The 72,089-nt window shown below is 41.7% G+C and overlaps 2 protein-coding genes across 2 annotated transcripts; both read right to left on the bottom strand.

Moving 5' to 3' along the window:
• Positions 1-3,459: 3,459 nt before the first annotated feature.
• On the bottom strand, positions 3,460-4,827 carry lyrm9 (LYR motif containing 9). Its single transcript, XM_030778683.1, has 3 exons — positions 4,608-4,827; positions 3,713-3,805; positions 3,460-3,617 (listed from the first exon to the last, which is right to left on the bottom strand). Exons 1-3 carry the CDS (start codon positions 4,731-4,733, stop codon positions 3,600-3,602), a joined length of 237 nt encoding a protein of 78 aa, XP_030634543.1. The 5' UTR covers positions 4,734-4,827; the 3' UTR covers positions 3,460-3,599.
• Positions 4,828-18,827: 14,000 nt separating this feature from the next.
• On the bottom strand, positions 18,828-71,245 carry nlk2 (nemo-like kinase, type 2). The gene is made up of 11 exons (XM_030777665.1): positions 69,557-71,245; positions 46,927-47,056; positions 46,644-46,699; positions 38,293-38,399; positions 37,536-37,621; positions 35,870-36,079; positions 33,407-33,508; positions 26,235-26,321; positions 23,165-23,363; positions 19,559-19,652; positions 18,828-19,118 (listed from the first exon to the last, which is right to left on the bottom strand). Exons 1-11 carry the CDS (start codon positions 70,027-70,029, stop codon positions 19,064-19,066), a joined length of 1,599 nt encoding a protein of 532 aa, XP_030633525.1. The 5' UTR covers positions 70,030-71,245; the 3' UTR covers positions 18,828-19,063.
• Positions 71,246-72,089: the final 844 nt, after the last annotated feature.

Here is a 72,089-nt window from a genome sequence, read left to right as displayed (position 1 = left end):
TTTAGTCGAGCTCGAAGGTGTCGATTTTGGAGCAGGGGCTTCTTTCTTGGCCGGCAGGCTCTCAGTCCATGGTGATGTACGAATCGTTTGACTGTAGACAGTGACACTGGTGTTCCAGCAGCTTCCAGCTCATGGCAGGCCTGTGCCTTGGTGGTTCTCCTGACCATCCGAACCAATTTTCTCTCAGCTGAGGGTGACAGTTTGGGTCTTCTTCCAGACCTTGATAAAGTAGATACACCTCCCAACAAGTTGTACTTACGTACAATTGTTTGAACTAATGATCTTGGAATTTGCAGTTGTTTAGAAATGGCTCCAAGAGCCATTCCTGACTTGTGTAAATCTACAATCCTCTGTCTCATATCTGTACTGAGCTCCTTGGACTTTCCCATTTTACTGTGTTGGTCAATACAGTGAGTGCTGTCAAACAAACCCTTTTTATGTTGGCACAGAGAAGCTACTAGCTGTAGTCAATCATGATCACTAACGAGAAGTTAAGAGGCCTTGGCCTTGGCAAGTTAATAGATATTTTGGAACTTTCAGCACCATTATATTAATAATCTAACTGAGCGTATGTATATTTTTGACCCTGTATCTATAATTTTGACCCTGTGTTGATTTCAGAAAACCCAAAATAAATTAAAACTTGTGCATCATATTCTTGTTTTTTTCTATTAAAGATGTATGTTTTACAATCATTCTGCCCCTGAAAAAGAACAGTTTAAAGGAATCATTGAAAGCCCAATATTGCTATGACATCCATGTCCATGACGAGTGTATGTAAACTTCCGACCACAACTGTATATATATACTGTATATATGCACATACACATATTTATATAAGCATACCCACACCCTCTTTTATCTGTTCTGAGTTTTATGGTGCTGTGTTTTGCAGTGCTGTCTTTTTGTGTACACATTGCAAGCATAAAGCTCTCCTGGTCCCCATTTTGGCATACTTGACACTGCTTATGGGACAGAAAGTGGAGGATGGTCATTTGAGTAGAGAGTAAGCTGAGGTCTCATCAGAGTTGAAGCGGACCAGGTGAAGAGAGCCTGGATCTTCTTTCAAATGAAGGTCTAAATATATCATTTAAAAAACATTGATAATGTGGTATGCATAAGGCTTTTCATTTTTTCTGTTCTGTAGTCCTTCCCTCTTATCACAGGAGTTAATATTTCCAGTCTCCCTACTTTGGTTGTCTCTTCAGACAGTATGCAGTAGTCATTACTGGGGACTAAACTGATTGTCTGAAAAAAATGGTGTAATGTCCACAATATCCAGTTGCTGTAGTGATATTATCAGTGTTGAAATATGGTTGAATGTGACCTTCTCCTGTAAAATGGATTTTTGTGCATTTGAGAGATGTCTTTTGGTACTAGTGTGAAATACTATGAGTGTAACTTTTCTAATGTATGTCACATCAGCTGTTATATATAGTACAGAGACTAGTATTGTGTAATGTAAATCATTATCCAACTGCAGTAGTTTCCACTCATAAGACTACACTTATTGTTACTTGAATTGTTACCTGAACATGTTTTACAACATTTATACAGTGGTTTTGTGCAATAAATGTTTATGTATTTGTATGTCTTTGTGAACATTGGTTTCGTTTAGTCTCTTCAGCCAGTTAAATATTATACAAGTAGGAGATCCCCCAAGCACTCTGGACTGGGGGTGGTGAAGTTGCATTCAGTTAAAATAATGGGAGTTATTTAGATCTTCAGAATATGATAACTGTCAAGAAATGATGTGAGAAGAGCGGTAATATAAAGTATAATTACAGGAAAACAGTGATTCACTCTGGAAGATGCAAGAAATCTATCCCTTCAGTTGCTCAACTGCAACATGTAAATTGGCAGTATAGCAGAGCAATTTAGGCCCAGGACAGGACAAGTACAACTACAAGCACATAGTGATAGGTTTACATAGTAACCTGGTGTCAACCTCTTAGCATCAGGCTTCAAAGTGAAAATGAAAGTTTCTGAGGTGATCTAGTAATTTCAATGATTTCAATGTCAGATCTTGTCATTTAGGACAGGTTTACTGATAAATATGTGAGGGGCATATATATATATATGTATATGTGTGTGTGTGTGTCCGTCACATATTGCACATATCACATTGCTATAGCTTTTATATATTCCCCCTTGGAACACTGTTTCAGTTGGATTGTTTCTTGTAACAGAGTATCTTGTTATCTCAGGATTGGTTCAGTGTGGTGATGATATCTATCTATCTATCTATCTATCTATCTCTCCCTCCGCATAAATGAATACAAACAGAATGTTTGTGTAAACGAAACTGCCGTGGGTTTGTGTAGTATGACTTACTATTTTTTCTTTATTTTATCAGTTTCATTTCTTTTTTCTTCTTTTGTCACAGAGTGAACCCTCCATGTCCTCTTGACTCTTGGGTTGTTCAGTAACCACTGGTCTGTCTCTCTACAGACAATGCACAGCAGTTACTGGGGACTGGACTAAATGTGTTCTACAGAGAGTATGATATTCACTACGTCTGATGTGCAGTAAGTCATATTATTGCTGCTGACAGGCACATTAACAAGTCTGACTGGTAAGGTGCGCCTTTACTGTAAACTGTAATCGGTCTTGTGTACTGTCTTATGAGGTAATAAAATTTAATGTCCAGTTGAGCGTGAGTAAATAATTCCGCCAGTTTGGCTGCAAGCTCAATGTGTCTTAACATATTTTTATACTGTTTTATATTTTTTTTATGGTGTATTTAAGCGATAAGTTTGTTGGTTTGCAGAAATCAGCACCTTTCACTGTGTTTATTCCACTGAATGTTACATAAGGAGAGAAGAGCCCCTGTTGACACCTAACTGCAGCCTCACCTTAATGACTGTGAGTGGCGTCACAGTATGAACCTACCTGATCACTATGACGGTAACTGGGCCCAGGTCAGGTTCAAGTCAGATTAGATAAAAGCACATTAAAGAATACTGTATTGTTTAATCTTTAATACCCCATGTGATTTCTTGGTTTCTTCACATGTAACCATTCTTTGCAATCCCTAAAAATGAAAGTGCCTCAGTTTGTTGTGTAATGAATTTTCCATTTCAACTATGATGAGGTGTCTGTTTACTTTCCATTTACGTGTTACCATTGAGATCTGTTTATCATGTAAGCAGTGAGGACTGAAAAGGGGACCAGGATTCACTGAGACCATTTAGAACATTCACATACACATGAAAATTCTGTTGTGCTACTATGAGTTTGCAAATGCTATAAGAAAGAAGTAAGCGTCAAAACAGCTTAAGGGACACAATTCAGAATGACACATAAACCAAACCTGAGAAGTACAGTAAATGAATAGCAAAGAAACAAGTAAAAACAAAACAAAGGGTGACAGTTAATCTCAAACCATGAAATGTTTATTATAGTATACTTTATATTACATACACAAACTATACATTGGAGAAGTTCCGTTCAGTGTCCCACTGAGTGGCAAATCCAGCCTAAATACCTTAAAGAGCTAGAGACTTGTATAGTATTTCCAGTGATGAAAACAAATTGATCAAGCGTGTACTCTGAGACAACAGTGTTGGGCCAATTCATTCATCATTTGTGATCTGAGGTTATTTCTTCCTTGTATACTGAAACAAAGAAATTTACAGGAACATTATGACACATCAGAGAATTATGAAGTTATAATGTAACTTTTTGTTCAGTCGCTAGGCCTATCACTTACTTTATCGAGAATCCAGTCAGCATCTGTTATCGCTCTTTGAATAATCGTCTTAATCCGTTCAGGGTCATCCTCATCCACGTGACTGTTGAAACTCTGTGACGGGAAACAAACAATTCTCTTGTGAACGTTTCTGCAGACTCAAGGGTACCGGGAACTGCCGTTGCAGGCTCGCGGATTGGATTCACTTAACTATCACTGAAGAAAACCCAGAAGTTCGATCGGCACCGCCTAAAAAGCCTAACCCAAAGCTGGAGCTCCTAGTCAACCAAGTTCACTGCAATATAATGTTGCGACACCCGAAAACACTTTGGAAAAGTCTGTGGAGTTAGTCAGCTCATGCACTGTGGGTCACGTCCATCATGCAAACCAATATTAAACTCTCTCACTCATTATCCAATGCTACTTATCTTAATTAGGGTCGCGGGGGGTCCCAGTGCTCATAGGGTGAAAGGCACACAGACAGATACACACACAGACACGCTAACCCGAATGTCTTTGGACTGTGGGAGGAAACCGGAGCTCCCGGAGGATACCCACACAGACACAGGGAGAACATGCAAAGGACCCTGGCCGGGAATCGAACCCGAGACCTTCTTGCTGTGAGTACACCGCTCCCAATATTAAACTCTAGCCAAATAAAACAAACCAATCAGGCCGTACACGCGTAACCTAAATTTCGCACCGTGTATCCTCGGTAGTAGCTTATTTAAGTTTAAGAAAGCCGAGCAAAATGGTTTCTGAGCGACTTCAGTACCCGGTCAGTTAAGCTCAAACACCTGGGTTTCATGTCCAAAGTTTCAGAAATTTGCATAAGTTCACTGACATTTATCCAACATTAACCATGCACCACACTGCACAACGGGGAGAGGCAGCAATTGTGGGAACTCTTCATTACCTGTCTAACTGCGTGCCGGTAGTGCTGCTGCATAGCTGGGGATGGCAAACGTTTACAACAGCGGAGAAGGTAACGATACAACTGTACTGGCGTTTGCACCAATTCGGCGCCTGGCAGGGGTGGCATTGACTTTTGCAGTAAGGGATGCGATGCTAGCTCGTCGACGGGGAGACAGCTGAATAACCTTACTTGGAATTCACGTTTAGAGTTCACTGGTAAACATTTACACAAATCAACAAGCTAAAAACTAAAAAAAAACCCCGTATATTTTTCCTAAATAAAGCCAAGTGATAAGTTCACAGGCATGACATTTCTCATTGTCACATGCAGCGACCTAGAGGTGAAATATTGCACCACTTCCTGCGGCTTTTCTTTCAAAATAAAAGTCGCATTGCTTATTTCTTCTCAAAAAAAGTTGAAGGACCTCGATAGGTTAAAAAAAAAGTGCCCACATTTAGTTGATCACAGGGACAAGGCAGCTGAGTGCTAACTACCTGACGGCCCTGCAAAACGGCAGTTAGTGATGCTATTTGGTCAACAAGCTAATCAGCTAATGGTCAACAACAAGTAAAATTCTTAAAGCAAAAAAACAGAAAAAATATTTTAAAGTTGATTTAATTAATCATTGTGGCCCTCTTAGTAATGTTCAGTTATACATCAGTGTATAACTGCGCTGGTTTGATCTTGCACAATGTCAGGAATATATATATATATACCTCAATATTAGGGGCCATTTCATTGTAACCTCCCTCAAGCTGATGTCAACATCTTCATCTTTGATTCGTTTGAAGATGTGTTATTATTGTGGAAGACCTTTGGTAATTTACCCACCTTCTTTGATTATTATTATTATTATTATTGTTGTTGTTGTTGTTGTTGTTGTTGTTGCTGTATTACTTTCAAATTCTGTAGTCACGTTATATACATTAGATCAGTCAGGTAGCACATTCGTACCTTTACCTTTGTGATAGGTTTTGAAATATGTTGGAGATAGACTCTCCTTTGCAGTATCACAATAAAAAAAAAAAAACTAAACCCCAAATCAGTTCACAGCATAAGGAGTAAGTGGTAAAACTGAATCCATGAGCAAGTGACTTCTGTCATTTTGAGCACATGGAATCAGAAAAATTCAGACTCTTCATTTAGTCCCAGCTGTCTTGTCTCTGAGCTTCTGGGAACCAGCTGTGTGTATTTTGTGAGCTGGGTTGTTCTTGCTCAGTACCAGGAACATAAAGGTTAATATATTGGACCACTGCATTATAACTTCCGCAAACACATTTATCTTTTTGTTTAATCATGTGCCACTGGAAGACTGCCATGTAAGGCACATTTCTGAAACACGTAAATTATACATGCAGTAAGTACATTGTGAGCTAACCATCAGAGGAATCTGATTTTATGATATATATCAGTACAATGGTGCTTGCTTTAACAGAAAAACACCAGGTTACCAAAGCTCTTGTTTCCACCTCTTGAGATTGGTTGTGGTTCCATGTGGTTCTATGTGGTGGTGGAGAAACAGCTCTGATTTTCACAGGAATGGAGGCACAAAAGAAGAGGAAATCTTGAAATCTTGTCCATGTTGTGATATAGTTGCCCAGCTGAACACAACACATTCTTTGTAGTGGTTTTAAAAGTTGTCTGCTCTCCCTCTTCTGTAACAAATCTTTTTATTCCTTTCCACAGCCTTGACACTGCAGACATTACAAACATTTATAAGCTTTCAGAAATGTTTATGCTGACCCAACATTGCTTCATTATGCAACATATGGCATTTTATGTTTCAGTGTTTCATGTTATGAAAAAGATGTCTGTTCAGTTCTTGTGCAGACTTTTTGATATATTTTTATTTTACGGATATAGATTTTTTTGTATATTCTGTCACTGTTATAGATGCTTTTCTGTACATAAATCTTTCCATTTTGCAGTAAAGGTACTGAATATTTACTCATGAAACAGTTCATTATATCTGCTGTTTTGAAGGAAACAACCATAAATACATTTTTTGTTTGTTCTTGATGTCAGAGGATGTGTCAGAAGAGTTAAAGTATTAGCACTTTTGTGTAGTGTGCTTCATCCCTGACCCACTGAACACTCAAGTAACACCTGAGCCCAGGTTGGGCTGATGCAAGGCGTATGCTCTGTCGTTAAGAATTATGTAACATTACATCTATTATGTAATCTTCTGATCAGTGTTTACAAGAAATGTTTAGATCCCTGAGAGGAAATGCTTATGGGTAAAACCCAGTCTGACAGAGCATCTTAACATCCTTTTCCTTTCACATGTTTGTGGTGGCAAAACCAGAGAGTTTGATAAAGGTATGTATCTCACACTGCATTTTGACAGGGCAATATCAACATATGTTTTGAAAGGCAGCTGTGACAACATGTTGGAGAAGTTATGTTATATAAGTGACGGTTTTCTTATGGTTGATGTTTTTTTCTTTTCACAGATCATTTATACTGACCTGATGAGACTTGATTGTACAAAACATGACATCTTATTGTAGGTGACACACACACACACACACACACACACACATATGTATGTATATATATATATATATATATATATATATATATATATATATATATATATATATATATATATATATATATGTATGTTTGTGTGTGTGTGTGTATGGATGTATATATGTCTGTATGTATATGTATATATAATTGTTTGTATGAATCAAATAATTGTTCATGAGGCAAAGATTTATGATGAAGTGCAAGTCTTGATTGCTATGTACTCATTTTGAAGTCTGCTCCCCATTTCTCAGCTGATTTGTCAGAGATGGTTAGAATCAATACCTGCGGAAAGATGCTTTTTGCTCCTATCTTTTGGGTGCCAAGCACAGAGGAACTAGGTCTTTGGACAAAATGGGTAAGCACTCATTGAAGTTGATGATTTCATTGGACTTCACAAGATTTCCAGGACCTGCAAGAGAGCCCCATCCCATCAAGGGTCAGTCATTGCATTTCACAGTAGCTTAGCAGTAGCTTAGCAGCTGATTTTTTTAACCTTAATTTGGGACAAGTGTTCCTATTTCAAAGTGGAGCAGGATGTTTGGAGATGAGCTTTAGTCATTCAGTTGTGTAGGTATATGAATGACAGTGTGTCACATTGTTACCAAAGCTCTTGTTTCCACCTCTTGAGATTGGTTGTGGTTCCATGTGGTTCTATGTGGTGGTGGAGAAACAGCTCTGATTTTCACAGGAATGGAGGCACAAAAGAAGAGGAAATCTTGAAATCTTGTCCATGTTGTGATATAGTTGCCCAGCTGAACACAACACATTCTTTGTAGTGGTTTTAAAAGTTGTCTGCTCTCCCGCTTCTGTAACAAATCTTTTTATTCCTTTCCACAGCCTTGACACTGCAGACATTACAAACATTTATAAGCTTTCAGAAATGTTTATGCTGACCCAACATTGCTTCATTATGCAACATATGGCATTTTATGTTTCAGTGTTTCATGTTATGAAAAAGATGTCTGTTCAGTTCTTGTGCAGACTTTTTGATATATTTTTATTTTACGGATATAGATTTTTTTGTATATTCTGTCACTGTTATAGATGCTTTTCTGTACATAAATCTTTCCATTTTGCAGTAAAGGTACTGAATATTTACTCATGAAACAGTTCATTATATCTGCTGTTTTGAAGGAAACAACCATAAATACATTTTTTGTTTGTTCTTGATGTCAGAGGATGTGTCAGAAGAGTTAAAGTATTAGCACTTTTGTGTAGTGTGCTTCATCCCTGACCCACTGAACACTCAAGTAACACCTGAGCCCAGGTTGGGCTGATGCAAGGCGTATGCTCTGTCGTTAAGAATTATGTAACATTACATCTATTATGTAATCTTCTGATCAGTGTTTACAAGAAATGTTTAGATCCCTGAGAGGAAATGCTTATGGGTAAAACCCAGTCTGACAGAGCATCTTAACATCCTTTTCCTTTCACATGTTTGTGGTGGCAAAACCAGAGAGTTTGATAAAGGTATGTATCTCACACTGCATTTTGACAGGGCAATATCAACATATGTTTTGAAAGGCAGCTGTGACAACATGTTGGAGAAGTTATGTTATATAAGTGACGGTTTTCTTAAGGTTGATGTTTTTTTCTTTTCACAGATAATTTATACTGACCTGATGAGACTTGATTGTACAAAACATGACATCTTATTGTAGGTGACACACACACACACACACACACACACACATATGTATGTATATATATATATATATATATATATATATATATATATATATATATATATATGTTTGTGTGTGTGTGTGTATGGATGTATATATGTCTGTATGTATATGTATATATAATTGTTTGTATGAATCAAATAATTGTTCATGAGGCAAAGATTTATGATGAAGTGCAAGTCTTGATTGCTATGTACTCATTTTGAAGTCTGCTCCCCATTTCTCAGCTGATTTGTCAGAGATGGTTAGAATCAATACCTGCGGAAAGATGCTTTTTGCTCCTATCTTTTGGGTGCCAAGCACAGAGGAACTAGGTCTTTGGACAAAATGGGTAAGCACTCATTGAAGTTGATGATTTCATTGGACTTCACAAGATTTCCAGGACCTGCAAGAGAGCCCCATCCCATCAAGGGTCAGTCATTGCATTTCACAGTAGCTTAGCAGTAGCTTAGCAGCTGATTTTTTTAACCTTAATTTGGGACAAGTGTTCCTATTTCAAAGTGGAGCAGGATGTTTGGAGATGAGCTTTAGTCATTCAGTTGTGTAGGTACTTGAATGACAGTGTGTCACACAGAGGGACAGAAAAGTGAGTAACCTGGTTGAAGCTGCTGGTAGACCTTGATTAGACAGGCAAACATTTCAGAATGAGTTGAGTTGAGTGAGGACCAAGAAATAATTGAAACTACATCTGATCAAAATGATCAGACAACAGGCTGGAATATCACATTCTTTCTTCACATTTTGATGGTTTATCATTAAGAGTTACATGATGTACCTTTTGAGAAATGCTTACAAGGAAATAAACAGGTCTTTCAACCAAAATGCTTGTGGCTTTCACAACACGCACCACACCACAGGTTCAAAAACATGTTAGATCAAGTGCAACCTTGAACTACAAAGTTACTTGTGAGGTTAAAAAATCAGTAAATGTCTACCTGAAGAACAAACATTTTCAGTAAAATGCAACAGATATGTTATGTAAATGAGGGTTCTGCACACCTTCAGTGTAAAACAGACTGAGAAAAGAAATACAGACTGAGAAAAGAAAGAATTAAGACAAAATTAAATATTCATTGACATGGCTGAAACTGACAGACCAATCTGTTCTGGAACAGTAATGAACAAAACTGGCATGAAATTGCTAAGAGAAAATTGTCTCTTAAACAATGAAGCTGGTGGGGGGTGGGGGGGCAAAGGTCATCTATAATCATGTTATGTTTTTATTTACAAGAATACATTGGAGATGATGTTCAATGCTGAGACACTGAAGTATATCTGTGGCCACAATGAACAATTATACACTTCTGATGGAGCAGGTGGTAATTTGGCTGCCATCTTGGATTCATTTTTGTTGTTGTTAATGTGGCTGGTCTGATTAATAATTTAACCTTTTCTGACATACACTAGATGCAGTGGGGCACACATTTTTCCTCTGTACCTTTAAGGTGGATTTTGGCAAATGTAGGATATAAACCTTCCTTTGCACTGGGTTGCTTTTGTACTGAATCACAATAGAAAAAAAAGTTGCTGGACCCTTAATCAGTCCGTATGTGCGTGTAAATATGGAACAAGATGGTGAACTGAGACATGCCCAGTGATCTGTGTCATTTTTCCTAGTACGAGACAGGTCTGGCTCCTTCATGCAAATGCACTGTGCATGTCCTGCTCTCTACCTCCAATGCCTTGCTGGAGTCAACAGTCAGATTAAACTCCTCCCAAATGACCACACTGCCAACAGGGCTCAAGTTCATCCTCTTTAGTGAAGCCAGTTGGAGTGGGCTAAAACTGAGAAATAAACATACAATGCCTTTAGAAGCGACAGACAGCAACAAACAACACACCATTCAGGTAGAAGTTAAACTTGTTAGATGCTATTTAGCCTTTTTCTTTGCAAAAATGTTTGTGCTAAATAAACATTAATATCACACATACTGTGATATTAATACAGCAGAATATGCTCTTAATTAACAAAAATATACATTGCAATTTAGATTACATACCAACAATATATTCAAAGACCAACATAAAGTTGAAGAAGTTGTAAAGACACGAAGAAGAGCAGTCTACACAGACTCCTACTGCTGACTTTATTGTCATTGCTCAAGTACAATTTTCACTGCACAAGTACAATGAGATTACGTTTGCAACTCCTGTACTCAATGCTATAAAAAAGACAGTAAACAGGTAAAATTAGCACAGCAAATAAGATAAAATAGCAATAAATTAAAAAAAGAAACAAAAGTAAAAGTAGCGAATTGTATAAAGTGTCTGGCGGTAGTAACTGAATAGTGCAATAGCGTGATGGCACAGATGTGCAAAATGTAGCAGCAGAGCCAGTACAGTACAGTACCAACAGTATAGACAGTTGTTGTCCGTTTGTGTGAGACAGCATACCCAGTATGTACATAGTAAACAGTATATAGCAGTATGGGCAGAGTAAACAGTGTTCGGTAGTGATGAATAGTGCAAATAGCTTAGGTGTGCAAGCTAGCTCAGAAGTGCAACTGTCGTATAAACAGTATAAACAGTATATAGCAGATAAAATACTGTAAACAGCATAAACAGTATTAAAAGTGTGAACATTACAGGTGTGCAACAGCTCGGATGTGCTAATCATAGCAGCAACACCAGGACAGTCCTTGAAGGCGGGAATAAAGTCTTCATAGCAACCCAACTGGGCGAGTGTGTAAGTCCTGTACCCTGAGGGTCATAATATAGCAGCTCTCACTGAGCTGTGTATGAGGATATGAACATAGTATTCAGACAGTGACACAGGGAGGTTGAGAGTGGACCTCTGTGAACCCTATAGTTTATTTTGGCGGCATTGTGCAGTGTGTACATGTATATGAGGTCAGTGTGTCAGACAACCATGGAGCAGACTGGCAGATTATGGGGGGAGCTTGGTGGACTGATTCAGATCAGTTATAGCTCTAGGGAAATAGTTATTTCTCACTCTGGAGGTGTGGGCGTAGAAGGCCCCATAACGTCTGCCAGACGGGAGGAGTTCAAACAGACGATGGCATGGGTGTGTATACTACTAAACGCTAGGAGGAATAGGCTTTCACAGGGGAACACATTAATCTGGCAATAAAAATACATTGGTAACAGAACAGTGTGTGATTTCTGAGCTAGTTTGTTCCTGCTCAATACAAGGGGACATAATGTCCCTCAGCAAAGTTGATGCCAATGTCGCGGCCATCAACTGTGAGATGACAAGATGATGACATGACATGACATGATTTATGAACACCAGCATTATGCCCGTAGCCCATACATTGCGTGTTTTCACTTTGTCTTTGTTGACTGATTCATAAAAGATTCCACTCTTGGGAGGTTCATTACTGGATGTGCTAGATGCAGCAACCATTAACCTGGGTGTGGGTCAAGACTTAACGTTCATGAGCAATCTAGAAATTCCCCCATTCTAGACACCAAAATATTGATTAAATCTTTAATTTTTCAAACTTTAGGTGCTGATCTTCTTGCCTGTCCACACTGCCATGGTGTAGATTTAATCATCAGCATGCAGGTGGATGACCACAGTTGCTTTGTTTCATGGAAAGGCCAACATCACATCACTGGCACCAATGAATGCCCTCATTGTGTTGACGCGGAAAGGAAAGGTCCAGACAGTGCCACAATAGGTCTCTCTGAGCAGCATTTCCTCATTCCCACTCCATGACCACATTTCTTTACATGCAGTCACAAAGAATCCCTGCCAGACCATTTTTCTGTCACTCCAGGTGTGTTTCTGAGAAGACTGAAGCCATGACTACATGGTAGAAGGTTACTCAATTTGAAAGATATTTGAAGAACATACTCAGGTTGTGAGCTGGAGCAGTGCTGCCCTGAGAGCTGTGTCTTGAAGTCTTTCTTAATCTTAATTGAATTGTGACAGAATGGACCCCAGCTCATAGATGTTACAGACCTCTATTTTCTTAACAACAACTTCTAACCCAATGCCCTCTGTCTTGTTTGTAATCCCTTAGATACTATACAAGTGTTCCTGGAATGCGCACAGGCACCAAACAGACTGAGCTAAAACATGGATATCCAGAGTTCCCCACTACAGCATGTGATGTAAGCAGTGAACTCTATTATGTTTGGTTATTTTAAAGACTGGAGAGGTTCTCTTGGGACCAAATTAAAATCCATGATATGCCGAAGCTAAAATGTCATACTTTGCTCTCTAGGAACATAATATGTGCAATTATTGTATTATTTTCTTTATATTACTATTATTTTATAACAGTTAAGTGGCACAGCTCTCCTTGTTAACAACAGGCTTACATGACCAGCAGGCCTTGACACAAAAGCCCTCAGCTTGGGCCTGCATGGATCAACTCAAAACCATGCACAACAACAACAATTTAACTAAGAACTCTGTGTCTTTGGCCCAGCCTAATTAGTATAATAAGGTAATTGAGGGAATGGGTGAAATCAAGAGCCTGGGACATTCATTTCTCATGTGGATTACCCCTGCTGCAGCACTTGAGATAAAAACAAAAACCAAGGCATGCATTGTAGAGGGAAAAATGTTCATTGTGTGTTCCTTGCTCCTCGTTTGTGACCTTTGGAGCCTTGCTTTGGATATTTGGGGATTTTCTGGATCTGATATGGAGGTAAAATCCAGTGCTGGCTGGCACCCATTCAGTCAATCAGAATGGGATGTCCAAAAATTCCAGATAGACACAGGCAGGCAGACACCTGCAATTTCTTAAAGCATCTTCAAAACAAAATTTGATGCCCCACATTGTAATTTTATCTTACCAAAGCAGACCTTTCAATACATAACTGAGCTATCTCACACCTTATTGTTTCGCAAATGCTCTATTTTTAAACCCGAAACTCCAGTTCTTATGTGGAAAATCCCTGTGATGATCTTATTAATATATTTTGAATGAACATCCTCATACATAGAATTGACAACCTCACAAATGAAAGTCATACCTTGCCCACATATGAATCACTTGGTTGTCCCATACTGACAAAGTAAGTCCATTGTGAAATGCATAAATAAATAAACTTGATGGGACAGTGCTCAATTTTTCATGTTAGTTCCCTGACAGTCCTCTATCTGACAGAATGCGATGGCTCAAATAGTCCACCTGTCCACTCAGTATTATTAGTCTGTAGTTATATGTTTGCTGAAAACATCCACTAATATTTTTTTTACGGTAGAGAGCTGATTTATTTGATGAAAAGGCCTTGGTCCACCTATTCATTGGTCCGCCAATTCTTCTCTAGTATTTTGGACTGCTCTCCAGACCATTCGGTTCTGTAGGGCTATGGAATATGCATGGCTGGTGATGGTGCTCCCTAACCCAGCTGTTCTCATTCTAACTCATTATCTAACCCAGTGCAACATACACAAAAAGTCTCTTGTGCTGACCTGCACGGTAAGCTTGCGCCAAAAGACCCACTACTGCTGTGAAGTACTAGCCTTAACCCTCTGTTTCAGAAGAGGCTGAATATTTGGCAGGACCTCCTGACATACAGTGCACAGTCCTGTAGGGACCTGGCCATTTTTCACATACCTTCTGTCCAGCCGCATACCTATCAACTAGCAGGAAGGCTAACGTCCAGTGGCCCATTTCTCAGTTCATTCTTTTTCACCAACCAGGACTGGGATATGAAGGTCTGCACTGACACTGTTCATCTCAGCTGTGCCAAGCAGCAGGGTTGGGGGGCGCAGTTACATTTTCTTTTCCAGATAGACATTAAAGCACAGAAATAAAGGAGGCCAATTGTGCAACCCATCTTTGCTTGGTGGTTCCTAACCAGGCTGTCTGTAGACGAGGAACAAGACTGATATCAGTGAACACAAGCACTGGTGTCACTTAAATAATCTTTAAATTGTTCTGTTATTGCCCACATCATCATTCTGAGTAGCTCTAACCTAAAAGAACTATAGATAGCCATGTCCTTCTCCATCAGACAGCTCCTGGTGACAAGAGCCACCACCCGCTGCCATTTGTCCTTAAACTGGGCCTAGACCTTGGTTATAGCTCAAACTGGTATTAACTGCAGTGGAGATCTTCCTTAAAGCAGATTTAAGAATCCCAAAGTTTGACACTCATTAGGCCATTTGACCTTGTTAGCTCTAATCCTTTTCTCTTGATTGAGGAACCAATTAAACAGCCTTTCAGAAGTCAAGCAATTTTTGACAAAATCTGTGATTAAAGGAGTCGATATTCGTCAGGTTTCTCATTTAAGCCCCGGCTCCCACAGCCCAGTCAAACGTGTCCTCCAGGCCCGGTGTGAAAACTCAAAACAGACAATAATGTCATCAAAGTAGACAAGCAAATGTTCAGCTCTTTGGCTGCAGAGATAATACAGCATAAGTTTCCCTCTCAAATAAACCTCATATAAACCTCTCAAACTCACAGAATTTAAACAGGCATGATGAAGATGGTCAGTTGTGTTCCAGTGCCAATAGCTAAATGTTTCATCAAGTCTGAAGAACCAAGTGACTATATTTCTTGGTGATAAAGGTGGAAAAACACATTTTCTGATGGATCTATTTTTAAATTCAGGTGTGAGCTAGTTTGAGCTGTTCAGCTTTGGCCCATATTTGGTTATGGGTAACGAACTGGTTTTGGACAGGTCTTGTTAGTTCAATCTAATGGGTGGGTCGGAGTGGTTCTGAATGGAAACCACAGATGTTGACAATATAACCCAAACCATGAGCTTACCACAGCAACATAATACTGCTGCTTCAGCAGTGTGCCAGACTCATGGTATGAATAAGTAACTTAGTATAAAATGTATTATCTTATCATTAAACTTATTATATGATATGATATGAATTATCACAGCATAGCGAATTCCATCATGTTTGTATCTAACACAGTGTTCAAACTAGCACTGCAAGGTCTGCAGATGTCTTGTATTTTGACTGTAATTACATAACCTGGAGCTATGAAAGTTGGCATTAACTTGATATAAAATGTGGGTACATTCAGTACATTCAGTGTCTATGGCAGTGCTGTGGTCACATGATTAATGATGACATCGAAAAAACCAACACATATTTCACGGTCCTGACGAAGGAGGCGAAAGAAAATGACACCAAAAGCGTTGCTTTGTTTTCTTTAAATGTCAACATTTAATGAGCTTCACCACTGTACTTCAAATCTACACTTTTAAGAAGACCGGCCATTTTGTCAAACACACAGTACATCCACGGAGCCTCTCCGGTCCCTCTGATACATCACCTTTTGTTTTCAGGTCACTGAAAGCAATCTCTTTAATATATCCATATATATATAGTCTCATATATATATATATATATATATATATATATATATATATATATATATAAATAAAATGTTTTCAAATACCATTACCTCTGAGTATAAACCTCATATGTCTTATAAAAACGGCTGACAGCAGAAGTAGTACCGATTTGAAATTGGCCTGCTAGGAGTTGCATGTGTTGCCTGCTTTGTCATCTGCTCAACTCTGTCATCTACTTAACATGGTCATATGCTGGTACTTCACTCAAATGTGACACGCCATAGCGAGACATACCACCCATTTCCATCATAGAGGGTTATCTCATGTAACAAATATGATTTTTAGTTTTTTTCTTCTGTGATCTAACAGTCAGAAAACACTGGGTTTGAGAATATGGTATTTTCAAGGGATATGATGGGCCCACCTCCAATCAATTTCAATTTAATCTTTTTTTTTTCATACAGGATTTATACAGGAATATAAAAGCTGGAAGGGACATTCAAGTTTTAAATCTCCACATTAAATTAAAAACACGTGGAGGTAAACAACCAAGTCGTCAAGCTCAAGAGGTAGCGACCAACAATGTGAATCCATTATATACATATACACAAACAGTTCAGTGTTTCTCTAAAGTGGAAGAAATAATAATAATAATAATAATAATAATAATAATAATAATAATAATAAAACTGAAAGGGTTCTACTTCAATACTCATATCCACAGCGTACACACAAGACACAATTAACATAATTTGTTGTTTTAATAATCATACTGTATCGGATTATTCATTTGTTTACACTATCTAGTGCATGGGGAAATTTAAAAAAAAAAAAAAAGAATGAAAACAAAAGGGAAAAAAGGGGGAAAAAAGGGAAAAAAGGAAAAAAAATATATACAATTATATGCAAGTCTCAAAAATAAAATGAAATTTCACAGCCCTAGAAAAATGTGCTGGCTAATTCAACCTCCATACAGCAGTATTATTTGTGTTAAACTTCATTTTTTTTCTTTTTTTTTCCTGTAGGTTTTCTATTCCATTGTAGATTTTCTTTTTTTTTTTTCCTGAAATCTATCAGCTACTCGCATATTTACAGGTCATATTCAGTGGATTGTGAGAAAGCATGCCATAGCACATTTAAAGAAGAAACGAAAAATATTCACCTAAAAATATATTAAATAGTTTTCACTTTGAGAGCTTGGTTTCTGAGTGGGTGTAACCAGGTTAGTGGATAGTGGTTGGAGATACACTTGGTTGAGTAACAGTGACATCCCTCTGTGTTTACTGGGCTAAGATCAGAGATTCCCCTTGCTGTCTGTTTGGACCATATACCCCCCTGTCTGTTTGGACCATATACCCCCCCCTTTGTTTTTATACACCAGAGAAGTCCCTTCACTCTGAGCGAAGACAGGGGGGGGGGGTGGGGGTGGGTGGACCCCTGAGAGGAGGTCCAAACCCTAACGGCCAAAACCTGCAATCACTGTGGTGCTGCCGCTGCTGATCCACAGTATGTTTTTACTCATGATACCACTCCTAAAGAAAACCTTAAGGACCCTTGGACAATCTGCAGAAATCTATCATTCACTTCAAAGGAATTGGCTGTAAGCCAGAATGTTTTGTAATCACACGCCCACTGTTCGTCTTCATCTGTTCTGTTTTTTTCTTTCTTTCTTCAGTGTTTTCATTCTTTTGGTTTGGCTCATCTGCGCATCACCAACTTGTCCAGAACCTGGTTTTGTCCTGAGAAGGCTGGCCGCTCGCAGACACGAAGAGGGAATGGGCTGAAAAAGAGCTGTCCGAAAACGGGCTCTTCTTTTTTTCTTTGACATTATCAATGTTTCACACAGACTTGTTCTAAAGCAACATTTATCTCTTCTCTAAGTACCTAAGCAACTGGTACTTGACATTCTCCTATGCTAGAGTTAAGGCTTCTACCTACAATCCTGGTGTCTGAGATGCTGGACCTCAGTGGCTTGCAGTATCTGCCTATCTGTCCTCAGATCAGTCTAACATGCTTTCGATTCTTGCTGTTTGCCTCAACAAACAGTGCCTCAATCAGTCCACTCCTGGATCAATTATATCTGTGGTCTAACTAATAATGCGTAAGCAGATACACAGTGTGTGAAGACCAGTCAGTCTGAAAATCCTGACTTCTAAAACTGGCTGAGAGAGATGGAAAGAGAGATAGAGACAAAGAGAGAGAGAGAGAGAAAACATACAACAGCTGTGTGGAGAAAGAGACAGAGAGAGAGAGAGAGAGAGAGAGAGAGAGAGAGAGAGAGAGTGAGAGAGAGAGAGAGAGAGAAAAAAGCCACAAATAAACTAAAAGTCGCTGCTACTGCTCTATAACAGTAATATGACCAATAAATAAAAAGCAGATGAGTTCACTCTGGCTGCACATACTCTGAAGTTCTGACAGAAGTGAGGGTGCAGAGAGAGAGAGAGGGAGAGAGAAACACTGTCTTCTTTTCCAATGCTGCTCAGTGATGCTTCGGCTGTCCCCTTTTCACCAATAAGGATAAGGAAAAGTAAAGACTACTCGCCAATGGGATCCATAGGCTTGCCAGACAGAGCATAGATGTTCACCATACATTCACATCCACACTGGGCCTTCTTCATCCTGCTCTGCTTGTGTGTGTGTGTTTGTGTGTGTGTGTATACGCACCTATACTCCATCACACACTTTACTGCACTACTACAGAGCTGTGCGTATACTTCTGCTACACCCGCAACTATTCAACCCCCCCCCCCCCCCCCCCCCTCAGTTTTCCCTGTGTCCCTTGGAAACCCAATCAGCAGTGAGTGGTTGCTTCTTCAGAACTTCATTAGTTACTAATATAGTACACACATCAATCGGCGATAGTTGCTATAGTCCTAGACTCCAGTGAAATGCTACGCAGGTTTTGGGGGTTGCCTGGTCGTCAGTAGTCCGGATGTGCGGGATTTTTTTGGGCTGCGAGGCAGCGGTGAAGGGGAAAGGGGGGAACCGCCTGTCCTTCCTCTACTCCCACACCAGTGGAGACGGTGGCATCTCTGAGGGCTGAGCCACTGTGGAGCTGAGAGAGACAGGAGGATACACAGACACACAGTGTAATGTCCACAGGGTGCTTTTGGACCGCATGCATGTCTGCACTAAGCATGAAAACAATTCTCTTCTCCTCCTCCAGCTCCTCTTTCCTTTTCCTCTCCATTCTCACTCATGCATGCAAGTAAATGCCTCTTTTCATTCATACATGTATTCATATCCTTTTTTCTTTATTTGCTTCTTACTATGGATCGCATAACATATGTGTATGACGTTACAGGGGACATTATACACATTTTGTAAATGAGAATTATTTTTAAATGTTAGAAAAAAATTACTACACTGGTTACTGTGGGACTGCTAACATGAAAGAACCAGTCTATCTTTGTTTGGCTGGTGATGAAACTGTAGCTGTTTTTTGGACATGTGCGCCCTCTGCTGGAGTTGGTGGGAATAACATGAGCCCCATACCTGATAAAGCTTTTGAATGCGGCTGACTGGGGGTTGATACACAGAGGCACACGATTCCCCTTCTGCTGCTCCAGGATGAACTGGTGAATGATCTCTGCGTGAGGCAAAAGTCAGAGACAGAAAAATAGCACAAAATGAAACACGGATTTACAAATAAATATCACAAAAACCAAAACTCACTATATGGATCAGATTTCATAAGCTTCTACTGCCCCCTTTTAAAATACTTTACTCCAGTATTCCTTTGACAGCCTGCACATAACAATTCAAGCAATTTGTAGCTATTTGCAACATCTCTTCATTTTCTGTGAGAGCAATGAGAGGGATTGTATAACGTAAAAACAGTGTTATAATCAATATATATAATCGGTATAAAACGTAATAGTTATTGGAAATAAATGACTGAAAAGTGAGACAGGATAAAAAAAAAAGTGGGGCAAGGAGTTTTCCGGCATGTTCTTGGTTTCCCAGGATGCCTTGGGACCCTTGTCTTGGTGCATCAAGTGCATGGTTTCATTAATTTCATCCCGAGAGCTAAGCCATGTACCCCATCTGCTTTTCTATTTCTTATTTTATGTCATTCTTTCCATTTCTGATATTTCTTACACTGTTTATTTATACCTCATTATTAATGCTGGATCTAGCTGTCAACTGGTCACCTGACTCATAGCTGCTACCTGTGCGATGTTCTCTTCCATATGGTGGATCCTTATCTAATCTTTATGTCTTACATATAATCCTCTAGTTAAGTATCATCTTCTCTACACATCTGTTCTGTCTTCAGCTCTTTATTACTAATGAATGGTAATGTCTCAGCTGGTATTAATGTTGAGTGTTTTTCTATCCCAACTCATGTAGCTTCTGTGCTCTCACTTATTCATTTCATTACTGTATTAATGGTATTCTAACATCAAGCCCCTCCCCATCCTCTTTATATTGTATTACATTTTTAAACTTTATTCTTTGTCTTTTGTTATTTCAAATAAAACTTCAGATCATTCTGTTCCACTGTCTAAAAATTATGGAATGGAACAGATATTAGTAATTCTTTAAACAGGAACAGAAACTGTAGAAGCACTGTCATTTTAACCATCTCTACTAAGGACGGAATGTGGTGCTGTTTTCCATCTATTCAAATTCTGCCATATTGTGGTTTTAAGGACTTGATAGTTATCTTGAAAAAGTGTTATCTTGAAAAATCTAGTTTACCACTAATAAAAATTAATAAATATTTTATTTTCTGGAAATCCCATTTTAATTTCATTTTATCTTTCAAATTTTGCATTACCTCTTTACCCAATATTTAGTTCATATTCTGAACACATAAAATATTCAGAACAGTTCACATCAAAACACAGAGCGAGAGTTCTGGTGACGCTCGAAAGACACTCCAGTCATCCACATATAATACAGGTTTGTGTGTTTCTCTGTCAGTTATTATTTCCTTACTGTCATGCTGTCTATCCATGTCTTACTGCTCATGTAGGTGCCTCCATACAAGAGGTAAAAACACGTCGGGAGATCGGATCTCCTTTACTTGTCTCATTGACTATGTGCAAAGTCAAAAAAAAAAAGATTCTATGTTAAACATAAAAGACCACTGCACCCACCTAAATGTCTTCTCTGCTTCAAGAGTCAAAACATCTCGGTTCTTGTTTTGTGCATAGTCAATCATATTTAGAGTATGTCTAATATTATCAGATAGGAGTCTTTCAGGTATAGCTGATACAGGCCAATGCAGATTCATATCAGGAACAATTTCCTTTAACGCATTAGCTAAAATAGAACATATTGCTTTGTGGTCAGTGTTTAGTTACAGTACTGGCCTTTATGAGGAACAGTCTGTGGCATTCTTCCCTGCGTTATGAATAGCCATTACTATAGACGATTTCCAGCTTGAGGCTTGCATTCCTGTTTTTGATGCAAAATTACAGACTCCTGGTAACAGAGGTGTTACCTGATCTCTAAATTATATGTAGAATTCATTGGTGAAGCCAACATCTCCTGGAGTTTTACCCTGCTTAAGTTTCTTTATTTGGTGTAAAATGTCTTCTGCGGTTATGGCTTTACTAAGACTGTAATTCCCTCTCTTCTGCAACTTGCTTTAAGCTGAATTTTGTGAAGAACGTTTTCATTTGCTCAAAATCTGTACTTCTTCCATCGTCTTTGAATAGTCTTTCATAATACTTCTAAAATGTCTGTTGAGTTTGTACGGCTTGATGTTATGCATATTTAAATAACTTCAAACAGCTGAATTACGCTGGTGCAGGAGGAGGTTGGAAGGATCATGAGGCTTTAGTCTATAATATCTTATGTTTTAAAAATGCCTTTATCTATTACGCTTTCCAAGATTTGTGACTCATCACAAATCTGTAAGAAGCCTAATAGATTAGTCCACTGTTAAAATTCCAGACACCATATAAATTATAAACAAAGGGCAACGATGTAGGGGGAGAAAATAAAAGACAGTTATTGAAATGCGTCACATTAGCATTAGACCTGGGCCTATAGTCTTAAGCAGTGTTTCATTAAGAGGGGACACAGCTGTGTACTCAGGCTGTGTGCTCCCTGCTCTTGTTAATGAGCATTCCATAAATAGTCTTCATGGCTCCAAACACGGCTGCCCAACGTAAAGAGCTTTGTGTCGCCAGGCAGTTGACTACCTTCAAGCTGCCTAATCCCTGAGTGCAAACAAGGTGCATGTGGAGAGTGAGGAAGAGGAGGCAGGAGGAAGGACAGATTTACTCTCAGCCTAAGCCCACTTTTAGCCGACAGGCACGCTAAGTGTGGGTGACAGGGAAAGCCACCGCTGATCTAGGGCCTCAAATAGACTAAATACGCCTCCCCCCTTCCAAAAAAAAGGGAATAAAATGAAAAAGAACAGTAGCAGCTATACAAGGCCAGTGTATGGAACCTGATTAACACACTGCAGTGTGATCGGCACATAGTCTAAGGCTTGTCAGGATTCATTAAGACCCACATCCCTCCTTGACCAGCGTGAGTTCAACCCAACCACAGGAGACATGCACTAGACATTCTAGTAGGGGTGGGCAATCTTCCCAAAAAATCATATCACAATCTTTTTAACACGCAATCACGATCCATGATCTGAAGCGTCGTGCTTTATTTGTGCAGCAGTCCTCTGTCAGCATTCGCTGTGCATATGGGGAATGGTGGTATTAGGAAAATATCTGCGACTTAGCAGATCATACCGTTGTCCACACCTTTGAACGGCACCATATCCTTAGCTAGATAGAATATAACCACCTCAGTCACTTCTTTCCTTTGATTGTGGCTTTTATCGGATTATTGTAAAATTATTGTCCTAACTTCTGCTGTTCTGGGATCTGAGCCGTCTCTACTCGACTCAGTGTGAAAAGCCATGAACTGCTGAGTTTAAGCCAACAGCTTTTGTCTGCATTCTTCTAAAGTTCTGAACTCTGATCATATAGTTATGAACAAAAACTAAGACAGGGAGAGAGAGCAAGAGAGAGAGAGAGAGCAAGAGAGAGAGCGTGAGAGAGAAAAAGAGAAAGAGAGAGGGAGAGGGGGAGGAAAAACAAGAGCACCTTCTTTCCCCCAACGGTGGCCTCCTTACAGACGTACCTTTGACTTGCCGGACCGACGTCAGGTTTTTCTCAAAGCCGTCGTCAAACTTGGGGTTGGTGACTGGCTCAAAGTCGCTGGTGTAAACCCTGCCTGACGAGGTGGTGTAGCAGCACTTACACATGCAGGTGTGATACCGCAGACGACCCTCGTCCAGGTACGGGTGGGCCAGGGCATCCTTAGCCGAGATCCGCTTTGACTGCACAGGACAACACAACACAGACATGAATATACAGTACATATGCAGACACAGATACACTGTGTGTTTCTGATCCAATCCAATGGAATGTGTCTTGACACGTCAATTTTCCCCCCAATCCAGCCCTACGGAACCTCTAGAAAGTCCCCAAATTGGGACTACTGAATTCACAACTATGATCAGAATCTTGAATCAGAATCTTGAATCAGATTGTAATCTTGAATCAGAATCTTGAATCAGATCGTAGTCTTGAATCAGAATCTTGACTCAGATTGTAATCTTGAGTCAAGGTGCGACTTTGGTTAAGAGATAACCAAATAGGGAAAGGTTTGGGGAAACTTTTGAAAAACTAATGCCACATGTGCTTTTCTGCTCACTGTCTCCAGAGCAATGTTTCAGTATAGTCCCTCTTTTCTTCCTCCTAAAAATTCACGTCACATCATCTGGTTGTCACAAACCTTTATGGCACTTCAAAATCCTACAGATGCTACATTTTATTTCACAGGTGCTGTTTATGGGTTTAAAAAACTCCTGTGTATTACCTCAGGTAATAAGCATAACTCACTTTCCTCTAATACATTTTGTCACAGGGTTTCAGAATCACTGCCACGCTTCTTTCACTCCTCTTGGCACATTTACTATACCTAAGGACTACACAATCCACTCACACAACACAGACAGCACCCCAGACTCCTTTACACTACTCATCACTCATTCACAAACCTCATAAACCAGCCCTGAGATAAATACACAATGATAAATACACAACGATACACAGATCTGTAGTCAAATGTATAGTGACACACATTAGCCAGGCCTGTGGTCAAATGCACGGTGTGTGTATTCTTTTTATGAACATGTTTTTATGAATATGTTTCAGCATATTTATACAGTAGTCTTTCACCCTCTGCTTTGCAGTGTCATTAATTTTTAATTGGACTGATTTAGAATGCAAATGAAACATATGGCATCTCTATCACGACGCTTGCTCTGATCCACCAAATTCACTGTGATGGAGAAAAGAGAGCAGGGAAGCAAAGAAAGAGGGGAACGAGAGAGACGTGTAAAAGCACAAGACTGCAACCGGTCACTCAAACACCTCGGCCATGTTTGAAGTGCCTGCGGGCAGGGATGTGCCCAGATCCAGTGGATGCATCAGAGAGCTGCAGTGACCCCAGACCCAGTGGGCGCATCAGAGAGCTGCAGTGACCCCAGACCCAGTGGATGCATCAGAGAGCTGCAGTGGCCCCAGACCCAGTGGGTGCATCAGAGAGCTGCAGTGGCCCCAGACCCAGTGGATGCATCAGAGAGCTGCAGTGGCCCCAGACCCAGTGGGTGCATCAGAGAGCTGCAGTGGCCCCAGACCCAGTGGGTGCATCAGAGAGCTGCAGTGACCCCAGACCCAGTGGGTGCATCAGAGAGCTGCAGTGACCCCAGACCCAGTGGGTGCATCAGGGAGCTGCAGTGACCCCAGACCCAGTGGGTGCATCAGGGAGATGCAGTGACCCCAGGTGATTCTGAACAACAATGCCCGTGACTAACTGGGAACATGTGTGGAAGACACGCACATCTGCTGGACCTGTTAAGTCCATTAGAGATGTTAATGTAATTAGTGAAAAAAAGGGATCCGGTCTTTGAACAATGCTGTATTTTCTTACCAAAAAAAACAACAAAACCCACAGGCAAGGAGGTATAAACAATGCAATACAGCACATACAGGCATCTTCTAGTATCTCTGATGTGCCTGAAGAGTGTTCTAGTCTCTCGGGTGTGCCTGAAGAACGTTCTAGTCTCTCAGGTGTTCCTAAAGAATGTTCTAGTCTCTTGGGTGTTCCTAAAGAATGTTCTGGTCTCTTGGGTGTTCCTAAAGAATGTTCTAGTCTCTTGGGTGTGCCTGAAGAATGTTGTAGTCTCTCTGGTGTGCCTGAAGAATGTTCAAGCCGTATGGAGAAAAATGGCATGTTTTTTTTTTTTTTTTTAATATTCTCCGAGGTAAATTTAGATACTTTATATTCTGTCAGTAGATCATACTTTAATCATGCCCTGATTATTTCAGATTTAATATACACTAATTATACGTATCGCAGATGTTAATCAGTGTGGCTATCTTCTGTATGTGCTCAGAGCCATTTAAAGCACCGCCAATTCTGATGCCATGCATCCACAAGCCTGCTGTGTGCCAGAGCATTTCTCATAACTGACACAGGCTGGGATCACAGTGCAATTTCTCTGTATCTCCACTATGCCAAAAATGATAATAATTGTATTACGTAAGACTGATATGTTCTCCAGATACATGGGTTTTTATATAAGATTCTCCCAGAGGGTCAGCCCACACAGCGTGGTACAGTCTACACTGTGATACGTAAGGTTATGTTTGAGATCTTAAAGCATAAGTAGAGGAGCCTTCAGAGACCAACAGGGGGACGGCATATGCTCTGTACTTTGGTTAGTAAGTGACCTGAACTCACTCGTAACTCACAGATCTGAGATTAGAACCATTCACACTAACTTATCATCACAGCACAGAGAAACAAAATGGGCCTTTTTATGCCAAGACCAAACAAACAAACAAACAAACAAACAAAAAAACCCCAGACTGTTTCCTGGCTGTGCTTTAATGCTAACTTATTTCTTATCCCTTCCTTTTTAAGACTGGTCTGGTCTCACGATTTCTGTAAGCAAGTTTAACGTAACTCCACAACAGGAAAATGATGAAGGTAATTATGCAGGATATTACAAAGATGCCAAACAAAATCACATTCCTCCTGTGGCTGTGAGATCCATTTCAATTAGAGAAATATTTGAATACACAAACACAGCAGTGTTTTGGAGGAGGTTGCCATTAGACGTGTCAATCACAACACTGACCGGATCGAAGACGAGCATCCTGCAGAGGAGGTGAACGGCCTCATGGGTAGCCTGGCTGGACAGGGTGTACAGGACAGGAAGAGAAGGCTGCGGAGACAGGAAATGACATGTTGAGAGTCACACACATACAAGAAAATAACAAACCTTAAAGTTCTGATTTGAACATAAAACATCAAATTAATGATTGTGGATATACAGTATTTCAAATATAGCAACAGTGTGAGTGGAACTGAATAATTTCTCATTACATCAGAGTGAATCAGATGTCTCACTCACAAATGACACCAATAATATGGTTCATTTATACTCCTCGGGAGAAAAGACCCAGTGATTGTCTCTGTTTCCTTATTCTTAAGTGAAATGATATTCGAGACAAAGTTTTTCAAGCCTGTATAAAGAATAATTTATACAGTCATATAAGAAAATGTCACTCTTTAAGCAATTTTCAAAGTCTCCAAATCCTTCAACAATCTTGTTACACAATGTATAAATTTTGACTTGAACAAATTTGAAACCGCTGCATGACCAGAATAACACCACTCTGGAGAGAATGAGAATATTCCAGATAAGACACCAGAGGACTGAACAGAGAGAAATATATAAAATATGTAAACAATGACTGTGACAAGTTAGGGAAGAAAATTTTTGTAACGGCTGTTTTTTTATGTAGCAAGCAAGACTATAAATGTACACAAAATACTCAACTGTTTCCTCAAAGGATCACACGGGGCAGTTAGTTTGGCTTTCATTACTGCCCACACTGTTTATGAAAAACGGAGACCGCCTTTGTAGTCGTCCGCCATAAAGGTAGACACACGACTGGCATTCAGAACAGATTGCCCTATTGTTTCTGTACTGTAAACCCAACTGGCCAATAATGGATGAAGACCCACTGCAGAGAGCTCAAACAGGCAGTGTATGAGGTAGATACATCTCAGCCATGGTGCTGAGCCGTAGACTGTATGCAAAAACACCAACACACAATCATATGGTAGAGCAGAGGGAGACAAATGATTATCAACGCAGTGAGACTAGAGTCAAAACATACATATAACCCCACCGCCCCCACCTAACAAGCCATAGTTCTGTTGATATCTTGTCTCACATTTATCTATAGAGGATGTGGGACACCAGCAAAGTGAGCCAGGTTATTTTTACCCCATCTAATTATCTCCCCCCAAACCCCTTCCCCCACACACTCTCACACACACACATAAAAAAAAAAAAAAAGGAGTGATTGAAAAAGCCCAGCGGTAATCGTTTGTTTTCCCTGATTAGGTTTTCCAATCATGACCAGAGCGGCAGACTCCCAGTGATCACTTATGTGAATCAAGACATGACTCCTGTTTTTTTTAATGTTATTTTTTTCTTCTGTGAAGGCCCAGAAGAGGCGGAGATTCAGAGGGCCAGACGGAAGGGTGTCTGCTTTCTGCAGCTCAGGGGGGAGAAAGGCTTAACTCAATGAGAACACAAGTGATAACTGGGAGTGCTTCATTTAAAGCAAACCAGTCTGATGTTATTAGAGGAATGTGGGTGAGTGTAGGGTCTTGGCTTCTGTGTTCTGCGCATTGTGGAGTCTGCTTTAACTAAAAGATGCAAAACATTTGCAAATGTGAGCGACACTGTGCAATGAGTGGTAGAGAGTGTGTGAGAGCAGACAGGAAGTGTGTGGTGTGTATTGCTCTGAGCCTCTGTTTTATGTGAAATGCTCTGTGTATATGTGTGTGTGTGTGTGTGTGTGTGTGTGTGGTTGTGTGTGTGTGTGTATTGTGCGTGCAGTGGTGTGAGGGTGGGTGCACAGTAGCATTAGACAGTATTAGTGCAGGATTACAGAGGCTGCAGCTTCAGATAGATGAAGAGAAAGAGAGAGAGGAATAGGGCCCCGCCCTATCCCATGATGCAAAGCTTAATCAAACAAATGATGAGTCAGGAGGAAAAACACATGACATCACTGCCAGAAGCTTTCAATCCACACTGGCATGTGGACTGACAAAAAGACCCGCACCCCAAACACCACCCGAAGGGGTAGACCTGTGCTTTGCAGGGGTATAAGTCCAACAGAGGTCTTTGAGAGTCAGACTGACAGAGATATGTCTTGTTAGGCTGTTGAGAGGTAGCAGGAAGAGATTACGATGGAATGAACAGAGGACAAAGGTTCTTCTGTTTTTGTTTTTTTTTTCTCTTTTTCAGTGTGTGTGACTCCAAAGAACCCTGACCTGCCCCTGGCAAACTCCAGGATTACACACTGATCAATAGAACAATCAATCAATCAATCAATCAAACAAACAAACAAACAAACAAAAAACAAAACAGGTGATGCCCACTATATCAGTCTCACCACGAACACCATTAACACCCCCCCCCCCCACCAGAGTATCCCAATGTTCTCTCCAATCAAGTCATACCTATGCTAAATTACACAAACCATCCAATTCATTCATCATCTTGACTGAAAAAAAAAGAGGCATATACAGCCACATACGGGGATGGGAGAGAGAAAAGGGGTTTTACAGTAAACCAAACAGACACAGTATTGCACTTGCAAATGCTAGAGAAACAGGGCAAGGGAACGCCATGAGCCTGTCTGACTTTTCCCACTCAAAGATAAAAAAGCTGTGGCCTCATTATAGAAGGACTCTGTGAAATGGGTTTGGTTTGGACGCTGCCAAACACCAACCTGACACAGCAGACAGCCAGCCTTAGAAATCTGGACAACCCAAAAACAATGATGGGACCTGACTCAGGGCAAGAGAGATGGAAAGAGAGAGAGAAAGATAGAGAGAGAGGGGGGGGGTAGAGTTAGCTCTCTCTACAGTCTGATAGACAGTGACAGGAGAGAGAAGAAAATGTGTATGTCTGCCTGTAAGTGTGTGTGTGTGTGTGTGTGTGTGTGTGTCTGTACGAGGCATGGGCCAGGACAGGAGGAACAGAGTGTAACTTTTCTTAGCTCAAACGGACAGAGTTAAAGCAAATTTACACTCTGACTTAGGGTTTCAGTCAGAACAGCAGCACTTAGCCTCAGTTTAAAACCCCAGACGCCTCCCTAGGAGCCTCTCCTCTCCCCTCCTCTCCTCCAGACCCTGGCTAATCTGTGTTGCGTGGTGTGGTAAGACTAAAAGAAGGTGATGGAGTGCATCCAAAAAGCCCTGCTTCTATGCCATTTCACAGCAACCCAAATCAGATTAGCACTATTTAGAGTGCAAGTGATGGAGCAAAGTGTTCAGGGTTTAAGAGAATCAGTGTCTGTCTCTTTACCCGGATGTATGCCAGACGTAAACGTCTGTAATGGCGTTATAATAAGTATAGTTATAATAAATATGTAATATGGATACCCTAGTCCTGAACCAAAACCACGGTACATGATGCTATTCACACTGTATGTTCAACACTGACACTTCACATACACTGCTCTTTGACCCGTGAAACTTCTCTCTCTACACCAAACACCTCTGTGATCTCTATCAAGACCTCAAAACTGAAGTATGTTCTCATTCCACAGAAAATGATAGGGTATGTATTGTTTGTAGTCTGATATTTGCTGCTTCGTTGCTTAATGTCAACTCCAGAGAAGAGGAGTGTTTTGGGGTAAAGTTTGTGTGAGTATAGTGGTGCACTGCTGAGAACTCCACCCCCCACTGCCAGATAACCCCACTGCCAGATAACTTCAGCATTTCTTTGGAATTCCCACCTGTGATTATTTTGTCATTCACACACAAAAAGAGATTAAATTAATTAATTCAAGACAGTCCCTGTTTGGATCACGTGGCCCGGTCTAGTAATCCTGAGAGAGGTTCACAAAGTAATGGAACCGTTTCTGATCTAGAATGAATCGATATTATCATTAGAACTTTGTAAGGAAACTGGTCAAGGTAGTCAAGCCACTTCCTGGGAGGCAGAGCAGAGAGCAGCTCCTCTCATAAAGACAACTATGAATATTTCACATTGTAAGACGCCAACTGAGTCTGAGTACGTCTAATAGTCTAAATGCCCTTGGTTCATTTGAATTATAGAGGAAGGAAGGGAGAAGTGAGACATTTAACAAAAATATGCAAGGGAGATCTGTCCTGGACAGATGTATCCGCAATACAGAGCCTCCTGTAACAGAGAGGGTACTGGCCAAAATACTCGGGAAAGAGAAAGAGGGACAGAGAAGAAAAGTAAAGGACAAGAGCAGTTCACTGCCACGGATTACAGTTGATCCCCCCCCCCCCCCCCCCAATAAAGCATAGTGAACATGAATGACCTCTGCTTAGTGTCTGTACCACACAGAGGAGAAGTTTCCTCTGAACAAGCTCAGCGGCAGCAAGATCACATCTGATTTCTCCTTTCACACGCGTGTTTACACACTGACACACATACACACATGTGCATAATGCACTGAGATGAACACAGTACGTGGTGGTTGGAATTTGGGTTTGGTGGCTCTTGTGTGTGGTGTTAACGTCGACATGAATTACCTGCTCTGGGGCACACAGAAATCTTGGATATTTCCACTGACACTCACAACCTCACAAATCTTAAGTGGAGCAAACATCCATCCCATGTGCAAAGACAGCCAAATTAACCCTACAATTACACCTCTTCAATCCTACAGTCACATCTCTTCTACCCTACAGTAACACCTCTTCAATCCTACAATTACACCTCTTCAATCCTAGTCACATCTCTTCAAATCTACAGTCACATCTCTTCAATCCTACAGTAACACCTCTTCTACCCTACAGTAACACCTCTTCAATCCTACAGTAACACCTCTTCAATCCTACAATTACACCTCTTCAATCCTACAATTACACCTCTTCAATCCTAGTCACATCTCTTCAAATCTACAGTCACATCTCTTCAATCCTACAGTAACACCTCTTCTACCCTACAGTAACACCTCTTCAATCCTACAGTCACATCTCTTCAACCCTACAATTACACCTCTTCAATGCTACAGTCACACCTCTTCAATCCTACAATTACACCTCTTCAAATCTACAGTCACACCTCTTCAATCCTACAGTCACATCTCTTCCATCCTACAATTACACCTCTTCTTAGATCTGTCTCTCTGAGTCTACCTCCATCTCCCCATCCTCATAGATCAGTCTCAACCGGGTTGCTCCACCTGATCCCTGTTCCACACCTCCAAGCAGTTTCCTACACGAGTGTAGAAGAGACGGGGGAGTTCAGGTTCTGAGGTCTGGGTTACAGAGTTTTCTCTTCATTACGCTAAATACATCATCTCTAACTAGAAAGATGTACCCTCTGCTTTCCACTCTCCACTCCTCTGTGCTGTCTCTTCATCCTTCTTCACCCCAGATATGACCTGCTTGTGTGAACCGCTGAAAAGAACCTCCTACGTCTATTTAATTTTCAGCCTTAAATTTATAAACGTGGCATGGATTTTAAGTCAAAAATTGCTTTCATGTTTTTTTTTTTAATTCTTGTGCTGGGTGTAATTTGAGGTTTGGGGCAAAATTTATATGAGATAGAGTTATTAAAGTTGAGGTCAATGAATCTACTTCATTTTTTTGATAAACGTTTTTCAATTAACAAACTCATTACTCATATCAAGTTGACTACTGCATTTCTTTCATAATGTGTACATCCTCAAGCAATGTAAGGTTGGGAAAAAAAAAAACCTTCCACCTAACTCTGCCTTTAAAATGATTGCCACCAATCTAAGAACAATGACAAGAGAGTTGTGAGCTTGGTCATCACATATATAGGACAATGCTCTGCTATTTGTGCTCCTTTGGAGTCCTGTAAGCTACAAACTGGACTGAAAAAGACTCCAGCCCTGATGAGCAAATATGTCTTTTCTAACCATATGGGTGTCAGGGTAACCGCTGCTAGACACCAGTATTAAACAGCCCTAAATCTGATTGGAGGATAAAGACAAACATAAGCAGCAAGATGAACTCCAGAATAATATTTCATATCCCTCTGTCTCAACGAGCCTAATACGAGCCTAATTCAATCCATGTATTTAAAAAAAAAAAATCCAACACCGTTACTCCTCGAAGTCTGCGGCTGACACGTGCTCTGTCCAGGCCTCCGCCAGCTGCTACGGCAGCAGAAACCCTCAGCGCCTCCTCCACCTTCCCCTTCTTTCCCAGCCAGGCTTGCTGTCATGCCAACGTCAGTCAATAGACATGATTGGAACATCCTGCTCTCTGCCGTGCAGGCGACACGCAGGGGACTGACAAGGTCAGCCAAGTGTCAGTGTGCGCATGTGTATGTGGATAGGAAGACTGTGTGTGTGCGTGTGTGTATGTATGCCTGCGCGTGTGTGGCTTGAGGGCAGGAGAGATGAACTCGCTTTGTGTTTTAGGCCACATGGTGAGCACTGACTTTTTGTGCGAGAGTATGCATGTGAGCATGTATATGTGTATGTGTGTGTGTGTGTGTGTTTGTAGTGGTAGGCGAATAGCCAGAGGCTGAGCAGAGTGGATGAGAAGAGGGAGACTGAACTAGCATCAGTTGCACTGCAGATGCTGCTCTTGACTATCGTGGCTGTCTGGGTCTGCAGAAACTCTTTCTCCTGCCAATTACCCACACACACACACACACACACACACACACACACAGGCACACACACACACATGCACACACACACGCACACACCAACAAACAACAGCCTGCATCTACTGTCCTTTGTCTAAAGCCTAACAGACTGAATTAATCTCATTCTTAATCCCACGTAAAGAATCAAAAGCTACAAAAATTGGGTTTGTGTAAGGTGCTAATCTTACAGGCTGGCACGACCCTTTCAGAACGCATCATGTTATGATTTTTTGTTTTTTTGTAAGAAGGGAGAAACTGTCCACAGTTCATTACATGTGTGCGCTGAGGGAAAGCACTGCTCTTGTCCATAAATCAATGGGCCTGAGAATGAAGACATGAGGAAGGAAAAGAGAGGAGGTGGAGGGAGCCAGCGGGGGCGCCCTCTCTGACGATGCTCCTCTCCAGGACACGCAGGGAGGAGAAACAGCTGGAGGTTTTCTCGGTAATCGACAGGGGAATAATCGTCCTCTGACAAACAGGCCCCAAAAGCGGTCAACACGACCTCTCACTCAGTGAGAACAGGCAGATATGAGACGAGCGTCGGATGAGAGGTAAGCAGAGAGTCAGTGATCGAGGGATGTGTAAATAAACGTTTTAAGGGAGAAGTGGAGGCTCACCTGTTTATGGGGCCCCCTGAGGATGTGTGCTCGTGCCCCCTCACAAGCTGTCCTCATGGCCTCCAGAGAGGGTGTGCCCAAAAGGTCAGTGATCAGATCCAGCTGCAACACAGAAAAAATATATATTTACCCCACCACTCAGCACAGAGAACTCAGTGACCACTAACAGGAGACTGCTTTGTTCCAAAGACAAACACACAAACATACACACACAGGCTGTGAAGAAAATAAGACCTTCTCCACAAGAAAAGACCAGAAAGGAGCGTGAACTGGTGAGAAGAGCTAACCGTGTTTTGGTTATATGGGACTTTATTCCTTAATTGTTGAAGTCCGATTCACAGATAAAGATTAGACCTATTTTCAAAGTGCTTTCTGAGAGGAGATTTTCATGGAAAGTCTTAATCCCTGTCCTGGTACCTAACCCTGACCACCAGAAACTGAATTACCAAAATAAAACTCATCTGTTTATTACTGAGGTACTTATCACACCGTGTAAATGTGCTGTCTCAATGTAGTGTTTGGACACACAGACACATATACAAACACACACACACAAGTATATGAACCTTCCAGTCCCCCCACACACACAACCACACATACACCCTCTCTGAGGAGTGTAAGCTGAACAGTGAGTACTTCCTATGTGCCTCAGGGATGTTATTAATAGAAACCCAAAGTGCCTTCCCTTTGATATCAAATAAATAAAACAAAGACCTTAGTGAACAAAGCTAGACATTCTTTACAAAAAAAAAAGACCCCCCCCCCCCCCAATAAAACGAAAAAACACAAAAACAAAAACGTGAACCAATGTGTTTTAGAGGCTGGTGTAAACTTGAGAGGGTAGTATATTTCACACAGCTCAGGGGCTGTGGAGCTTGGACAGCGTACATGGTCAGCATAAGACACCACTCTACTCTTCCAAGAGAAAAAAAACAACAACAAAAACATTTTAACAGATTCACACAGACACCCCGAAAGACTTCCATATGGAGTGACAGGTTTAGACAATGAGTACATCCCAAACACAACAAGAACCTTACTCTTCTAAAGCGTTCTACTTAACATTCAATGCTTTTAACAAATGGCCAGATTTCACAGACGCATAAAATCATATTTATGAAGAGTTCTAACACGTGCTTGTTGGCTAGTGCTTATCAGACAGACCTGTCTGCGTGAAGAGGACACTGAACAATCCAATCACACACAGGAGGACTTTATTTATTATTGTTTATCTGTTGAGATATAGACCCTGTCAACAAATGTAGGTTTTGGTTTCATAAAGTTCTCACTTTTTATTTCCTGAACATAAACCAATCTACACACTGTGATAGCTGAATAAAAACTGGAAAATGACAGACTTTACTGTTTAAGAAACAAACCGATGTCATTCACTGGTGACACGGCCTGTCTCACAAAAATTAAAGCTAAGAGCGAGTTTGCCAACCGTGTTACACAGCTAATAAAGCTCCAGTATATGCTATATTAGTTCCTTCAGTTGGATGTTCGACAAAAGCTCTCCTCTAATTTTAATTAAAATGAAAAAAAAAAAAAACCTTGATATGTTTACTGTGAGAAAAGCCACATCTAAAAATTTCTTTTGATGAGAGTGGTCGTACCTGGCAGTACTCAATTTCAAATAAGCTATCATAACATACTGTACATCCCTTTCATGTGCAGGCGTGAAACTGATCCTCTATTAATGAGAGAAGGCTGAGAGAGCTCACTCATTAATTAGTGTAAAAACATGTACTCTCTCCCAGCTGCTCCAATAAGACTGTTGTTTTTTCATTGGGGAGACCAGGAAAGTGAAAAGGGGGGGGGGGGCGCCCGCTCAGGCCGAGGACAGTGAGTACAGGGTCAGGGCTGGAACGGGGGGGGTGGGGTGCCCTAAACCAAGGCTCTACTGAAACTCCACCACCCAAAAAAAGCCTTGAATACTCTAATACTCAAACTTAGCAGTGACTGCTCTGTTCATTTACACTGCCACATTTTACCAAATTAAAGCCACACACTAAATTCTAAATGACCACGGTTCAGAGAACTGTGTAAAACACCACGCTACGATACTTAATGGTCTGGTGGGTACACTTTTAAAATTTAACACATGGTTTTAAAATTCCAGTTTGCCCTGTAAAAACGCGTGAATAAACCTTGATATTTAAAAGATTTGATTAACCACTGGAGTTTTATGAAGATGGCCTTCTGGGGGTTTTAAAGGGGGGGGGGGGTGCTGCATGTCAGACACTCAGCTCTGAAAGGACAAGGCACTGCTGACTGTCTGATCCCATGCCACTCTGCCCGGAGCCTGAGGGTTAGCGCAGACAGCTAGCGGCTTCCTCACACAAGATAAAGGAACTATAGGAGGTAAACGTAGTCTTATCCACGGCCAGGTTAAGTAGATGTCATGGTGAGCCTGTGATAAAGTTCTTTGTAAGTCCCGGTCGTCGTGACCGTGAGCGGTACCTGTTGGATGGGACTCTGGGCCTGGAAGAGGATGCGTCGACCCAGCAGTTCGGCGAAGATGCAGCCAACGGACCAGATGTCGATGGCGTTGGAGTAATGGCGACTGCCCATCAGGATCTCAGGGGCCCTGTAGTACTGTGTCACCACCTCCTGGGTCATGTGACGTGACTCGTCCAGCTCCTCCACCCTGGCCAGACCAAAGTCACATATCTGCACACGCCACAGAGACAAAGAGAGAGAGAGAGAGTGAGAGAGAGTTTTCACAAAAAACGTCAGCATATATGGTTGTCAGTATATATGCTAAAAGTTATGTTTTTTTTTTTTGTTTGTTTCAGGTTTGAGGGGTATCTTTGGATTTTTTCTTAGGTGAAATACCTTAGATCAAATGATCTTAGAAATATGAATTTAAGTTGTAACAGTGCTACGGCTGGACACACTCTACACACACAGCCACTAAGACAAATCTGCATCGTTTCCAAATTAGACAACATAAAAATTTTGGCCATGCAACTGAAATCAACAGAATTAAATAAGAACAGGCCAAAAGATGCAATAGTTAAAGACAAAGAGATATTACTGGATATGTTACTAGTGCATAACTAATGGAAATTTTCTGATAAAACAAAAAATCATCTATCACATACATCTCCTCTGTTCCTTTTACTCCCTTTAGACACACTGAACTCCAGCAAGCAGACGACAAACATACAGTAACACAAAGGCTTTAGAAATGTTTCCTGTACCCTCCCCTGTTGGCTAAGGCTGAATTCTGTGCAGAGTAACAGGAAGCAAGGAAAGCATGGCCCAGCCAATAAGCACTGTGCAGGGACAGAATCCCCATGTGTTACTCAGTGGAGATATATTCCGAACACAGATGTTAATCAGTTCCAGAAATGACGCAAAGCAATGAAGATTGAGTATGGTGATAAAATTCTCAGCATATGTGCTAAATAAAAACCCAGGAATCTTCTCAAACATGGAGAGAAGTGGAGAAAGGCACACAGACTAACAGGAATTAGACATTAAAACAGAGACTCAAACTCAGAGTCCAAAAATAGTACCTGTTCTTGACAAATAGATGCTCTTGTTAAACGAGCCACAAGCTCAGTGGTGAAATGGAGAATTTAAGGATAAATGAACTAATTTGTACAAGACATTTTCCCTGCCTGCTGGTCCTGCTAGACACACTGCACACTGCACACACACACACACACAGACCCTGTCTTTAGGCTCCAAGATAAAGATTTATGTCAGGAATTGAATCCATGTATCCATTCCACTAAGGGCACAGAGAGACAGAGAGAGAGAGAGAGAGAGAGAGAGAGAGAGAGACAGAACTCAGGAAAGAGGTGTTTTGTGATGTAGAGCTTCACTGATCAGATATATGAGGTGAATTGGCCCCTTAGGCATGATGGGAGTTGCTGAGACCTTGGCAATTGGCAACACAAACACAAACACACACACACACACACACACACACACATACACTTATATAAAACAGCTACAACAATGAGCAATAAACACATAAAGCTTTTTTATGACTGAATCAATGAGAAATGTTGAGTATTAATGGTATTGCGATTATATATTATTTCAGACTACAACTACACACCAAATTTAATCGCTGAACCAAAAGTTACAAATAAAAATCAAGCATGGTACAAACCTTGAGAACACAGTTACTGTTGACCAAAAGGTTTCCAGGTTTTATGTCCCTGTGTAAAATACCAGCTGAATGCAGGTATTTCAGTCCTGGGGACAAAACAAGTAAACAAACAAACAAGAGACAATTATTCCTGTTTTAGACAAACATTAATCTTAAAAACATTATATATTTGGGTTAATCAAATGCTGTGTTGACACCACATCACCTATACTTTCTCATTGAAAATCTCATTTAGACAGCAAAGACATGAACAGCTTCTGAGAAAATGTCAATATAATCAGGGGGGGTATTCCAAGTATGTGGTTTAGTGACTAACCCAGCTAAGTTAACTCAAATTAAGTTGTAAATCTCCTAACAGAAGAACCCTGTGGCTTTGTTTTGCTAGGAGAATAAAGCCATAGGGGTCTTCTATTAGGAGGTTTACTGTTTACTCTGTGTTAACTTATCTGGGTTAGTCACTAAACCACATACTTGGAATACCCCCCCTGAAGTCACAACAAATGACAACAAAAACAGCCATGCACATATATCTGTCTACGTTGTCAACCATTAACCTTAGGGATTGAGTGCTTAGTTGTGTGTGTGAGAGTGTGTGTGCGCGTGTGTGTATTTGTGTGTGTGTGCGCGTGCGAACGTGTGTGTGTGTGTGTGTGTGTGCACCTGAAAGTTGACTGGCATTGAGTACAGTTTCACTGGTATTATGGTCAGAGTGTGCCCTCTGTAACCTAGCAACAGGGCTTCAATTCCAGGCCCCTACCTCTGAGGATCTGGTAGAGAAAAACTTTGACGTGGTCAGAGCTGAGCGGCTGTGGGGACACAATGATCTTATGGAGGTCGCTTTGCATCAACTCCGTCACCACGTAACTGTATGAGGAGTCCGGTTAAGGAAAACGTCAAAACACCAACAACACACACACATACACATACTAGCAAAAACATCCACCAGTGTGGGACAGTGATACAGAGAGTCACACAGACAGTTTCAACTACTGGGAAACCAGCAACTTGACTGGTGATTGGAAGTTTCTGTTATCCACCAATCAGAGGACTTAACATTAGTTTCAGATCAGGTGCTAACACCTAAGCAAAACTTAAACTGAGCCATGAGGCAAAGACAAGATAGAAATGCCAAAGAGGGGGTGAAAAATGTCCTTAATCGATGCTAAGCAATCCCAAAAATGTACATGCATGTGAGTCCGTGTATGTGTGCGTGTGTAGGCGCGCACATATGTGTGTGTGTGTGTGTGTGTGTGAGTGTCCGTGCTCGCGCTTGTGTGTGCGCGCGTGTGTGTGGGTGCGAGTGTGTACGCATCCATGTGTGTGCGTGTGTGTGTTTGTATGTGTGCGTGTGTGTGTCTGGATGAGAATTTGAGCTGACTGTGCATCATTGCCAAATCAAGGCTCTGATGGAAGTACTCTCCTTTCTCTTTCTCTCTCTCTCTCTGTTGTTTTCCTCTCGCATACACTCACTCACTCACACACAGTCATTCACACGCTCTCAGGCTAAAGCATTTTGAACTTATGTGTTTAAGTGAGGACACTTTGGCTTTGGCTATGATCCAGAAATTAGCATCAACGTCTCTCCCTCTGTCTCTTTTCTATTTCTCTCTCACACTTGCAGGCAGACTTAACGACACAGCCCATTAACTTAGAGCTTTTTTCTTCTGTATTAGTTGGTTTTTCTAGTCACAGTCACTTTCTCCTTCTTCTCCCTCAGCTCGCCACAGCCTGGCAAACAGGGCCCCTGTGTGTGTGTGTGTGTGTGTGTGTGCGTGCGCGCGTGCGTGTGGGATGAGAGCAGTGCACAGTGGGAGGCTTTGTTGTATGCACTGTTGGAGGGGGTGGGGGGGCAGGTGGAGGGTCTTTGCCCTGCCACTGACACCGTTGTCTGTCATCTCTCTCTCTCTCTGTGTCCATACTGTCTGAGCAGTCTCACAGTGCATGCTAGGCACGGCCGACTGAAGTCAGCTCCAGTGGACTCAGGCTGTCATTGCTTGTATGTCACATGGATCATCCTCGCATAATACTTGCTTGGATGGACTTAACATTTAGTTGGAACTCGTTTGCATTTGTGTAACAGTTGACATGTCCTTTTTATCTTGTCACACGAATTCTGATGGACTGGGGGTTGGGGGTGGTAGGGATACAAAAAATTCAGATGCGCTATAGCAATGCAACAAAACTACTGATAATGAAAACCATATGCAAAATGACAGACAAGGCAAATCATTCAGGTGAGTGCTGCTTGTGATACGCAGCCACACTGACATCCAGAGGACGTTATCACCCAAAGTTACACAATAAAACAGCCATCATAAACTTGGCAAGGTGCTAGATGCCTATTAAACCCTACTGTATCTTTCAAGGACATTTCTGCACTGTGACAAGCGACCTATTTGAGATCTGCATTGTGATTGGTCGGCATAAACAATAAGCGACACACGTAAAGCCTTTAGTTTACATTCAGTGACTGTAATCCATAATTTTCCTCTGTATGCCACTGTGAGAAGTTTTGCCTTCTGAATGCAGGCTAATGTTTACAGGTGCGAAATAAAATGGAGAGAGGAGTCAGAAGAGTGTGTGTTCTGCATGGCTGTTTCACAAGGATTTCTGTTAGATATCTAACATAATTAACCTCATGCAAATGACTTCCACCCTCCACGACTTCTGTTAGCCACACATTACCTATCTTCTCTGACCTGTGTTTAACTCTCTCTCTCTCTCTCTCACACACACACACACACACACACACTCTGGAGGACTGAGGGTAACGGAGCATATCTGGACCTGTAGCTGATACACGCTCAGCACGGCTGGTTCTTAGTCGCTCATGAAATCTGTCGCTTCGCCTGTGTGTGTTACCGTGGAACCCGCGGCATGTGTCACCTTCCCAGATGTCAAATCAGCTGGGGTCGCCATGCCGACAAAAGGAACTTTTGTTTAAGAGAAAGGTTTTGGTTTGGCGGCAACACTGCAGTGCCTGTGGTTTGCCCTGACACCCCCCCCAACCCACCCCCCACATGCGATGACTAACTGAAAGGCAGTGTGAGTTGGCTAGGAGGAAGTGCAACATTCTCGCTTTTCGGTTCCCACAGCTGCTAGCAGACAACTGATACACCTCAATATCTAGAAGACACATTATGATCCACAGGCTGATCTGAGATCAGTCAGACAGTCAACCCTGAGTGAATTCACAACCTAATTGTTGTACCCCATACTTCACAATCATACCGTGTCAGTAAACAGTCTCCATGTTTATAATACATGACTACACTGCACTTTCATGAGTGGTATAACAATTCCATCATAATTGAAATTGAAAGCCATCTCTAGGGTGATCTCTGTGTTTCTGACAGCATAAAAAGGCGTGCTTCCTTGTTTATTTATTTATTTATTTATCATGCATAGCTGAGCAAACTGAGTGCCGTTGAAGAGAAGTAATTCTCTTTTCGCGGAACCTGTCTTTGGCTCTCTGGCCTCATTAGAGCACGGAGATAATGGGCAGAGTGTGTGTGTTGGGGGAGGGGTCAGATCTGTGCATGCTCACACAACACAACATTGCTAGCATTAGAGCATAAAGAGACGCCCCCCGTGTCCTTCACATGCATTTTACTGTAACGACACATGGAAAAGCAAACTCCACACCTGAAAAACACACTGTGGCACTTCACATTTAACAATAAACCCACAAGCTTTGAGCCAAAAAAAAAGCATTTTAAATAGTGAATATCATGAAAACACCCTGACATCCAGTTCACCTCTGTCACATGTTCCTACACTAGTGAGGACTCCCTATAAGACACGTACACACACAATCAGTACTGAGCAAGAAGGGAAGGAAGGAAGAGAAAAAAAGACAAAGCATGGGATGATTAACAAGGCAGTTCATTCAAAGTGATTAGATTGGCAGCACTGTGTCTCTCCCACACACACACACACAGACAGAGACACACACACACACACTAAACTCACACTGAGTGAAATTCATTGTGTAATGTTTGGTCAAAAACAGAACAGTGTGTTAATGTTGCCTGACAACAGAGAGGTGTAAATAGGGACGGGGCAGACTTCACCGCTTTGGCTCGGTGCTAATTGACGGGGCTTGACGGCCTGAGGGATGGAGGAGAAACTGCTGTTCCCGTGTTTTCATTAATTAAGCCTCACACACACACACACACACACACACACACACACACACAGCAGCCAGGTGTCTTTTTCACAGTCAGACTCGCTCCCTGCCTTACATATCATTAGCACATTACCACAACACCCTAAATGCAACACAAATTGTTCATTTTAAAATCTTTACAATCTTGAGTTGATTCTAAATAAATTCTTGTTTTCAAATGCTGGAGAGAAAAATTCAAGCTGAACCTCTTCCTGGATAGTCCTACTACTTTCCAATACACATCACTAACACTTCGTGTACACATCGTATACATATTTCAAGTAAAAGGAAGTCTATCCGCGGAAACTACGCATGTTCCTTTATGCAAAAGTATAATGCAAAACCAAATGCTGCCACCCCCACAGCGGGCACGGCACGCGGGCATGAATCCGCCCGACTCCTCCAGGACAGTCTCCACGGGGGGTGACATTTCTCCCCCCTTCCACATGTGTGCCATGCAAACATGCAGGCCAGGTAACTCCTGCAACGTGGGAGGCCTGAGCAAACACCTCACGTCATCTGAGACACGCTAACCCACACACTTTTTTTTTTTTTTTAAACTTGACTCGTGTAATTAGCATTGAACACATTTCTAATGCTTTACATGACACGGTGGCTGGTATAACATGACTGGAGGTTTTGGGAGTTCTCTCTAAAACACTGCTGGCAACGTGCTGCTTTTTTTTTTTCTCCTTAGTTCTAAACCAAATACCCAAATAAACATGCGCAAATGGTTATAAGGTTGTTACAGTTTTACAGACGTATATGGCGAACAAAAGAGAATGACGTCAGGACGTGTTATCTTCATAGTCATCAGAAAGGCCCGCTGCAGGAGGGTAAATAAGGATACATACAATTACTAGAACTTTCCAGGGAACACATTCCAATACAGAAATGGTCTCCTAAAATCTCCTCTATAACATAACCTTCCCTATAAACTCAGCTCTATAACATAGCCAGCCATATGTAAATTACACAGTCACAGAAAGCCAATGATTGGCTCTCAAGGACACATGACTGACAAGTTCATTTTTCCGTTACACCATCACAGACTCATTCCCCCCCTCAGCTTCCATCTTAAATGAACCCAGGAAAAATGGATAAAAAAAACACAACATGAATATTTCACAATGTTGCTGGCATGTATTTGTGTCTGTCCCTGCATGTTCTTTTCAAAAATAAAATCTGAAGACATTTACCACTAATAAAAGCATGCTAGCCTTGTGTGAAGCTAACTCAAAGGTCTTTGGCCAGTAGCGAGTGAAGCAGCGTGTCATGCTGACAGTGCTAAAAATAGCACGAGATTGCATCAGCTCCATTTTGCCCCAGCGTTTTCCGCAGGTCACTGTAAGCATTGTTTGAAGAGTGTGACTGATAAATATGAGAAATGAGTCCAGAGGAGGTGGAGCCTGCTGAAGGAGCTAGTTATAGCAGTGGTGGAGTGAGGAAGGTATTTCAATGGAGAGGGAGAAGTTCAGGAGAAGGGGGTGGGAAGGGACTCTGGGGCCGGGGGGGGGGGGGCGTCCACAGGGGAGCTCTTGAACTGAGTAACGGAGTGCCTCTTCCAGAAGAATGAACATAAGCTTCAGTGAGGGGGCAACAACAGAAATCTCTCACCTCAGGGGGCCGCCTGGTGAGCGGATGTGCACATACATGTACAATACACTCACATACGCGGAAACCACACAGAGACCATACAGGAAGAAATGATATACATGCATACATACTACACCAACTACATAACTTCCATAGCTAGTAGGGGAAACACACTGACTCACTGCATCAAGCTCATGTAGAGCAAAGTGGAGAGAGACATACATGAACACAGAGACGAAAATCACAAAACAACTGCACCTCACATACAAAACAGGCAAACCCAGTCAAATATTACATGCAAGCCCCTGTGTTTTTAGCAGGAGCTGGTTAAAACACAGCAATAAAAAAAAAAAGGCTTACAAATGGCAGTCACTATCACACAAGCATCTGACAACGGAGCTAAATCCAGTCAATGGCTACGTCACAATGCCTGAGCCGGAGAGCGGCTACGGTCGTAGCTAACACAAGGTGCAGTATGCGTACCATTCACCATTATTTCCACTCATAAGTCCCCGAAGGCCACGCTAACGTTACAATACTATAATAACACGACCTATTGATGTGGCCCAGGGGTGTGTGAGTGTGTGGTGGGGGGATTATTAATGCCGCATGGGGTGACAAGTCGATTTCTGAATTACACACTTCAGGGCTATTCATTATGATTTCAGTTCAACTTTATTCACAGATTCATGAATACAATCCATTCGTGTAATATTTTGAGGAGAGAGATATGTAACAAATGGGAGAGGCACATCTCTACTAAGACCAATTAAAGTGGTACTATAACCTCCACAACACCGCTCATATCACATATATATATATATACACATAGCACTACTAATGAGAACTTAAAGAACCTGTCTGTTACAACAAGTCTGTCAGAAACATAATACTTTCAAAACAGTGACCCTTCCTTCTTCCATTCCCAGAATTAACACCACTTTAGTCCTATCTGTTAGCAGGAAACACTAACACGAGGTCAACTGGGCCAAAGCCACAGCAGCCACAGTAAAACTCTATCTCACCCCTTCAACCAAACAAACCATCACAGCTTCAATAAGCCTAATTTCCCCAGCCACATGACCCACTAATATATTTTAATGTACTTATGTTAGTGTTTACTGCGACTGTTTGTTTATCAAATAGTCAATGTAGCATTTCACTAATTAATGGTGCTGGACTTGGACTTGTTTTTGTTGTTTTTTTTAAATACTAGTCTGAAAAAGCCGTGAAAAGGGTCAGACCATAGTTAACTGTCACACTCGATGAGTTCTCTCTAAAAATAAGGAACCAAAGGAATCTCCTAGCTAATTAACTCAGAGAGCAGTTCGTAGCTCATTTTTTAAGAGCTACTGTTCCCCATGATTTAAAAAGGCAAGACAGCTAAGCCTTAGCCAGAGAAAGCACATTTGGTATTCCAAGATCTTTGGAAAAAAAAATATTATTAACTAAGGAGCTTAAAGAGGGCATATCGGGTGACCGGAAGGCAGCTGAGAAATGTGGAAGCGTGTAATTCATATGATTAAATTATATGCCACATTATGAAGTCTGGGACGCCTTTAGCTCATTTGAACAATGTCAGTCCATCAAGGATATATTAGAGAACAAAAAAATAGAGCCCCTCTGAATTAGTTGTCAGCATGTTTTCACTCAGGCAGGACTTAACAGCCCCCCATTCTCCACCGAAAGTAATTAAGCCTTGAAAAGTCAAGTGGAAGAGGGAGAGGGAGAGACAAAACAAAAAAATTCAAAAAAAAGAGAGAGAGAGAGAGAGAGAGAGAGAGGCGAAAGCTATCCTTTTACCCTCAGCCTGCAGAATGAGAGCAAGCAAAACCTGTTTTGCTCAATTGTAGATCTTGATAAGTCTGATAACTGTCGACGTGACACCAGAATGTGCAGGTCTTTGGGTCCGGCCCAGTCAAATAGTCTTTGTCTGACCTCAGACCGCATGCCAATCTGTGCTCAAGCTCCATATCTCACAAACATGTCCGAACACTCCCTGGCTCTTAGCTGTGTATCCCCTGAATCAGCAGCACTGGCTCCTAAACTAACTCTGCCAAAGCGCCATCAGTCAAGACTTATGGGGGAAACGGGAGACAGTCAGCAGTCCGTGTCCCTCAGAAGCGCCAACAAGCCAAACCTGTTTCACTCAGGCTCCAAGCCTGATAAGCCTCAGCACTGCAGACTCATTGGCCATCAGCGCCTAAAGACCCTCAGTCTGGGCCCAGGGAGCCATCTGCAAAAGAGCCGTACCTCGCACGAGACCAATCCCACCAACTGCTCCAACAGATTTAAATACCCAATCTTAGCTTGTTCTTCTAAAGTCCTATCACAGGGTCTTCCTTTTTGTTTTACCCCAGAACAAATGAAACGACATCATCCGGATGTGACTGGCCAAATCACACCGCTGTGGTGAGGAAACACACCTAATGAACATGAGTTAACTGGGAAAAAGAAGCAACTGGTGACCACTGAAATTTAGCTTGTCCCAAAAAAAAAAAAAAAAAGCTTTTACAGTATTACTCTAACAGGCACTGATCCTACATTATGTGCGGCAGGGTACAATTTAAGAGGAGCATATGGATGGCGAGTTAATTCCTGCAGCCAGTCCTAAAACCAAACGAAAATGGAGGACCTTTAAGCATGAGGACACCATAAGGTCCACCACAGGATCTGCCTGACCTCAGACTCAACATCACAGTGTTCAGATTCTGATTTAAAGTATAGCTCAGACAAAACAAACAAACAACAACAACAAAAAACACAATCCAAAACAAAACAAAGACAACAAAATACCACAAACAGATTTCAGCCCGTTTACCAGCAGTTCAACGCAGACATTAAACAACAACAATGTTAAGTCAGATGATAATCAGTGCATCTGAACCTCTGAACCTCATCTCATATTTTAGAAGATCACGCAGGTAGCAGACAGTCAAAGCAACTTCAGTTCAGACAGGCTTAAAAACGAATGAGGAACAAACGTGATGAATAAGTTTAGAAATTAGGAATTTTCCATGTAGATAGTCAATAAACTACAAACTAAACCCATGCAGACGCGGAAACCTGCAAGACAAAGTAAGTACACAAGATCCATGTTAACTGAACTGAGCTGAGTACATGAGCCAAACATTACATTAGCTGGCCCCATTCAGAACGATCAAAATAACTAGTGAGTGATACATTGTCAATTCCAATGGTAACCAAAACAAAAACATACTGCAGCTGGTAATTGTTTATAACCCTGTGTAAGTCAATCAAACAGTCAAAAGCTATAGTTTTAACAGAACAGATTTAATTGTTGGACTGGCTGTGCTGGATTGTGCTCGTGGTTTTTAGGATACATTTCCTCGAAGTAGTCAATATGAGGAGGCTGGAGTATATCCAGAGCTGACAGGACCTGCAGAGAGAAAACACCAGGGTCAGTGCCTGTCAACAGGCCAGCGTGGGCACTGACACCGACCTTCACATGACATCACTCCAGTGTGTCCCACTGAGAGAGCTTTCACAGTGACCACAACTGACAGAACCGGGAGGGTGGAGGGAAAAAAACAACAAAAAAAGAAACACCACGTGAGGCAATGACTGTGAGGCAGGAGACTGAGATTGGTTGCCGTGGTGACTCACGTTATCATGCTTGAAGAAACAGAGCATCTTCAGCTCACGGAAGACCCTCTTACAGGAGACGAGGTTCTGGAAGACGTTAGGCATCTTTTTCAGGGCCACCCGCTTGCCGTCTCTGGGATCAGTCACCGACCTGCGTTTAAACAGAGACACGAATTTACTTTAACATCTGGTGGTGTGTAAACGACTTTAAACAGTTCATTTCTACCACGAAAATAAATGCTTTGTGTACTGAGCTTGTTATTTTTACACTTGCTGATAAAAATACTGACTTATAAATGTAGTATATATAAGATTGAACATTTTTGTGATTTGTCACGCCTGTTTCTTTGCTAGCAGTGATAAACAACCTCCAGAAGCAAATTTTCAATAAGTTAATAGCTGCAATAGCTGCAACAAGTCTCTTCACGTTGAAAACAAATAACATTGCATTAGAAGATTGCGTTTGAATGGAGTTCAAACAACATTAGTATAATTACTGGGACACAATGTTATCCTTGAAAATATCATTTGTTAAAATGCGTATTTTCTAAACAAACAAACAAACAAACGAAAAGGCCAGGGCTTTTGGTGTACAGACTGTTCCTCATAATGAATGAATTCATTTGCAAGAGGATATTTCCACGGCGACTTAGCCTGAAAGGAGAGTGCAGTACATCGAGAGTACAATCACATACACCCACGAAATGACAAAATGCAGTCAACCCATGTCTTTAACAAACAGGAGCATATTGTTTGGGATTAGACACTGTCCTTTACAATCACGTCCTTGATCTTTTTTCCACACCGGTTAATCACAAAGCTTAGAAAGCCAAAAATCCTCTGAGACGAGATAATTGGAGCACACAGCGTCACGTCCCAACGCAATGCATCTGAAGCAGAATGGAACATCGAGAACCACAAACACAAACACACCCGCACACGCACACACACAAGAAACTTCCTGTCAGCGGAGCAACAACAGGGAGCCCTCTGTGATAGCACCAAGACGACACAAAGCGATGAGAGGTTTGAGACAGCCAAGTTAAGTTCTCAGGTCCGTCCAATAACCCGCCTGACAGCACAGTAACCCAAACGCCTTAAATTAGTTTGCTTACATTACCACATTAGTTCTTCCTGAAGATTTAAAACGTTTTTAAAAAAATAAATAATATAAAACAAAAATAAAAAAACAGGCACCAAATAAACCCCAAGAATGAAAATCTAAAACAACACAGCAACAAGATGCTATATGTCTGACAGCCAATGGCATATACCTTTTGTCCTGAGGACAGTTTGGAGATTTAGTAACAAGCTGAAGGAACTGCTCTGTTCCATCAGGTCACAGAAGTAAAAATAGTTATCATTATAAGGAAATGTTTTACAGCAGAATGTTTCCATTCGGTGATTGACGGCCTAGCCAGGATCCGGCAGATCATGAGGCAAGAGTCTCGTGCATACAGCTCAAGTCTGCCCAGGAAAGGGGGGGGGGGGGGGCCTGACTGCACAAACTGAGAGAGAGAGAAAGAGAGAGAGAGAAAGAGAGAGAGAGAGACAGGGAGCGGGAGGGAGAGAGAGAGAGAGAGAGAGAGAGAGAGAGAGAGAGAGACAGAGAGAGAGAGAGAGAGAGAGAGAGAGAGAGAGAGAGAGAGAGAGAGAGAGAGAGAGAGAGAGAGAGGGTCTAATTGAAGGAAGCACTTAAATATTCCTTCATTTATTTATCAAGTGTTTATTTATGGCTATGGGAGAGCAGCTGGGAGTTTGGTCTAGTGGTTGCAGTATGATCAGCTATGCATTGAAGAGCTGTGGGAATGTTAGTGTGCTGCAGGACCATACATGAAACATAAAGCTTTAAAAGTAGGGGGGGGGTAAGGGTAGAAAAAGAGTAAAAACAGGTTTGAGGAGCAGGAGGTCAGGTGAGAAGGGCAATAAATATTTTCCTGGATGCCTTCAAGTGACAAAAGCAGTGGCAGGCAGTTTCACTGGGGATTATGTAAACCATTACACAGGGAACTGTCACTCAAAGAAAAGGTAAGTTTGGTCAGGAGAAAAGAACCTTCTTCAGGAAGAGGAGAAGAAAACAAAAACCCGCAGACATAAATGAATCAACAATTAATCTATGGAGAAAACCTGGATAAGAAGATGAATCATTGACAGAGAACGAGAGCTCATGAGTCTGCAGAAAGCCAGGCATGTGACTCACGGCCTGGATTAGACACCAGGCACGAGGGAGAGAGGGAGGAAGAGATAAAGAGAGAAGGAGGGAGGAGAGAGAGAGAGAGAAAGAGAGAGAGAGAGAGAGAGAGAGAATGTGAGTATGTTAAAGTTAGTTAGGAGAGACTGACTGTTGCAAAGTCAAAGATAGGATGAGGGAAGTTGATGGACAGAAAAAGAGACAGAGAGAGAGAGAGAAAAAAAAAATAACACAAAAGGATGCACTGGCATAACCTTCATTTTTTTTCCCCACTGAGCTATCTGTTAGAGAGTGTAGCAGTGCAGCGCATGAGGGAGAAGACCTGGTAATTACAGTCATTAAAACCCAGTCACCAGGACTGCCATGTAACTGCCCCCCCCCCCCCCCCCCCCCCACCTCACCCCGTGCCCCCATCCCCCACCTGATCTCCAGGTGGTTGGAAGACAGACTGTCGCGCCACGTGAGTGGGACTGAGGACTAAGCCAGGGTTCCCTTGGCACCATAATCACACTTAAAAACACACACACATACACACACTTCCTGCAGATAAGAGAACAAAAAAACCCCTCTAAAATAGCAAGATCTCTCTCTGCTCAGCTTTTAATCATCAACCCTTTAAAGATGAAAAGGTCTCTTTCTCTTTTTTTCTTTTAAAGAAAAAGATTATCTAATGACTTCAAACAAAAAATGTGTCAGGGAAAAAATCCGAGAGTTTAATCTCAAAAATCAGGTTTCAGGTAACATCTTATTTGTCTAATCAAAACAGGCCCTATGTGAGGATGGAGTGATCCTGGTCACTGAGTACTGTTGGAAGTTTTGTCATATTAAGTGAGCAAACCTTTGTGGAGATGACGCTAACACATGAAACAGATATTACTAATAAACTACTTGGAACCTAGGCTAAGGCTAACTATGCTAGGGGTTTCCTTGGGTTTCTGGTGCCCCATCAGTTGTTCTGGTGGTAACACTAACCTGTCTATGCAGACTGACAGAGTACCTGTTGATTGGTCCCTGTGTTACAGTGGGTAGGTGCGCTGGAGCTCTCTTTGGATCTAATGTGATTTTTCACGTCTGGGGGCTGGTTTGCGCTGACTCATTACCAGGGCTAGGCTACTGAACGCGAGCCAGCTCAGTGCACATCAAATCTCATCTTAGCAGGAGAGTTCCCTGTCCTCAAGTAAGTCCAGAGGAGAGACAGCTCCCCCAAAGCCATACAGTACAGCAACACAGCCAAGCAGATACTGAATAATACAAGTGCTATATCCACCCTCCTGGCGTACTGAATGCTGGGCTGCAGTGAAAGACAGCGTTTTTGCACCTCAAAAGCTTTTGTTCTTTTTTTTAAAAATTTTATTCTACTTGGGTAAAGCATGGGTGTATTTGTTTCAGGGTAAGACCGCCTACCCAGCCCATCCTCACAAAATTCAATATTACACACAAACACTTTGGCAATGAAAAAAAACAACAAAACAAAACTCTGTCTCAGACTACCCCGACCAAGCCTGGCTGGAACCGTTTCTCGCCCTGATACACCATTGCCACCTTCCTGCCGCTGATCTGCGCCGCTCCATTAAAACGACCCCATTGTGATCAGCACTTTGGCTGTGGGCCATGGATTTCCAAAGTGGCTACCACAGAGGAAAGCAAGCATGTGGACAGATACCATCAATTTGGCTCCAACCATTAATATTTTATTATATCAGTTTTATTTCCTCTAGTCTTTTAGTGGGGGGGGGGGGGGAGACAAAGACAGTCGTGATGTTGAAAAGGTCAATACTTTTATTTTCATGCCAGTAATTTTATTTTTAGCTAATGAAAGAGATGAAGAGGAGCGGGCCAGATCATTGGGCTGCGGTCGTGTTTCACTAGAGATGAGGCTAATGTGATGGTATGCATTTTTAAAAGGTTCGTTTTTGAAGCTAAAAAGGGAAGAGGAAGGGAGGATCTCAGTTTATTATTAATATGCTCTTTTTTTCACTTCCCAAAGTACAGCGCACGGTGTCAGGGTCTACTGAGAGCCTGCTGTCCTGCGGTTTATGAACCCTACACTTGCTAATATGACACAGCAACCAAACTGCCTTCTCTCTCTGCTTCTGCCACATACACACACACACACACACACACACACACACACACACACACACAGGTGTTCTTCATTCAGTGAACACAAGAATGCTTTTACTGTCCTATGGGCCCGGATGGTTGTAATCCAGAGACTTCAGCGGTCAAACACTCATACGCATGTTTACACAGACACACTTCAATCCAGCTGAAACAAATGACAGGTCGTCGTAAATTCCAAATGACGTACGCAGGTACAAATGTCCTAACAGTGGCAGTGGTGGACAGCAGGACTGAGGCCTGTGGAGAACTCAGTAAATGATAGGGCTTTTATAACAACTGTTTACAATGGTGAGGCTTTTTACTTGCAAGCGTGGGTAAGTGTGGGAGAGTGGTATAGATCTAGAACATTTAATTTGGACTGCCGTAACCATAAAGACCAGTGCAATGTAAACAGCTCATCTTATTATTAAACAGCATGGAAAAGAATAATAATTCTTTTAAATCTGACCACAGTGTAACATCCCACCCAGGCACCATCCCACCCTATAAAGTTCAGAGAGGCAAGCATGCCTTAAGAGAATTGCATGTAAGCTAAACGCAGGCTTTATAACTAAAGAGGTGGAATGTGCACCAGCAGCTCTCTCTAGACAGGGCTTATTTTGACAAATCCACTCAGAAAAGTTCACATGTACACTTACAGTGAGTCTTCTTGTGTGGGGAAACATTAGATGCCTTTTCAATAGAATCGTCTAGCAGTCAACATCAACTTTGTTTTTTTTTTTTTCCCCATAAACCCGGCACGTTTTTAATTATCTTTTTATTTTAAACATCATTACTATTTCATCAACCCAAGTTCCTCTTGACAGACAGTAGCTCTCTTTGAAGCATATCCAAAAAGAAAAAAAAAAATTGCACGAATAAGGATTTCATTAAAAATTAGTCAACACGTGACAAAACACTGGCCTCCTGAGGGAAAAGGTGGTTAAAAACGGTCTGTTTTCAACTGTCACGTAGGCTGAACATTAAGGTAGTTTGCCTGTGTGATAGAGGGGCCACACGAGTGCAGGGAGATTAGGCGGTGGCGGCTGGTTAGCTTGCTGGTACAATTCACTTTGAAATCCCATTTAATTAATTCGCAAAGTTCAGCCTCTCCACCCCATCTCTGCACACTCTCTGTTAGGGACTAAAGCACCATCCACCTCAACTCACTCAAACAATGTACTCAGAAGCCCCTTTAGTGCAACGGAGACGAGAAAGTCAGATACCCCGGGGTGAAACGAACGCATATTTGCGTCAGATGTTCGTTGAAAACGATAATTCTGCTTAAGTGTCAAGTCCCACTAAACCCTGAGTATCAGTTGGAATTACCGTGGCAGCAACTAGCATACGGCCGCGTTATGAATCAAAAGCTGACATGAAGTGCCAACTCAGAATCTGAAGTCCCACATGCCTCCAGTCACACGTTTCCACAGCCACTTTGAACCACGAGCCAGCTCTCTCTCTATCAAACAGAGAGTATGGCGTACACAACACACGTTGTAAAGACCGGCGTGTAGTGAAGCTTTGTGACAGTAGCTACAAAATACCCCTTCCCTTTTCACAATGCCTTTGCAAAAGAGCACTGACAAAAGCTGGGCAGTATATCCAGCATATTTTCATTACAAATAAACCCCAAACCATTTTATTACATACACAGACGGCAGAAATGTGTGGATTATTTGAAGTGTTTGTTTGTTTATTACTTGCTTACATGGATAACGTAGGAATGGACAAACAAGGCAGCAACATTCACCCTTGAGCCGTTTAACAGTTCCCAGCTTCAATATATCACACACTCGAGAGTAACGGACTGGGTGAATTTAATAAAGTGCACTTGTCTAACCATACCTACTTTAAATATAGGGTTTAGAATAGATCAGGTATCTTTAAACCCCTCTGTTCGGTATGAATGACCTATTTATATGAAAAATGAAAAGTGTCAGAGTGAGATGTACTGATTTGAACAAGCGGCAAAGCACTGGAGATGAAAAAAGTGATACAGATGCAGAGCGATTTGGAGAATTCATTCTCGGAACGAGAGATTGTAGTCTACTGACTCACTTTCTCAAATGTAATCTCGGAAATCAGATTAAAGGGATAATTTCCGTGACAGCACCTGAATATTAAAAAGATGCGAAAATAGGCATGAGACGTCAATGGTGCCACGTATGGAAACTCTGAGACAATGTATATATCGTTTGGCCTGCATATGATCTTTCATCAAATTATGACGAAATCGTCATTGTAAAACATGCAGAAAGAAATCATTACAACCCAACAACCCAAATGTCGGTTTCCCCCTGTGTCGTTAAGAACAGTGCTTTGGTTTCCTCGTATATGAAGAATTCCTCATTCTTCCTCTTATTTTTGATAGTTATTAGAGGTGTTATTGTATTGCATCAATGTATCGATTATGAATTCTGACAACTTAATTGCGTCAATCAGACAAAAGTCATAAATAGACTAAGTCTGGCCTCCGTCTTGATTCAAGATGAAAGTCGTGATTCTTTAAAAGAAATAACTAAAACATAAGCTTATCAGCCAATCAGACCACAAACAAAACCTCGCCCACGACTGTGACGCTGCATTTCTGTGCAAAAAGTGCGGTTTCATCGTTCCTCCCTCCAAACCTTAAGTCTAAGCAATGGTAGCATTTGGGCAAATTATAAACGGTCAATCTACAACAATTTTGGCAGTGTGTAGACTTTGCAAAACTGCAGTGAAGTACTTCGGGAACGCCATCAATCTGTCCGATCACATTTTAAAGCAATGCGGTAGGTCGACGATTCTGCTAGCACTCCCAGCGTTGCTAACTTTTTTGATCAAACACTTAGTGACAACACCCCTAGGCCAAAAGCCATCACGACGCCTATTGGTAGGTTTATGTGCACGGATTTACACCCTTACAGGGTAGTTTTACATGTTGGATTATGAGAAACGATAAACTGGAGCCAGGATTCAAAATAGCCGCCAGATTTACGTAAACGGCAAAACAAAGTGACGCATCTAGTACTGAAGAACCTAGTTACCCATTCATTCCCTTGCCAGCATGTAGGCTACTGGCCAATTCAAATTATGAGTTACTTTTAAAAATGTGGGATATTATTTGTTTAATTTTGTATTCAGTGCATGAGATATTCAATATTTAGATTTCTGTTCAGAAGTAGTCTCACAGTTTTGGTTGATGGGTATGTTCCAAGTGATATTGCGGTATGTAGTAAAATTACTGCACAACTTTTGATAGTATCTTTCTTTTTTTCTCTTTTTAAGAATAAATGTGTTTCATAAGTAATTCTATTCATTTGATTCATTTTTTCTTTCAAATTTTAGATGAAAATGGGTAGTCTCACTCACATGACTGCACAATGGATATAGGGTTTTGGCCAAAAGTTACTGAGAATGGTAGTGTACAAAATCCAATTGAATCAAGTCAAAGGAAAAAAAAAGTCAGCTTTGAACTGAATTGCTCGTAACTGAATTACGAGTTGTACTGAATCAAGATTAACAAACACAATAACCAGAACTGTTTTATTAAGCATTTTCAATGATACAGTGATTTGACGTATTGACACATTTGATGAAATAATCAAAGACCTATCTGTGACTTATCAGTAAACTAAGCACCACAGTGTATTATTGGGTACAATGCACTAGTAAAGCTAATTGCACAACGCCAAAACACATACAATGCAGTTTACAGCAGTTATAAAAATCTACTGTGATGTCTATAATATTTTCCAAAAGCCGAAACTAAAATAAAGGAGCTTTGCATTAACTCACACCCTGCTACAATAACATTAGGATTTAATAACTAATTATCCATGACTACGAAGTATAAGGAACAGCACAGAGTAATGGGGGAGTGAGTGATGTGGTATCAGAGGACCGCCAGGCCATTGTGAGTTTATCGTTCGAGTTCTTCATTGAGTCGGCCTGTTAGCACAGAAACATTTGCAGACTGAGAGTGAGGGCTCAAGGGTAACTGCTCTCGGAGCCCTTGGCAGATAGCAAAGGCCCATAATCCCTGGTTTAATTCATTTCTGCTCCCTGTATCAGATGGGTTAGACTAGGAGGCAGGAGTGGAGGAAAGACTGCCACACCGGAGCACTAGTGTCATAAATATGAGGGCAGCAACAGGCCCTCTTCAGTCATTACCAATGATTTGTTTAACTCATTGTGGAGAGAGGGTAGGATACAGAAAAATGCCCACAGACAGAAAGAGAACGAAGAGTGAGTGATGGCAAAAGAGAGTGAGACAGACAGAGACACAGAAAAATCTCTCTCTGATATGTGTATAGCTATATGTAATTGTCTGAAAATCCACCTCCACGAACTAGATTAATTTCCCTTCTCCTGATGTCACTGTCGCCTGAAGAGTCTCGAATGAATGGAAGAGACCTAATAAACAATGGATGAGTCTGAAAGTTAATTGGTTATCGTGCTTTCATCCAGTTTTCACGCCCTTTAACTGTATCACATCGCATTAAAATATCTGAATCTAATTATGTGGATATTACCTGAAGCCTTCTTAACGGCAGTGGTTGTCAAAACAGCACATTTCTTTTTCATATTTCGATTTTTTGTCAAAGCATATGGAACATATGTACAAAAAAATACAGACTTATTTCTGAAACAGCCTCATACTTGGCATTGCGCTTTACATTTTACACTATAAAGTCACGACACAGAGACTTTCACAGACCTAGTCCATGTTAGACTGAGATCATGTGATGTCAGGCTGAAGAGCAGAATGAGAGAGTAGCTTCACTCCATAGGCCTCTCACACAGGTCACACACAGCACTCACTCTCTTCATTACTGCAAATGATTACAGGCACAGGGCAGGAATTTGAATATTGTTCTTGACAGAGAGAGAGAGAGAGAAAGAGAGAGAGAGGGAGAGAGAGAGAGAGAGAAAGAGGGAGAGTGTCTCTCTTCCTGATTAATCAAAGGCCTCTGAAAGCCTCTCATTCTAGTCAGCCAAAGAAAAAAAATAACAGTGTTAATTAGAAATGGAAATGATGGGAGAACATAAAAAACCCACTATGAAGAGGAGCATTAGGTACAAGCAAGTGCACACGCACATCTCTCTCTCTAACATACACCATCAAACACTTGCACACGCACACACACTCTCTCTCTAACATACACCATCAAGCACTCACACGCACACACATGCATCTCTCTCTCTAACATATACCATCAAACACTCGCACGCATACACACTCTCTCTCTAACATACACCATCAAACATTTGCACATGCACACATACACACTCTCTCTCTAACATACACCATCAAACATGTGCACACACACACACACACACTCTCTCTCTAACATATACCATCAAGCACTCGCACACACACACACGCATCTCTCTCTCTAACATACACCATCAAACATGTGCACACGCACACACACACTCTCTCTCTAACATACACCATCAAACACTCGCACGCACACACACTCATCTCTCTCTCTAACATACACCATCAAACATGTGAACACGCACACACACACTCTCTCTCTAACATACACCATCAAACACTCGCACGCACACACACTCATCTCTCTCTCTAACATACACCATCAAACATGTGAACACGCACACACACACTCTCTCTCTAACATATACCATCAAACACTCGCACGCACACACACGCATCTCTCTCTCTAACATACACCATCAAACATGTGAACACACATACACACTCTCTCTCTAACATACACCATCAAACATTTGCACATGCACACATACACACTCTCTCTCTAACATACACCATCAAACATTTGCACATGCACACATACACACTCTCTCTCTAACATACACCATCAAACATTTGCACATGCACACATACACACTCTCTCTCTAACATACACCATCAAATATTTGCACATGCACACATACACACTCTCTCTCTAACATACACCATCAAACATTTGCACATGCACACATACACACTCTCTCTCTAACATACACCATCAAATATTTGCACATGCACACATACACACTCTCTCTCTAACATACACCATCAAACATTTGCACATGCACACATACACACTCTCTCTCTAACATATACCATCAAGCACTCGCACGCACACACATGCATCTCTCTCTCTAACATACACCATCAAAAATGTGCACACGCACACACACACTCTCTCTCTAACATACACCATCAAACACTCACACGCACACATGCATCTCTCTCTCTAACATACACCATCAAACACTCGCACATGCACTCACACAGACACACACTTTCTCTGTAACATACACCATCAAACCTTCGCACATGCACACACTCTCTCTCTAACATACACCATCAAACACTCGCACACACACACATGCATCTCTCTCTCTAACATACACCATCAAACACTCCCACACACACACTCTCTCTAACATACACCATCAAACACTAGCAGGTGCACACATGCACACTCTCTCTCTAACATACACCATCGAACACTTGCATGCGTGCACACACACAGATACACACACACACACTTTCTCTCTGATGTACACCATCAAACATTCACTTTCTCTCAAACATACAGAAGCACACACGCACACACTCTCTCAGATATACACACTCTCTCTCACACACACACACACACACACACACACACACACACACACACACACACACACACACACACTCACATCCTCCTGTACCACTGTCAGAATTCATCAGTTGGGAGACAGTGGAGGCCTAAGGGGAAGATGACAGATAATGAATTTTAGGGCAAACCCTTTTCATGCTCCTCCTAGCTCCCCAACCAAAAAACACAAGCAGACAATGGGAGTGATTACTGCCACTTGAAAAAATCAGTGGTGGGGTTGGGGGTGGGGCAGTTATTAACAGGGGAGGAGACATAAAAGTGGTTTCCAATCCATACTCTGTGTATTTGTCTCTCGCTGTTACTCTCCGCGGCAGAATCAAATATTTTATTTCATCCCTCTTCAGAGCGCCCTTGAGAAAGATGAAACAGAGCATACACACAGAGTCCCAACAGACCGTACATACAAAGCACTACACACCAGCCCTCTCTCTCTCTTTCTCTCGTCCTCTCCATGAAACTACTTTTATTTGCAGTTAAACTTCTTCCCTTCTGCTCCTCTAAACAGCTTACCTTAGCTTAAGTGAAAAGAACGCATTATAGCCGCAAACATGCATCCTTTGGCTACAAATGGGCATTACAACAAAACCTTCCTTTTTTCTGCTCTTCTTGTGCAAAGTTGAAACTGTTTGTCGTGAAGCCTTTCTTAACATGTGGAAACACAGTGGATGATTCTTGACATTTATTGGACATTAATCCTTCAGACAGGCTCCACGTAAACAACAGCTTTAATGTACGGGAATGGGGGAAAATATAGCAATGATTCATTTGGAAACTTGTGTAATGTTGGGAAATGTCAGTACAGAACTTCAGCATTTCTATCACCACAAAATGACAGTACCCACTGATCACAGCATTCCAGCTTTTCAAAAAAAAAAAAAAATCCTCTTTGGCTGTCACAAATTGTCCCAGCTCAAGAGGTCTGAAGTACAAACTGGAGTCTCATTGGTTTTCCTCCAGCATGACTGACTTCGGTGTGCTACACTCCCTCTATTACCGGGACTCTGAGCTTTAAAGCCCAACCCTTTCCATTCTGTCCTGTCCACTGACCTCTGTGTGGTGGAGAAGAGAGGAGAGGAGATGGTATTAGGAATAAAGTGGGGCCACAAGAGGCAAAGCCCATAAACTGGTGGAAAGAGCGAACAGCCAGGAGAGGTGCAGCTCCGTTAGGTCCCAGAGGCCCAGGGCAGGCTTGTCCCCAGAAAACCGCCTGCACGCGTGTCATTAGAGCCAGGCACATTCCAGTCCTCTCAGCTAGCGCCCCCCCCCCCCCCCCCCCCCCCCCCCCCCCTCAGCCCCACCACATCAGCCATAGGTAAAGCCTTGTAAATAGGATCAGGGGCAGCCACCATATGCTAGCCTGACAACAGCAGTAATTTGGAAAAGGATTTTAAGGTTGGAGAAAGGGTGGAGGAAAAGGCTTGGGGAGGGGGTTGGGGTGGAGGTTAGATACACATGCTTTCTATAGTTAGCATTAGTCCAGAGAAAATTCTGCTTAACAGCAACAAACAAGCGAGACAAGAGCAGCAGCAGGCTCCAGACAACACAACCCTGTCAGAGGCTGCTCATCAGGGCTGACAGATTGCCTCCGCTCCTAGGGAGTACAGTCAGCATAATCGGAGTGTCTAAGTGTGCCACTGAGAAAAAGAATGAAAGAGAGAGTGAAACACAGAGAGACAGAGTGAGAGTGAGAGAGAAGGAAGGGGAGAGGCAGAAAGAGAGAGATAGGGAGGGAAAAAGAGAGATAGTAAAAATGAAGAGAACCTGACAGAACTCTGAACTATGTCGTAGCTAAGTCACATCTGAGACCGGCTGTGGCTTGTCCTCAGCATGGATCCCATGTACTTCACTTCCTGTGTAATTTCCCAGGAGTGTATTTATGCCAAGCCAGTGTGGTTTAGTGGCGGCCACTATCTGCCTGTATGGAGGGAGGGGGTAGGGGATGGGGGGTGGGAGAGATAGCACAGCTCTCTGCTGTGTGCTGATAACTCGGGCAGCGCAAACAGCAGTGCCCCACCCTACTCTGCAGTCCCTGGCCACCTCCAACCACGCAGCCCCAGTGTCCTGAGTGCTCCGTGCCTTCACCCGCCAAGAAAGACCCTTCAGCTGAATTTGGGTCCCCCTGTCAACACCCTCCACAGGATGTGACACTGGGTCCCATTTTTAAAAAGAAATCTAGGGTCTTTTAAATGTTGGTCACAGTGTACAGTCTGGGGTCGGGGAGGGCTTTAATGCTGTCTGCTGAAAAAGAGATGACTCCATCAAACTCCATTAGGAAAAGCACTCCTCCGTTTTTCTATTCACTTTGCAGTTTTTTTTTGTTTTTTTTCTTCTACGCAGACAAAACGAGTTCGATAAGAACGAAATAAATAAATAAATCAAATATTCTGGAGGCAGATGAGAAAAACCTAAACGAGATAATTATATCATATGACTAGTTGAAAAAAAAAAAACAGTCTGTTCCTTAAGCCTGTACAGAGTTTATGTGCAACTGAAGTTTATGTGCAATTTAATTGAAACTTCTATGTTAAGGCTAACAAGTGTATATTTTCAGTTACTGTTCACAGCTACAGTCAGCTAATGCCACGATGTATCAAATTTTAATTCACTTAGCCCATGGTTCAACATTAAAACAGACACAGTGTCGCTATCTGTGTTAAATAAAATCTGTGACATGACACCAATAATAATAATAAAAAAATCGTCTTCTTCTTTCCAGAGGCATGGGCCTTTGCAATTACTTCTGAATGGCGAAGAACAACGAACAACGTCGATCCACAAAAGGTAGAGACAAGAGTCAGCATTATCACAGATGAGTCTGATCTGCCCATACCACTGACTTGAATGGACATTGTTTTTCACTCCCTTGAGGATTCTCAGATAGCGGAAAACAAAACTGCGTTGTGTGTGATGTAATGTTTCAGCTCGGTCTCACACAATGAGAACACATTAGACAAAGAGAGAAGTCAAAGTCAAAACAATGACAATTTGCTCAATCTTCAACAGTAAGCCACTTAGAGCAGGCAGCCAATGCATTCGACAAATGGATCCTGTCGTCCAGGGACCATTCCAGCTGGAGATGGCTGCAGTAATGGCAGATGCTTTGCCACTTTCTCTCTCTCTCTCTCTGTCTCTCTCTGCTTGCTGACTGAAAAGCAATCAAACTCTGATGAGCAGCAGGAAGGGGAGGTTCTATAGAAAATGTCTGAGAACAGCTTTGTCTTCATAGCAAACTCCCCACTCTGGACTGACAGGGCCAATAACACCCAGTTGTTTGTCGTCACATGGGAGGGTACTTGGTGGACGCCTCTGGTAATTAAGACACAAAGGCACCCCCCATCTGTCTTTCTCTCTCTCTCTCCCTCGCTCTCCTCAGACTTCCTGTGTTCCCTCATTCCTCTTAATCAATGGTTTTATCAGCCATCTTCCACATTTCCTCAGGATGCTCTAATCAGACCAGACTAGAGGTTTCTTTCTTTTTATTTGCTTTTCTCCTGCAGTACTAAAAGCCGGAGGTAACCAAAACAAACCAAAAAAAAAAAAAACCCTCTTAAGCTTAAAGTTGCTTTCTCCAGATGCCTCCAGCAATGTTTTAAAGGAAAGAGTCTGTGTGTGCAGACCATTCTGCGTAGCCACCAGGGTAGATTCGATTGGACGCTCCTGGAACCTTTCCACAACACGTTGAGGAGCGTGATGCAAACTCTGACTCAAGCTTGTTGGCGGCACTTCACAGCTCAAGGTGTGAAAAGTCGCGGAGTGTTCAGTCACATGCTAAAACACTGGAGACGGACGCGTGTCCGCCAGAGACGAGAAGCATCTCAAAGGTTCTCTTTTTTTGTTGTCATTCAAATACTTCCAGAGGGAATCTCATTTTTCTTTTACTTTTGTTAAGGCAGGTTTTGCTGCATATTTGAGCTTCTTTAGGGCTATTCCATAGCTCCTTGTTTTGGAAGGGACAAAGCCAGAATTTGGCTTGGCATTTGTACAAAATGTGCAGTGAATCTCTGTTTTGAATGTATGGTCAGCAAAACAGACAAAGGAGCCAGACATATTCAAATGCCAGTTGTAACCGACTTCCTGTTGGTGGATATGGTTACTACAACCAAATGTGTCCTTCCTTACTCTTTCAACAAGGGCAATGGTAAACCCAGCTCAACTAACACTGTATGTCTACCAGAAAAAAAAAAAAACTCAAGAGAAAATTACAGTCACAGATCCAGGAGCAGTGGCAAATGGGGCCGCTAAAAAGAAGCGTGGGGAATGTCAGAAGTAGAAGGCCTTTCAAATCAAATGGTTTACCTTCTGCAGGAAGTTTTTTAATTAACAGCTTTGGCCTAAAAGGATGAGCGACATCCACACACTACACTTCAGCTTACCATTCCCAGTATGAGCACAAGATACAACATTTCATCATCAAGTCACTCAGGACTTTCTTAATGGTGCTGTGGTATTTCATATGTGTGAGATAAACATCTCAGCTCAAGATGTCCACGCCCAGAGAGCATGGTCTTAGAGTCAGTACACCCAAAGCTCTAAGTAAGTAGAAGTTGTAAAAAGATTAAAAGAAAAAGAAAAAGAAAGAAAGACAGAGATAAAGATCAATACAGAAGACGAGGGAAAAAGAGAACGAGGTAGACAGGAGGAAAAAGTAAACAGAATTGTTGGCAAAGCTGTCAGGAAAGGCTTACTGACTGCTGTCTATTGGGTCTTGGGCACAGAAGTGTGTGTATACACCCTTAACAATCAGGGGGCCCCAGAAAACAGCCTGACAGTGGCAGGTGACAAAGGAGTTAACAGGCACACTCCTGGGTACTTCAAGATTCCCCCCCCCCCACCAGTCCGCTTCACCCCACCCCCCTAAACCCTCCCCGCACTTCAAAAGGTAAGCCGTCTCTCTCTCTCTCTCTCTCTCTCCCCCTCTCTCTCAGCTTGCAGCTTGGCTTGTGCATCTGCCAAACACAGGCCTCTTAAGAGCTGTTTCTGACTGTTGAGGTTTTGCTGTAAAAAGCCCTGGGTCTATCTGTACGCCTTTCATGCTCAGGCCACTAAAAGCTCCAGCAGGCTGCCTGTCCCATTATACAACTCATCTACCAAAAAAAAAAAAAATACAAAGACATAATACGTTCTTAAAGGAGCCAGCATGGAGGGCATCAACACCTACAGCTAGAGAGGGATTTTGGTAGAGGCGAGGGGGCATTGAGAAAAGCTGTAGTTGGAATACAAGAAAACTAAGATGAGGGAATTTTAATCGTCAGTTGTCAAACCTGTTGTAATGTTTCTTGACGTTCATGTTTCTCACAAAGAGACTGTTAAAATTATGAGAGCATGCATCACCAAAGGCATAATAAAAAGGCAACTTTTAAACAGCAGGGTTTTTTTTTTCTTTTGACTAAAGCTTTGTATGGCTCCCATTGTGTTTATGTGGGTGACGGCCGCGGCCTAAGACGAGAAGCTCCTCTCAAACTGCTTGATCAGGTGTTAAGAAAATTCATGTTTTTGTTTAACAAATTTATGGTTGTGAAATTCAGCCAATTCTTGACTAAGAGAGTTAAAAACACCACTCCCACTTCCAAATCCCCCCCCCACTCTCTCTCTCTCTCTCACACACACACACACACCCTGTCAACAATGAACAAAAGCATCAGCAGAAGAAGATCTTTCAACAGAGAAAGCATGTTCAACAGTTCTCCTTACAATTAATATTCATGTAAGAAACAAAATGGAGAAAAAAATCGATAATCTTTGGAGACAGGCATTTAACTTGCACCTGTTCAACTTTAGTCATTCATATTTCATAACTGCTGCTGAAAATCTGAACAGACCATTAGCACGGCTTTCTGCTTTGTACATAATGTTTCACAGAGACCAATCTTGGATTCCTTTCTTCTTACAACTAATCCATAATGACATGGAGAAAATAGTTATGATGGTTTTATCTTCCTGTAGGAATTCCTTACCTTAACCTCTACACATGATAATTACTACAGTAATAACACAAAACTATTATATAACTACTATGTTGTTTGTACACTGTTGGTTTCCCCTTTGCGTGCTACATAGGCAAGTTTGCCATTGTGTTATGTATATGCCACATTTGTAATGAATTTCCAGTAGTTTCCTGAAGAGGTTTACAGTGTCAGTGGAGCAGACAAGCTAACACAGAACCGACACTTTCCTTCCCCCACAGAGTAACCATGCAAATACTGAATTATAATAGAACAAATATAATATAGAAATGACAAGCTGTCATTCATTCAGTATTATTATCTTTTATCTCTTTTGCAGTAAGTCTTGACAGTTTGGTTAAAGAATATAATTGTAAAACAGTAGTGGGTGGGAATTCTCTACAATTCTGAGTCATACCAGTTAAGCTTATTCCTGAAGCATCAGCGTTCCTGCCTGTCTTTCAACACAGGAGGGAAAAAGGAACCCCGCAACTCCCTGGAACTCTCTCATTCCACATACCTTAGATACATTATTCCATTCAAATAAACCTGTCAGGTGGCATGGCCATTAAACAACAACCACGCTGCCAAGCAGCTTGCAGCTATGGCATATAAAATATAATAACAATGCATATCGCATATCACAGCAATTGTGTTTCTGTACCTTTCGTGAAACAACAACATGCCAACATCAAGAAAGTGCATCAAACCAGAGCCAAGTTGAAGGGCAAGGATTTTTAACACATCGTGGTTGGGCTGGGCTTTCCGTGACCGCACGCACATTCCACATGGGGATTCAAGCTCAGCTATCACACAGGAGAGCACGAGGCTTAATAAGCAAAGAAACCTGTGTCACATTCCTGCACACAGCCAGCGTGTGCTGCGGCGGTTAAAGGGACCTGCCCAAACAGCCGGGCCTCCTGTTGAACCAGACTAGCTTTAAAAACCATTAGGTTTTTTTTCCTTCAGTAAGCTTTTACTTGCTAAGTTTTTAATTTACCTACTAGAAAATTCCTTCCAAAGACGGCTCGTCCATTTCAGTACCCTCACAAACAGGGACAGAATGGGGCACAACAGTGACAGAATTAAAAATAATAAAACATTTTAAAACAACACACCAAACCTGGATCCTTGGACATTCCATTGCATATGAAACTAACAATGAAAGTTTTAAAACAAATGATCTCATTCCAGCCCTGAAAGATCTTCTGCTATTTTTGCTCATTTTCTGCATTCAAGCTACAATACAACTGATTCAGCCACTCAAGCAATCTTAAGAAAGCTCTGATTACTTGATTCAGGCGTGAATCAGTGGAACGTGGCAAGTATGTGGAAACGGTTGGGGAAGGAGCTGCTGATTGGAGGAGCAACGGAGAGGTAGCAGCAGGCAATCACAATTATACAAGATAGACAGCACAATAAAATCAAGTGTGGGGGGAACTTAATCTCGATCGTGCTTCTGAGTCTGCTCCGGTATGTGGGCTGCACGTGTGGACGCCAGCGAGTCATGTGGTCAGTGATTATCAGATCTGGATAGAGACATTGTTGTCTATTTTGGACTCACAGGCTGCTGCTCAACACTTACTGGGCCTCACGTGAACCGTGGAACGCAGGTGGAGAAAAACCCCAGCCTATAACGGAGAATCGTGACGGCCTTGCAGAAGGCGGCTAAGCCCAGTCCAATCAAAACAGAACGCGTGAGGATAGCAGAAGCTTGGAAAACAACTGTAGAGACACAATTGCCTTGAATTAGATTTCACACAGCGGGGATACAAAGAGCTTGGTTCAAGAAAGAGCAGAAAGAAGTCAGTTTGGAGGCTTAGAACAAGGACACAGAACAATGCATGCTGGGAATGTTCGCCTAGAATGGACTGGGAATGTTACTCCTGACCTTGCAACTGTCTCCCCCCATTTATCAAACCCCCTGATGGACTTTTTTAACTTCCTCAAACACGACACACCGTCTGAATCTAAAGAGAAAAACATATATGGCAAATCCCAAGTGGCATAAGTTGAAACACTATTTCAGAGGTAGGAAAACTAGAACGGTAGCGACAAGAGGGGGGTAAATTGGTTTTAAATTACTCTCCAAAATAGAAAATTGAGCGATTATCTTTCGATAAACAGTGCTTCCAGACTGATCTTTTATTTTTCTTCAAAGCTTAAAGGCAGTCCTAAAAATAACCCACTCAAGGGTTATGGTAAAATGTCACATTAAAAAAAAATTCTTCCCACAAGCACGCAATGAAAACAACCAGTTTCCCACTAACTTACCAAACTCAACACCTAGGAGTTACAGACTTCTGACTAAATGAATAAATGAAAAAAAAACCCCAAAAAACAACAGATGAGTGCTGCCACATTTATTTGAGAACAAAAGAAAAATAAATTCAGCAATAGAATTCTCCTCTGTTAGTACTTCATCATCTGATTCAACATATAGTTTAAGGAAAGCAGCTGGGGGAATTCAATTTTCTCTTCAAAAGCCCAATTCAATCCAAACCCCAATGCAAGCAGGGCGCATGATACACACACACACACACACACACACACACACACAGAAACAGATATACTCTCCACTCCAGGGCTAAAGCCTGTTTGCTTAGTGCACACTGAGCTCTCAACTGTATGGTAATATGCCCTGAAAGAAAGATGGAGTGTAAATAAAACTAGTCTCCCAACACACACTCTCCTCTTTCTTTCTTTCTTTCTTTCTTTCTTTCTTTCTTCTTGGCCTTCATTTCTAATGCCATGACCCTCCTTCCGTGAGTCCTTTTATGCCAAGTTGCGGTACAAAACTCGGGAAAAACTATGGTTATTGCCCATTGCCCAAGAGGGTGGGATAGGGCATTTAGTGCTTTGCTGTGGTCTACCCTGCAAGTCCCCTGCCTGGCCCAGCTCCACTGCGAGCCCAGAGAGACAGCTGGATGGGTCTCTCAGTGCAGCTGTGCCTCCAGTGTGGATGCTATAAATACTGCAAAAAGGCAACGGCTGCAGATTAAAAGCAGACAATGAGCGACAGGAAGTGCTACTGAGGAAAGGTCAGGCTAAGATTACACAGGTGGGTGGTACTGGTGGAGAAGGCCTTGACGTTGACAGGGGCGGTCTGAGTTGGCAGAGTGGAAGGGGTGTGTGTGTATGTGTGTTGGGGTTGGGGCAAGGTTAGGTTCCCAGAATGTGCCCCACTTTTCTGGCAGCATCAGAGAGAAGTAATCCCACAATGGGTTAAAAAAAAAAAAAAATATATATATATATATATATATATATATATATATATATATATATATATATATACACATACACACACACACACACACATATATATTGCTTGTTTAATTAATTAATTAATTTAAAAGTTGAGATACGGAGATGACATTAGCATTTAGGTTTACTCCAAAAGGCCAAAAAAAGTCTAAAAAAAGTCTTAAAAATGCTGTTAGGATCAGACCAGCTGTTCAGATAACTTGGTAACACAGTTTTGAAAGAAAGAAAGAAAGAAAGAAAGAAGCATATGTGAGATTTTAGTCAGAACTTCTGAGAGGCTTTCTCACAGTAAGGGGTATACCTGCAACTTATCTGCTACCACACTGGAGCTTTTCCAAACACTCTCTTTTCAAAGTGCACAGTACATGAGCGTTGTAAAATATTTTGGAGGATAAGACATTCAGTTCAGTGAGACCGTTTTTCTTTCTCTTTTCTTTTTCAGATAAACAGCATAGATCAAAACAGGCCATATAGTGAGATTCACTCTCCACTATACAAATCTCTTTCACTTATCGGCACGTAGCTTTGAGTATACAGTACCTGAAACACAGCTTCTGCTAATACAACTTGACTGACTTTGACGTCTCACAACGATCGAGACGAAGAGTTTCTTTGTTGATGCAACGAAGCACAGGCAAAAACATCATCCTAGGGTTACGCTTAACTATCACACTGCACTTTACAGCTGCCATGCTTCATACCTGTAGATTTTATAATGGGTTCGCTGTCACTAAAGGCATTATGACCTTAGACTCATTCCTCTATATCCTTTTGCATTTCTTTAAATACATATGCTTTATAAAACAGTAAATAAAGATCATTTTAAAAAAAGACCCAAAAACATGAAACACTTGATGGGTTTGTTTTTCCCCCCTCTGCAAAGAATCTCTGGGACTGTTGCTAAATCACACAGCTCTTTAATAAGTAATGTTATTGAAAAAAAGCTGGAGATATTTGTCACCTCATTCATAGCTTCAGAGTGACCTTTAGCCTATGTGGGAAACAGTGGGTGTCGTTAATGCTGCAGGATGTCTGGACACGAGACACCAGTGTGACACACCATAAATGAGCTGAGATGTTTTTAGCCAAACAGTGTTCAAAGGGTTCACTGACATCTTAATCTGAGATTTCTATTCCAGTTTGTGGTCTGTGTTCACAAGATTGTCATGAATGAAAGAACGAAACTGGTGCCTTTTCTCTCTTTCTGCTTATGAGGAGAAATTTCTGTAATTGTGATGCAAATCTGCCCAAGTTGTAGGAGAACAAGTGAAGATAACAAATGAGATAAGAGTTTCTGTTTCAATCAAAACAAAATGCAAATTGGGTTTAAATATATACTGAATTTTCATTTTGAATGATATTCTGAACACTATTCTCTAATGAATTAACATTATACTGCAAATGTAACTTGTTCGTGAGATCAAGCGTAATCAAATCAATGAATAAAAGTATCTCCTAGTTTAAACTTAAAAGCACATGTAACACTTCGCCAGTCACAAAAATGATCAGCTACTTCGTTCAGGCTATGTGTTTGGTTGCTAATTTAAGCCACTACTCTCCCATGCACCCTTTTTCTGTAAAAGACTGACAGCACTGCTGAATCATCTATTTGAGAGGAGGATGTTTGTTCAAAAGGATATTGTACTTCCTTTGCATTTCATACGCGCTTCTAACCTCAACTAGCCCTCCCCTCAGACACGACAAGCATTCGCGACATTTGAGTAAACTTTGGTTCTGCATGCACACGACCATGGCAAACTCACTTCCCTTGTCAGCCCAATTTACTCTCGATAAAACAGCGCATATAATCAAACCGCTAAAGAGTAGCGCGATGTTCCAGAATTTGACAGTTGAGCTGCTGAAACTCAAAGCAAAAGCACGTGAACCACCTGCACAAAAATGGCCCTGAACATCAAAGGCCCAATAACTAACCAGCTTTGTCCCACAGTTCAATGCCTGTTTGTACTGTGGAACACAGACTGGAGTGAGAGGCCGAGAGCGAGCGAGCGAGCGAGAGAGAGAGTCCACAGTCAGAGGGTAAAAAAAACCCTACTTCAGGACAGCAATGCTGCTGAAAACAAAACTCTAAAGTTTTTAAGACCAGTTCCCAGTGAAACAGAACGATTATGTAGCTGCTGAAAGGTGCCCTTCCTCTACACTTTCGCCTAAGACAAATAAACTTACACCTCAACCTTCATTTGTCACAAGTATCTTAACATATTTGTGCTTCACATCAATCTCGAGTGTGACAACTGAGTTTTAATTCTTTGACTTCGTTTTTTCCCACCACATCCGGCATTTTTTAAGATGACAACCATAATGCTTATGCATGCGTTTTTCATAATGACGTGTAATGTTCACCTGCCATTTTAATCGCGAGCGGACTTTCTACTGGGACAAAATAAAAAAAACAAACTTCTCTCTTTTGCGAGATACTGGAACTTTAGCGACTTGACAAAAGTGCTCGCACATATTCACCGGCGCGTTCACAAAACAAAGGGAGAATATTTCCAAACAGCACTTACCAGACCACACCAAAGGCGCCATATCCAATAGGTCTGTCAGGCTCTATGTCCAGTTGCTGCTGTAAGTGGTGCGAGTGTTGATGGTGGTGGTGGTGAGCCTTGACAGCCGCGGCCGCTGCAGCCTGAACTTGGGCCGGTGCAGCAGCCGCCGCCGGGCCAGGAGCTTGTCCAGGAGCTGGCGAGGGAAAGTATGGTTGCTGCTGGCTTGGGTTCAGCATTACTGCTGCAGCAGCAGCGGCAGCTGCAGCCGCAGCTGTGGAAGCGTGCTGCTGCACAGGGTGTACGGCGGCGGCCGAGCCGGGGTGCTGCAAATGATGTTGGCCCGGGTGATGGTGGTGATGAAGATGGGGAGGTGGGAGATGCGATAGCTGATGGTGATGGTGCGGATGATGGGCAGCCACTGCCGAGGCGCCACCGTTGTATGCAGCCATCATTTTTGCGGCATTAGTGGCCGTCGTTCCACAAAGAGCCATTCACTCAACAACCAAAACAAGAAAAAAAGAAAAGGGCCCGGAGTAAGAAAAAAAGGGTCTCCTAAGAGATCAATCGGCGAAAAATGAAGGGGGTTAGCAAAGATACGGCAGTGGTTGTCAAACTCTCATTTGGCTGTCATTTAGCCAACTGACACATGTCAAAGAACAAAAACTAAAATACCTGGAATATATTCGAAAAAGTGTGACAAGATATCATATTATAGGAGTAAACTAACTCTCTTTAAGACCACTCTTAACCTTTATCTTTTCAAAGATCTGACCTACTTCTTCAGATCTTTTTCCATATGCAGGCAATAACGGCACATATTATAAACTGATGGGCTACAATCCCGGTTGTGTATATCCAGAATATCCTTGGTCGAATAAAAAACAACAAAAACAAAAAAGATTAAATAAAAATGTTGATGCGACCGAACAAAATCCCGCTCCCCCCACAATAAATAAATTCTACGCGGCCCTAAATCTCCCGCATGTTGGAGGTGGTGATCGCCGCTCCACGCTCTAAACTCGTGGTATTTTCCCTTACAGAAATGAAAAAGGGGGACCACTGTATCTTACATGTGAAATGCAACATTCATCTTTTACTTATCTTCATAATTGCCATTTTGCCTGATCCAGCACCGACGCTGTTTCCACCGCCAGGGCTGCATGCAGTTTGCAGAAGTTACAGGGATCTCAATCAGGCCAATAGCACGGACTTGGTACTTGCTAGCCAGCTTACTAGTTTTCGGTGCTGGACATAGACAAAATTCCCCCCATACGACAAATCTCGTGTCAGGTTGGGCTAGTCTGTTATAATTTATCGAATCCGAAACCCCGAATATTCGACCAGTAACACAGCGTTCAGCGACCGCTGATGTTTTGGAACGTCCGAGCAAATAATAGACGCGGTCTTCCTCTAAATGTCACAATTCCTACAGCCCATCCATTGCTGAAATCCCAATCATATTGAGCAAATGAGCAATCCCCTTTCCTGAAACGAGGAAAACAATTCTCCCGAAAGCAGTCAACTTATTTTCTCCATCGATTCCGGTATACTCGTTTGCTGGCGCACTGCTGTATTGTCTTAAATGGCACAGACATAAATAAATCCAGGGAGTGAAAATAAAAATCAAAATAAAAACATCCAGTGTTCCTCCTCGTTATCGCAAAACAAGCGGCAAGAGTCTTCACCCCCAGCCGGATGGTGCTGCCAGGACCTGGGAAAGCACACGCGCAAGCCGAGCTTCTTGGGTGCCCGTCGATTCCCTCTGTGATTGAAAGGCTTTAAACCAATCAAAATGTGAGGTTTCCTCTTTTTGATGTTGTACAGCCAATCAATAGACGAAACAGACAGAGGGGGGCACTACCAAAATAAACGAGGCCTGTTGCTCTTGAAACTATCGCCATTACGGCTACAGGATACTGTCAATAATAATGAACGCTTACGGAGCCTTTGAACCCGAATGGCGATTCAGGGTAGCAATTGCGCCACTACGTTACGCGAGACGTGTCAACCAATTGCTATCTGCCATGAAAGAACGTCCCTTTTGAAGTAACTGCCATTAATTACTAACCAATGATTTTGAAATTGTATAAGTCAGTCACAAAAGTGCCATGATTAAGATAATCTTTTGGAGGTAAGGACACCAGTGCCAGAATTGTCGACAATCTGTGAAAGCGTCAAATTCAGTAAATACATGTTCCCGGGTCAACAGTTAAAATACATCCGTTGTCACTCAGTAACAGGCTGCCATTATTGTCAGGTTTAATACATTTCGTCATTGTCAAATAGGTCGCTACCAGTTGCAAGTGTTCTAAGTCTAATTATTTATTTTAATAGTGTAAATACAGGTCATTTAAAATGTATTGTTAATTTAAGGGCCCTCAAGCTGCAGACTAAATGACACTGAATCAAAATTGAAGTCAATTTGGGCAACAGTATTTGCTTGGTGACAGCCTGTGTCTGCATAATAGTAATTAGCATGTTTATTACACTGTTTTACAAAAGTATATAACATCACTGTAATGTAAATTTTAATGTTGAATCATCAATGCTG

Source organism: Chanos chanos, chromosome 6 (genome assembly GCF_902362185.1).
Source record: "Chanos chanos chromosome 6, fChaCha1.1, whole genome shotgun sequence".
NCBI classification, from domain to species: domain Eukaryota; kingdom Metazoa; phylum Chordata; class Actinopteri; order Gonorynchiformes; family Chanidae; genus Chanos; species Chanos chanos.
Note: the sequence above shows the minus strand (reverse complement) of the source record. Positions and strands in the feature narration are given on the sequence as shown.

Excerpts from the sequence above, each read along its gene's own strand:
- lyrm9 (XM_030778683.1), bottom strand. The coding sequence starts at position 4,733 with ATGCCACCCCTGCCAGGCGCCGAATTGGTGCAAACGCCAGTACAGTTG. Across the intron at positions 3,806-4,607 it reads ACCGGCACGCAGTTAGACAG|AGTTTCAACAGTCACGTGGA; the intron begins GTAATGAAGAGT and ends TTCCCGTCACAG.
- nlk2 (XM_030777665.1), bottom strand. The coding sequence starts at position 70,029 with ATGGCTCTTTGTGGAACGACGGCCACTAATGCCGCAAAAATGATGGCT. Across the intron at positions 37,622-38,292 it reads TCTCTACCAGATCCTCAGAG|GACTGAAATACCTGCATTCA; the intron begins GTAGGGGCCTGG and ends TTTTGTCCCCAG. Across the intron at positions 26,322-33,406 it reads TCAGGGGGCCCCATAAACAG|CCTTCTCTTCCTGTCCTGTA; the intron begins GTGAGCCTCCAC and ends CTGTCTCCGCAG.